Genomic DNA, 72089 nt, shown 5'->3' on the forward strand with positions numbered 1-72089 from the left:
ATTTTACGAATAGGCCAAACAAATAGAATCTAGCCAGTTACTGGAAGCATAAAATTAACCACACCGTAAGACCTTTATTATGACAGTCAAATGATTTATTACATCAGCCCATTAATAGTGTTACCACACTTCAGTCGGCTGTTCGGTTATTTCAGTGAAGGATTTGGGCAATCCTCACAGAGTTCAATGTCAGAATGAATGTGTTAAAAATGTTAAATTTTACTCTCCTAAAAACTTGTCTAACTGAGCTGTAAATTGACACAAAACGTAAATAATTCATCTTACCTCCAGAGGTTGTGTGGTGAAAGCGGCGGTCACGTCGTTAGGGCTGTGCTGAATCTCACACAGACAAAACACAGAGTCCAGACTCCAGGACAATTCGTTTAATTAGCTGTTAAACGATGAATGTGTGTGTCACACTCTGAACACATCCAGGTTTCTTATGAGAGGGACGCACGGAGCGCCACTCCTAAGAACCGCTCGGGTCTGTGATCTCCGCCCTCTGATTGGCTGCGTCCAAACGCGTACTGACCAATCAGTTTAGAGGTAGTTAATCGGGCGGGGGGGGCGGTTCGCGTAGTAGCGGTTAACAGTAATTTGATTACCTTTCATTAGCAAAGAGCTCAATTGTCCAACAATCAGAATAAAAGTTTCTGTGCTACAATATAACGGTGTGTGTTGGTATCAGAGAACTGCAAATCCAATAAATAAGAGTCCACTGTCAAAGTGTGGGGGATGTCAGACAAAAGAGCAAGGTGTGAGGGTCCTGCTGTAAGCCCCTGTTACAATGTCACATTTACGACAGGTGCATCACCGTCATCAGATCACAGGTTAAAGCGACCTGCGACAGAGCAGGTAAACAGGTAACAAAGTCTGTCCTCCTGCCAGAAGTAGGATAATTACAATGTTTCCACAACAATCACACCAGGAAAACACCGTGTCAGCATGCTGAGGTACACACACAACAACACACAAGTAAAAACCAAAAATATGCCTTTAAACTTTAGCTGATTTGTTTTACTGTTAACGCTAAATCCAAGTCTTCCCGTCCTGTCCTTATTTCAAACTATGGCCATAAGTCTACAATTTTAGGAAATCATTTCCGTTTTATTATAGGTTATTACCCCTAAACACATCACCCTTGTCCGTTAATCTGTGTTTATCTATTTTGAACTTTATATTTCAACATAAACCGAATAAAAATATAGACTTGTATGTCAAGCTGAACATATGAGGACAGAATAAAAGCCTTTCTTCATTGGGCTGCTTATAATGAACTTTATAAGAATAATATTTTTAAAAGACAAATAAAAAGTACATTTAATTAAATATGGCCGAGTCTATGCGAGGAAACAGAAGAAGTTCCTTTGTTATTATTATTATTATTATTGTTATTATTTTTACAACCACAGATAATCTGGGTGTGACCGATGGCTCGTGAATTTACAAAAGTAATGTCGACAACTTTCTATGTTTGGTTCTTTATTTGCAGCCTGCTGAGTGGAGGACAGAGAGGGAGATCGCAGCATTTACTCAGTGCCAAATGACTTTCATGGAAAATGACAGCAGGACAATACGGACATCCACACACTGCAGCGCGAAAGCAGCCCGTTCATCTGAACCTTTTGTCCGTTTATCTACCTGTAACGCGAAATTAATGATCATGGGTAGGATTTTCAATCCTTGGCTTGGAATTAATTTCAGACATTTTTCTTTTAAAAGTAACTGGACGTTAATAATGAATAGCCACTATCTTTGGTCATAGGTTTAAAATTTAAAGCTGTAGGCCTCTTTTACTCCTCGAAGCCTGTATGGTCTTTCACTTTTTGTTTTCTTAATTTCGGATCTGATAGGCATACTTTATATTTATTTTTCTATCAAAGCCAACGAAATTCATTCTCACATTATTAAGGTCATTCATATCAGTAGGCCTATTCTATCCTGATTAAAAAAAATTAAACTGTAAGCTTATGGCTCTTTCTGGTGTCACACAATAATATTCAATGTATTCAACAGTAATTATTTAGTGAAATTTTAAGTGAGGTATGTATAAAACGTTTAACGTTTCTTTATTGTTACAGCAGACTCTCCCCACGATGAAAATCATAGTCTAATCACTTACAACACAGCAACTTATTTATTGGATTGCTGTAGTTTTTATCCTTTTCTGGCATCTTTATTAGTAAATGTCATTTAGATGTTTGCTTCGTCAAACTGGCTAAGAGACACTGCAGCACGACAATGCTGGTAATTTAAAATGCGTAATTTTTTAAGCTATAGAAGCAGAGATTTGTATACTAGAATTACATCATATCTGCCAGATGATGATAGCAGTGCCGCTGTAACGGTCCCTCCATGTGTTGGAGGTGAAGACGTCAGGCCTGCAGGTGCAGCTTTATTTGCCACTTAATTTATTACGCAGGTTACGGCTGACCACCCAGGGCTGCCGTTTCCACGCCAGGAATGCTTTGATGTCGGGCGGGACGGACGGTGGGACAGCAGGATCCGCACAGAGCTGGACCCTCCAGGGGAAATGTGCTGCCTGTGTCCACGGGCTTATCGCGGCTCAGTACCGTGGGGTGGGGCGGGGCCGAGAGGGGGAGAGGCGGTACCTCCAGAGGTCCTTGAATGAGTTCCCAGGCGTCTTTTAAGACGTACCAGGCGTATGTCAGAGGATCTTTGGGAATCTTGAAGAGGGGATTTTTTTTTCGATTGGACTTAATGGGCGTTTAAGGTTGTGCCAGAGGTACTTGAGAAGTCTCCTAAAGGAGAATCGGAAGGTCCAGGTTCATGAGTAATCACGAGTACTGAAGCGATTTCAGACGTTATTGACCCAGTTTTAGATGTTTTACAGGGACCTGGAGATCCTCGAGGTGGTTGCAAGGATCCCTGAAGAAGGAATATCATTAATCATTAATATTTCAAAGTGTCTGGTGATCAGTGAGGAGCTTCAAAGAATCCTTTACGGTGTTCCAGACAGTATTGGGCGAGTTTCAGGTGTTGGTGGTGTTTGTAGGGGTCTTGGTGTCTTTTAGAAGTTAAAGATCCTTGATTGATTTCAGGCATTACTGGATATTATTATTATTGTTATTATTGTTGTTGTTGCTGTTTTATTTTGCATGGGTATCCTTAAAGAACTTAAAGGGATCTCTGAAGGGGTCCCAGGCATTAGGGTTCAGGGATCATTTTGAAGTCTGACTCCAGGTTGTATTATTATAGAAATTTTAGGGGTTGCTGCAGAGGTTTGGTCATCTTTGTGAAGGTTTCAAGAATTCTTTGAAATCAAGCATCTGGGGGATCCTTAAAGAGATTCCAGGTATTTTGAAAGAAGTTGTAAGGGTCCTTGAGGCTACGCAGTGATCCTTGAGGAGTTTCAGGGAATCTGTAAGATATTCCAGCCGTATCTAAAAGAATTTCCTGGAACCTGACAGGGGTTTGGTTCCTTGAATGGATTCCCAGTGTTATTGGAGTAATTTCAGGATTTTATAAGGATCCAGGGATGCTTTGAGTGGTTTCCAGGTATTATGGAAGGAATATCATAGATCCTTGAAGGGATCACAGAAATAACAAAGCCAACATAAATAAAAGAAATTCATGTTCATTCATCATGAGGGACAGTGACAAGTCAAAATATTCTAAAAATTTAGATCTAGTGGGGCTTTTTGTTATAAACTTTTTGCAGTTTGTTTTGTAAAACCTCCATTTGTAGCCCACAGGTATCTCTGTCCAAAATGCTGTTTATTTAGGGTGTAGTCTACAGAAATGACTCAATACACAGCATTTACTGATTTTATGTTTTTAATGGGTGCAACCTGCAAAAGGACACAGACACATAATGACACTTTCTCACACGCTGTCCAGTTTACTTTTGGGGCTGATTGAAACAACAGCATCTTGTTGGAAGTGTCCCGCTGTGCCGGCCATAAAGTGTAACAGGAGCTGTGTATAGATAGAAGTGCAGAGTGGGATCACTGGGGATCCTGTTATGTTAATTAGCCTCTGATGGACCGACAACACATGCAGCTGAATACAAAACCAGACGGGACAACATTTGTCTCTGTCTGAAGGAGTGTGACACCTTGACCTCTCATGGCTAATGTGCAACAGCCAAGAGGACGCGTCCCTCTGCAGGGGACAGCACATAGGAAGCATTCAGATCTTTGACTCAAGTGGATGTGCTCATCCCAGACTTTAAAAATACTCTGATAGAAGTTCAAAATGTAGGTTTTTCCGCAAACTTCAAAACCATTAAAAATAAATGTAAACAGCTCAATTAAGAGTAAAAGAAGCGAACTCTAGGGCACTCTATGAAGCAGGGACCATTAAATGTATATGTATATTTCAAAATACGGCAATTTAATTGTCTGTCAGTTAATCACCTAATTGTTGAAGCTGTGCTTGTTGTAAATTTATAACAAAATATCATGTCTTTTAAGCTTTTCACACAGTAACTAAAGCAGCCAAATAAATAAAAGGCGCAGTATTTCCCTCTGAGAAGCAGTAGAAGAGAAGCAAATTAGAATGACAAGAAAACACTCACATAAAGTACAATACTTTGTACTATTTGTACATTACTTAAATGTAATTAGTGTCACTGGTTGTGGACAAGTCACATTCAGAGTTTTTACATTTAGTCAGGACTCAAACTAAAGCAGCTCACACCAGTTTAGTTATCCATCCACTAATCAGCAGTGTCCTTGTAATGTATCATTATTAGCCAAAATGAGTTCGCTAAATTTCAACAAGCTGCTGTCAGTTACATGTTGCAATTAAATTCTGATGAGCAGTAAATGATGCCATATTACCATTTACCCCAGCGGAATTGCATAATACTGTAGGCCGCAAGATGGTGAAGAAAAAATGCCCATTGTGCCCACTAGGCGGCAGAATGGACTCATTCCAGTGATGAAAACAGCTTTTAAACCGATGGAACAAAAAAGGTTTAGAAATGATATACAGTGCGTGAATTAGGAACATACAGTTTATGGTTCAAACCTTTATGCTGATAAACAGTGATAAAAATAAATGCTCTTGTTGTGTCTTTGACTTAAGTATATCAATAACACTATATTATATGATGATATTGAAAAAAATGAACGATTAAATCGCTCCCTTATTCTTCGTCTTGTTTATATTAGTCATAAAACGTCTTTATAAAAAAATTAATTTTTTTTTAAAAAAACTTAATTGGGGATGTTGTTCTGATTAAAACACATTCTTATTTCATTTTATTTTAGATTTATTTATGACGATTCTGTACACCCCGTAAAGGAGATTTGGCCTTCGAAATTAACAGGCTGTTGTTAAATATCACCACTAGATGGCAGCATTTGTCAGGTTTAAATCAAAGGAGCAGCAGCTGAGCCGACGAAGAAACACAGTACAGTATACTACAGTACACTTGGACTTACTTAAGTATTTCTAGTGTTTGCAACTTTATACTTCAACAAATACTGTGGCATTTTTATTGAGTTATTGAGAAATTCACAATTTACCCAGCAGTACACACATAAAGCATCGGCCATAATGCAATCACAATACCTAAACTATTCTGAAAAGCTCCTTCTGCATTATAAGTACTTTTTTTGTTTGATATTTTCAGTATAGGCCTATATTTTCATAAGGGTATTTTTTGTAATTTTAAGTAAAATTTATAATGCAGGTCTTTCCCTTGTAATAGTGTAAACTTACACAGTGGTATCACTACTTTTACTCAAGTAAAAAATCTCAGAACAACTCACAGACATACACACACAAAGTCAGCCTTTAAAGTAGACTAACTAACTGACAAAGTGGCTCATAATGTTGTGATGCGACTCAAGTGAATCATTATTTTAAGGAGGTGAAGAGTGAGGTCACAAAGCACTTGTGTGTGCGTGTGTGTTTTAATTATTAGGTTTTGAACATATAAATGTGTGTTTTAGGTGAAAAATTAAATAAAATAAGCAAATAACATATAAATAAAATAAAAATGGAAAAGTATACCTCTTTCATCTATTTTTCTTGCACCTGACATATCTTATTATTTTATTATTAATTCAGAATATAAAACGGAAACAAAATAAAAGATGCAGCCCTTGGTGCACATTAAGGATGTTAAAATATTTTGTATCAGTGCTGAGCATTAATGAGGTCTGCAGCTGCTAATTTACAAGTAAACATCACACGTGGTCTGATTACAGCAGAATCTTGTATCCATTCGTGTCCTCGACTGAGTGTCAGGATTCGAGGATTTTATTATTAGGGAACTGCTGGCTGACTGTCATGAAACCAACCAGCAGCTCCCAACAACGTAGATCTTCACTGGTCATTTTCTTTAACCAAGCTGCATAATTTGAACACCTGCACAGGTAGCTTCAGTCTCTGAATCCAATATCGTCCATATACATACTTATGCACTCTCTCCTGCTGGCTGGATCAGTCCACAATGACCTGTCCAGACTGCACAATGGAACTAATTTCATTTACTCGAAGTACTGGAGTTAAGTACAAATCCAAGGTACTTGGACTTCACTTCAATATTTCCATTTTGTGCGACTGTATACTTTTACTCCACTGCATCTCAGAGGCAAATATTGTACTTTTTACCCCATTTGTCTAACAGCTTCAGTTACCGTAGTAAAAAAAAAGTAGTCAATGTGAGCTCAACCTGAAACATCCGCAGCATTAGCAGTACACAGTGAGTACTTCTACTCTGATACTTAACTTGCATGTCACTGATATCACTTGCATGCTTTTACTTAAGCAAAATATATTGTTATTGTTATTATTATACTGATATGATTTGTTATGTTTGTCTCTCCTGTACACCTGATGTTACTTCTCGCCACTGTTACAATGGAGGCCATATTGGTGAACATGATTGACTTTAACATAACAACCCTCTGATGTTGAATTTGATTTAAAATACTGGAGGATTATTGAACACCATGAACATGAAAGTCATACTCAGCTAAGAACTTAAAAAGCAGACAGGTAATTTTTATTCGCTGAAGATTTTAGTTTGATATTTTATACAACTTCAGCCATCAACAATACCTGTGAGTAAAGACAGCAGCCTAATCCATTTGGGAAACTCTGATTTATTTGGCATACTCTTAACATGCAGTGATGATCCTTACATCGAAAGTTTTCACAGTACTAAACATGCTTACAGGAAATAGATGACAGCTTTTCAAAACAATATGAATCCGTTTTGGTCGTGTCCACATGACATCTTGAAAGCCTGATGTTAGAGGATTAACATCATCTCATCAAAGGGTGATTGCTTGACACAATTCAATTCAAACAAGACACAGGACCCCTCGCCCTCCACCCACCCAAAAATACTCGACATACACTGGTTGTCCATTCACAATAATACATTTTTGGTGTCCTCTGCTGTATTAGTCCATCATCAGCATCTGTTCTAGGCGGAGGAGTTCAGGATGCGGGAGTCTGTGGAGTCGGAGCGTTCTTCGTACTCCTCAACAGGGGAGTAGAGGCCGGGTTTGGGTCCCAGCGTGCAGCTCTCCTCCTGGATGCTCATGCGCTGCTCCTCTGAGGATCTGGAGGGGAGGATGGGCGAGCCACGGAACACGGACCCACCCGAGCCGGCGGGAGCTGCGGGGGAGAAAGGAGACACGTACTGGGCCGTCGAGCGGAGCTGGTACTGCTGCTGCAAGGCCATGGTATTCCACAGAGTCACGTCGTTGTGCACGAAGGGGCTGGCCTGGCTGCTAGTCAGAGAGTTGAGCAGCATGAGCGGGTAGCGCATGGGCTGCGGAAAGGACGGGTGCTGCAGGGGGACAGCCAGCGGGCTGGTGGACACCACGCCCGAGGCGGAGTCGGATGTGAAGCGCAGGGACTCGGGGACCCGGAAAGCAGAGCCCACCGACCACTTAGCGGAGGAGGACACCGGGTGGTAGGAGCCCAGCGTGTGCTCGAACAGGTGTCCATTTGAAGGCAGCATCAGGGCGTCCGGTTGCGGGTCGGCGTGTGGATGCGCGCTCCCGTCAGGACCCCGGCTGGACAGCAGCACCTCGATGGCCCCCACCAGATCTCCCCCGCAGCCTCTGAGGATGAGCTCCAGGACAGGAGGCTTGTGAGCGGGGAATATCTTCTTGAGGACCTCCAGCGGCGGCCGGTTGGCTCGGAGGCTGAAGGGCAGGTTGATAGAGCCGGCGAGGCCTTCGATCAACACGCTCTGCTCCGCGGGGCTGACGGGATACTTGGGGGAGCTCTCGGGTTTGGCTTCCTTCTCGGTGCTGCCGGTTTTGGGGAGGCTGTAGCGGCTCTCCTCCTCCGGGTGGGAGGGGGTTTCTGGAGGCTCTGGGGTGTAGCAGGAGTTTGGTTTGGAGCCCTCGGGGGAGCTGACCGGGTCTTGCTCCTTCTCACTGGAGTTCTCCCCGTTTTCAGCCCCTGACACCTCATCAGGACTGTCCTCTGTGGGCTCTGCAAGACGCGGAAACAAACAGTCAGGAAACAAGTTTGGGCAGGAAACACAGAGTGAAAACAAACATTGAGCTTGCAGTGAAGGCACGTACATATCTGCCGAGGTATTAAATGAATCGGACACAATAATCTGACTCCTGAAACATTTCTTCTCTGCACTTAATACAATCTCCTGGTTCGTTTAAAGCCAAACCGCCCCTAAACTCACAAGAGGAAACGTAACATACAATTAACCTCTTGCCATCTTGTCTCCAACAACATTTTCCTCAAAGTTGTTAACACTAAGTGCTGACCTCGTGTCTGTGAGGAATCTACAGTCGATGCCTTTTGTCCACATTTTGTAAACAAACGACTTTTGTCTCGGTAACATTTCATCTGGAGTTGACCTCCTGCATAGAATATGGCGATTACATTCGATTGGGGCCTGCAGTCCTCCGCTGATTACTGCAATCTGTTAAGCACTGAGCTCGGGCTGAGAGGCTCAGCACTCAGCTGATCGCTGCTCAGATGTTTTGGTCTCACAGTGGAAACAGCCGAAGTCTGCACTGTGAAGTATTCACTAATTACTAGGCCGCTGTGTGGGAGGAAAATAACCCTGAACAATAAAGACTAATTTGCTCAACAACAAAGTGACGTAAAATAGTGAAATCTGAATAGTTAATATTTGGGGATAAGTACCTTTACAGCCTCCAAATGATCACACGTCTCAGATAATTCACAAAATCTACTTAAAAAAAAGAATGTAAAAGAAAAAAATGTAAAGACATTAGTAAATACAGACGAAATACTACCATTTTTATATTTATCGAATAATTATAACAATACAGAACGAACAGGTCTTCTATCCTATTAATAACTTAAAAAATGCATAAACCAGGCTTGTTGCTTTTGTTCAGATCTAACCTTTTTCACAAACATCTTGTAGGCTAAAACATGTCACGAAACAAACATTATTCATTTTTACCTTCAGCACAAACACATGGTATTCTTAGCATATGGACAGTTTTAAACATAACACAGAATTTGCTCATTATTTTGTTATCTATTCTGTCTCTTCTGCGTCTTATTTTTCTTATCTTTATTGATGTAAATATAAGGATGAATTCGGACTGAATAAATTACCTCATAAATAATGTCACAAGAAATGTAAACGAATGTGTTTGTGGCACCGCTGTGTAACTGAAACCTTACTTAAAATATAGAAATGACAGCATCTTAAGTTAACAGGGAATAATTTGTGTGAAAATACCAAACAGGCGTCACATCAAGATTAGAAACATCCAAATCTCCGTCTCTTCGTTGCATTTGATTGTTTTTAAGAATGCACTGACCTTTCACATTTTTTGTTACGGTTTTATTACGATTTTTATTATTTATTGGGCACCGGTTTAAAACTGTTTGTATTTAAAAAAAAAAAAAAAAAAGTAAATAAATAAGCAAATAGGTAAAAATAAATAAATAAAAATCAGAAAGTCAAACGTCACCCTTCATCACTCTCCTACCTGTGCATGTTTGTGCTTCGGCCTGCACCGGCTCCGTGCTGCTCCACCTCAACTCCACCTCCTCCGTCCTCGGCGGGGCTCCCTGGTTCCCCTCGCCGGCTCCGGAGATGCCGATGCCGGACAGTACTCTGAGTGACTCCGGGATGAGGCTCTCCAGGTTCTCGTTGGCCTGCTGCCTGCGGAGCGCCACCTGCGCCGCCATGACGCGCTGCCGCTCGATGATGAGGATGCATTTCTCGCAGGTGCAGTCCTTGAAGCGGCAGTAGCGTTTGTGACCTTTGAGCCACGACAGCACGCCGTGGTTCCGGCACCGCGCGCACTTTGGGGTCCTCTGGAGCGGGGCCCGGGGCTGAGACACCGGAGCCCCCATGTACAGGTAAGGGGACCCGTAGCCATTCATTCTGTCAGATGCAGGGTGTTTTCCAGGACGCACAAGTGCATTTGCGGAGAGGCAAGACGAGGGCGGGAGTGTCGTTGCCCGAGAGATGGGGCTGGATGGAGCTGCTCTGCCACACGCATGACAGGATGAGGATAAGAGGTGTTGGCTTGTATTGAAGGATCCACCTTTCTCTTGGCTGACAGCACAGATATGCATCAGGCTGACACGCACTTATGGAGACTAGTAAACAAACGCTGTCACTCGCGTCAAGGCGCTTGCACGCTGCAAAAAATATCCATGTGAGGCTGGTGTGGGAGAGGAAAAAAAACTGCCGGTGAGGATCAGATAACCCAACATGTTTCCCTGTTAGGTTCACATGTTTGTAGAGTTTCCTTTAAAACAATAACTTTCCAGCTCAGGGAAATGCCTCTGGCAAGATTCAAGGGGACCAGACACATTCTGTCTTGAAACTGAACCAAATAGGCTCTCCATGTATTTTCAGTGGTTTAGAGGTTGCAGGACTTATTCCTGCAGTTGGTATGAAATGGTGAGATTCTTCATAACAGCAACATTATCCTCAGAAATGGTCCCAAAAGGCAAAAGCGTACAACAGTCCTGTAACACCACAAAATATAAATGCAGGCCATCATACGTGGATTTATTCAAATGCATATATCAGATCTGTTCATGAAAAAACATGTCATTTAAACTGATTATGGCATCATAAATACACATATGCATGTAAGCATGTAAGATAAACTCAGACTAAATATAAAAACATTTGGCACCACATCTGTTAAAAAATGCCTTAAATGAGTCCCTGTATGAAACAAGCATCCATTAAAAATCAGAGACTAAACTGGCACCCAAACTGGTTTAAAGGCCATATTAACATCAAGACATCAAGCATCAAGACCAAATGGGATCATAAGTAAAAAAGACATGTTTAATATCATTTTTGTCCTAACTCAAATGTACAAAAATATTACATCCCCAGCTGTCAAATTTGTAACATTTTATAGACTGCAGCAAATGCTGGAGTCTCTGCAGGAATGACCATTTAAACACACCTTATTTTAACAAGACATTTAAAAGAAACTTTAAATTTCAACTGTCAGTTGAAATTTAAAGTTTCTTTTAAATGTCCAAGAAAAGGTGTAACCATGAGTCCAAAGTCAGCTGTCATCTTTATCAAAATCCCAGCTGTCAACCATGAAACATTATTAAGCAAACACCCAATTAAACCTTTACGGAACATTAAAAGATTAAATGCAAGATTAAGTCTGCACAAGCTTTGTAGGTTCCTAAAAATATGGCAAATCAGGTTTTGACAATTCTTGAGACATATCAAAAAAGGTTCATTTTGAGAAAATAATGAGAGCATGCAGTCAAAGATCATGTAAAACTTAATTTTAAAAGTCAGGACATCTGTCTGTATTTATCCTCCCTGTTGCCTGCAGGCCCACAGACTAAAGCCTAAGACTTAATTCAGACAAAACGCTTGCAGCTTCTCGCACCTTTTACACAATCATACATAACTTAAATGATTAGGTCTCTACATGTATAAAAGCCCTTTGGGAACTATGTCGAGGATGCTGATACGACCCTTCTGCTGGACTAATAGAGGTCATTGAAACATAACACCGGACAAAGGCGGGGCCCATTTCTGACCGTAAAAAAGGTTTATTCAAGCAAATAATGGGATCTGAGCCTATGTGGCTTACAGAGAATAAGAGCATGGTAAACTTCCCCACATGAAGCCTGTCTCAAGGGCTATTAAGCTTTTAATTGGAAAATAGCAGAGGAAATTTCAAGGTGACTAGAGTGGCTTTACAGTTTGTGCCGGCCGAGTAGATTTGTGGGAGTGGGAGGAGGTGGGTGAACATCTACACCAAAACGCATAATAAATTTATTCATATTATTTGTTGATAAAGAGTAAAACACAAACTGAAATAAAAGTTTATACTGCAGGCTGCACTGCAATTGGCATAAGGCCTGACTTATTTTTTATTTCATTTCAATGCACTGCAAGATGAAGATGCAGAAAGCTTGTCATGTAAACATTTTATGCTGAGGTCCAAAGTGTAAAACAGATTTTAATCTCTGAGAAATACATCATCTTTATTATATAGTAATATAGTGATACAGTATGTTAGAAGGTCAGTCCACATGACTTTGACCTTAAGAGAAAGTGTCTATAAAACAAAAAATAAACAAAAATATGATACCTGAATGAAATAAATCATAGATAAAAACAAAAAACACACAGACTAACTTCAAGTCTGTAGGACAGTTTCAGGCTAACATCGAACTGCTGCGACCTGCTGGTGAGCTAACAGTTAAGTCACAATAGCTCTAGTTCTGTTTACTTTCCCCTGACATTTTGTTCAACAATACAGAATGTTTGATTCAATAATAAGTTAGCCTACTGAAGAGGAAAAACAAAAGTTCAAGTTAACAAGCTTGCTAATGATCAGTTACAAAACTTATCCTAGTTCGCTTAAACCCACAGAGCATCGCTGGCAGTGCGACAGTGCAGGAAAGCTGCCACAGGATTTTTAAAATTCCTGTATGCGACAAAATACAGAGTTTTTATTTGACAGTCACAGGCTTAATGAGTGCACTCAAATGATCAAATGTAATGGCATTTATAGGCTTTATCTTGGATGTTAAAGTGGCAATAAATTCTCACAGTATACACATATAACTGTACCATCAACTGGGAACCATGGAGGCACAGCAGAGGTTGTACTTTCTGCGACAGCTGAAGAAGTTCAACCTGCCTCAGGAGATGCTGATTCTCTGCACTTCGATCACTGTCCTGTTTGGATCAGCCACCAAACAGGACAGGAACAGACTACAACAGATAATCAGGTCTGCAGGAAAAATCATCGGGGCCTCCATTCCCCTCCATTCCCAGTCCCCTCCATTCAGGACTTATACCAGTCCAGGGTCAAAAAACGGGCAGGAAGCATTACTGCAGACCTCTCACACCCTGCACATAAACTGTTTGTTCTGCTTCCCTCTGGTAAGCTCTGTATGCCAAGACTACCAGACACAAAAACAGTTCCTTTCCCAAGGCTGTCTCCCTGATCTCCCTGTAATCCACCTGCCATTGCATGAACATCACACTGTTTGCACACCATGTACATATATTTATATCTTGTTTTTTTCCTTTTGGTAAATACTTTATTTTCATTATTATTATTTTCAATGTTTTGTATTTTGTATTGTGCACAGGAGAGAGAAAAATCCTGAGTCAAATTCCTTGTATGGTCACACGTACTTGGCAAATAAAGCTGATTCTGATTCTGAATGTCATTGTCCTACAGAAGTCCTACACACTGGTCTTATAACATTCCTCTTCTTCTAGCGCCATCATCCTGGTCAGAACTGCAATTTCTCCAGTATGGTGGTTTATTCCTGCAAAACATGTTACATTTTCATCAGCTTAGCTGAACTTTCTGGTAAAAACTATTTCACAACCATATATTATGATGTTAAACAACATTATACCTGATAAACATCAACATGTTATGCTGATGTTAGCATTTAGCTCAAAGCACTGCTGTGCTCAAACAGCCTCAGAGTCGCTACCATGGCTATAGAGCTTTGTTTCATCTTAGCTGCAGTATGTTTTATCATGTAGCCACAACCACCTGTTACACATATACCACCATTTTTTGTTAGCTTGCTGGTATTAGCATTTAGCTGAGCTTAATCAGTTCTGAAGTGCAGTTCTTCAGTGCTAAAGCAGCTCTACTGTACGGATCTTCTTGACATACATTTCATATTGTGGTGAAGGTCACCTTTTCAGCAATAACTTTTGTACCAGCCAGCTGCTTTTTTCCCCTCCAAAACATCAGTCATTGGGTCATTTTGTTAAAAAAAAATCCAGAAATACATTCTGAACTCACATTTTGTACTGTCTTTGCTGCTGAAGTTTAACACCTGTTTTTCATGATCATACTGGTTGAAGAATAGCAAGAATATAACATTTATAAGTACACAACCCTGACCAAAACCCTATGAAACACATGACGTTACTGACATTTATCTTATTTGTTAGGAAAATGGACAGGAAAGTGGCCAAAATGATTTAATATTGGATAAAATTATACAAATCAGCATCTCAGCATATAAAAGAAGCTGATAAAACTGCTATATGATTTTGAAGGGTTCAATATTTTTTAGGGTTTCTGCAAAATATGTGTCCCTGTTGCTTTAGCTGTCAATGCAGATTAGTTTCAGATTACCACATTTCTATGTGACCAATTCACAGGCACTTGTACTTTAGTTGGGTATTTCCAATTTCAGCTTGTTTTAATAGGAGGAAACTATTTTTTGGGATTAAGTCACAGTTTTCTTGAGTCTAAAGCAGCTATTCTGTTTTACCCTCATTTCTAAAAAGTTCCTGAAACATGTTGTTTTCTATAAATGAAATAATGTAGCTTGACTTTCCACTTTAAAAAAAAAAATACTTTTAAGACTCAATAATTAATTATGTTTTCTCTGAACATATTAAAATAGTTCAAATCAGCTCCACCCTTACCTGTGGGAATTTTACATTTAAAAGTAAAAAGAACTGACAAACTGTAGATATCAAATGATTTATTCCAAACATGTCAAAATCTGCCAGTAGATCTATCATTATAAACTCATATTACTGATCTCTTATTCGAAGTTGAAGTCACCAAAAAATCTGAATATATCACAGTAAACGCTGACGTATTGAACCAATGCTGATAATATATAGAACATTTTGCTTGGGGGTTTAGGTCTTGAATATGTCAGGAGCAACAGCAACAGATCACATCATAAAAAAGAAAAGCAGACACAAAAATAATCAAACCTTGGAAAACAGAATAATATTTCTTAATATCTGAATCATACAATCAATTGTATTTAGCCAAAGAAGATGTCTGCCAACATTAACAGGTCTTGTCACGTACTTTACTGAATGAGCATATAGTTTGTACAGGTTTGCTAACTAATCTTCAACATTTAAACAAGGTTTATATTAAACTTTAACCTAAGGCTCATCAATAAGCATGCTGTTACAGATTTTCACCAAAAAAATATATATCATCAGGTTGGAGAGAGTAAAGAGGAATAAAGGGAGAGAATGCAAATAAGTTGCAGATCATGTTGCCTAAAGTTCATTTGGTACACATTTCAGACCAATTTTTGTCTTATTGAACATGTTCAGCACATCTACGGGCATAAAGAGCTTTGCAATATCCCATACAATGACCTCATTACAAATTTGAGTTTGCACCTTCTCATTCATCTACATCACTTAGATCAAACTAAATCTAAAGTATGCACGTTACTCCCCACTTGGCTCTGCAACACCAACATCTCAGGCATCCTCTTCCACACTTCTCGTCTGTGTCGAGCGGCCATCACTCCACCAGGAGGTGTCACGGTGGGATTTGAGTAGATTTTATCTATTATCCCTCCCATAATAGATAAAATCTATGATTCATGGATGTGGAGGCAGCTCAAGGAAAACCAATCCTGTGACACTTTCTTCCCTGTGCTGTACACAGGGCAGCAGCAGCTACAGAAGGACAAGGCAGCACAGCAGCTCACCCCTGACAACCATGATAAAATGGACTTCCGTAACTAAATTCGTAAAGCATGGGGCAATAAAACTCAATCTTCTGTAAAATTCAATTAAGTCATTATCTGACTGATTGTATCTTTAATTAAAAACAGAAGTGACAGTAAATTTCTGTGATATATCAGGATCAATCGATACTGCTATACAATCTGGTCTCAAGGGGTGATTTATAATGTCAAAGTCTTATAGGTAACTCCACATTCTTCTCTCTAAAACCACTGGTGGATGAAATTAAGAGTAAGTGCGTTTCATAAAAAAACAAGGTGGTCACGTTATTGATTACAACAGATGAGGCAGAATCCAATAAATATTCCCGCAGCGCAGCAGAAAAAACACAAGTAATTTTCTTTGTTTTATATTGTTGTTTCCCTGCACACAATCACATTTACACTTCATCACTTAGGGTGTTTTTATTTTCCTAAAATTTGTGGCAACATAAACTCCAAGACTCCAAATTACTTTTGTTGCTGTCTTATTCTAACACAAACACAAATAAACACTTTCAAAGCATGTAATTTGAAATGAATCTCCATAGAACACAAACAATATACAATACAGCCATGTTCTAGTCAGCTTCACAATGCAGAGAAATTGGCAAAATCTCATCTGTGTTGTTTTTTTAATTAACACTTAAACAACACAAAACAGGATTACTATCATTAGTTCATGAAGTAAACCACAACTTTAGTTTGTTTTGGGGTTTGATTAATGTTACTGGGTCTGTAAATCATCAGAAAACAAACATGAAAAATGGCAAACAGTCCAAAACTCAAAGATACTCAATTTACTGCAACTCAGGACAAGAAAAAACCAGAAATCCAAAGAGATGCTGAAACCATAAAATGTTTTACATTTTTGTCTTGGAAAATGCCTTAAATGACAGACCAACAAATCAAAATAGATGCTGACTCATTTTCTAGATGACTTAATCAGATAATAAACTCGAATGTTCCTGCTCTACACATCACTGCTACAGATTCACCACCTCAGCCTCTGCTGGCAGTACCAAAGTGTGTAAACAGCTGTAGTCCTGGCCAGAAGGGGTTAAATATACAACAGACATGCAAATTCTCTGGTATAAATGGTGCTGATGGATCAGCGCCATTAATAGCGTTGTTGCTCATCACGCATACCAATACAACAAAGGGAAATTTGATTTATGTGTGGCTTTTTGTCCCCCCTAACCCTCAAGTTGCACATTGTCCTGCAGGAGGAGTTGCTCTGTCAGGAAGATTCCCTGCTCTGAGCTTTAATTAACTTTCACATATACCTGAAAAAGAAAGAACAAGTGCAGTTTAAGCATCTTTGCAATCATCTAATTTCCCCATTGATCTGATTGTTGTTTGAGGTAAATTTCAGTATTTAATTCACTTTCCAATGTTGCAAGTCAAAAGGTGTCTTGTCATCCATCATCCATCAAAAAATTAGCTTATTGCAGATATATTTGTATGTGTCACCTGATGACTGACATTTAATTATTGTACAGAAAAGACAAGACATGTTTGAGCTCATTTAAAAACAAATGGTCTGATGAATTATCCTGCTCAGTACAATGGTTACAATTATTTAAAATGTTTTCCCTATCAAATTGTAAGAAAAAAAGTATGTATGAACAATTATCAGAGTTTTACACACTATACTAATGTACTCTGAAATATCAGTATATCAGTAACAGCATCTGTTGGGTGACAGTATTGTTGACAATACAGTTGCTCCTAACCTTTGTTTCAACAGCATTTTAATGACAATATTTCAAAGAGAAGCAGGTGCTGACCACAGACAGTATAATAAATGGACTGTGCCCCCGTGTCTGAAAAGTGAAGCCACGGAGACAAGACTTTATTGCTAAGTTATTGTTATTGTTGATACACAGTGCTTTAAAACTTTTTCTTTCTAATGTCCAGCAGGGGATTCAGAAACAAGTCTGACTACATATAATTTTAAGAGAAAATTACTCTACATCTCACTTGATTTATTACCTCAGTGAACAGTATCCTAAGGAATCGCTACTTTCACTAATACAGCATGATGTTCATTGAGTAAATTATGGTCCAGACAATGAAGCTGGGAATGCTTTAAAGTGTGCCAACTTCTGATTGACAAGAGACTACCATGGCATGTCCTCAGGTTCTCAATCAGATTCACAATGCCACACTCAAGGCTTTTCAAATGGTAGTCCACAATTATTATACAGTCTATGGTAAGTATACTTTAAAATCGAGTGTTGAAATTATATGCAGATCAACATTCCCTGAAAGTCTCTGATTTATTAACCTCTACCAGTGATCCCAACCTGCTAGGCCAGGTTGGGATCAACTTTGTTTATTAGTTCACTGGACCAAAACAGATTTGAAAAAGCACTCTACATTTAAATGACTGTATTTAGGAAAAACCTTTGCCAAGTGCTTGAAATGTACAGCAGCAGTGATTTCTGTATATATTCTGATTAAAAGAAAGTTCACTGTATCTAAATAATCATTCACTGCCCATTCACTGTTAACAGAAGCACATCCCTGATGCTGTTTGAAAACGGCATTAGTCCTATTTGCTGTAAGTCAGAAAGGGTTATAATATCATTATTTTGTATTTTGGGTAATTTTATCTTCTGGGCATTAAAAAAGAAGTTCACTTTTCCTAACAATTGTGCTCTGAAGAGGAAAAAAAAAAGTGTACAACTTTACAAATACATGACAAGTTACAATCTGGTCTTACTAACTTGATGCACTCTTGATAAGTGGCAATAAAGAGACACTTTTAGTGCATGTTTGAAAATCTTTAACATTGTTTGTACAAAGCATCAAAAGCTTAATTTTGAGGAGAGGCTTCTCAGATATTTGCATTTTGGTATTTGTGAACTTGTACAGTTTTTTTGTTGTTTGCTTTTTTTTTTTTAATTTCAATGCATTTTCTATGCTGACAAACTGTTTTCAACAGAAGATTTAATAATTTACATTCTTTACTCTTAACTAAACTATGCAACAGACATCACCATGCCTCCTGGACAGAAAGACCTAAAGACCAGAAAAACCTATAGTGACAATAAACTTGTGAAACTGTTTTTCAAGAACATAAAGTAACTGCTCAACTAATCTCATAACGCTTTTGTTGTATAATTTTATCCTTAGCTTTTTTCATTTTCCAGCGTCACCATCGATGATGGAGCTGACAGTGAAGTTTGGCATCTCATCGCTGGCCTCACATTCAACATTGACCTCAGAGTTAAGCGGGGTCCTGCAGGCGGAGTCGTGAACAATGGAGATGTGACTGGGGGAGAAGGCTGCAGAAATGAGACACACAGAATCCAGTTTATTTTTAACTTTTCAAAGTAGACAATGAAACAGCAGCGTTTTCCCTAAGTGTCCAATGCTGGCATGATGGCCAGACAACATTTTCAGCCACCTACTGTCTATAAGATTCTTAGATCTTGCTTGTTTTTAATTTTGTCTTGAACTGGATCAAAGATCTTAGTCATATCTTAAGTTGTCAGAGAAACAAGCCCACGAAAGTATCAGCTCAACTCGCAGACATCCTGTGTCCACTGAAGAGTGTTGAAAAAACACTGAATTTTAACATGAAACTGCTCAATTCTGTGTTTTTGCCAGTCAAAGTCCATTTGGAGGCTACTTCATAAGGTTGTCAAAGTTGGTTTGTGGTTATTGTTTTAATTGCGAGACCCCTAGCTGGCTACTATATTCACAAAGCAACAGTTGTGGCTACTTCACCTAATTATTGGCCAGATATGTATGTATATATGTGTGATAGTAAGCAAGGACCAACTAGTTTTTGGGGGGTTTTTTTTGTTTTTTTTATATTCATCAAATTTCAACATTGCACATAATAATAAATAGTATGTCACAAAATAAAAGGCTTTATATAACAATATTATTATGGTTAAAAAATTATTAAAACACATAACAATTAAATTGTTGTCGTGCTCTGGTAAAGTATGTTTATGCACTTGAAAAATAAACCTCAAATTTTTCACTGCGCTTTAGGTATTGGGCTACAAATCTTTTTTCTTGGATACTCCTCAAAGTCATTAATATGATAAATTCAAATTGCCTCTTGGAGGCAGACAGAACAGCAGCACACATAAAATAAAAAATGTCTCCGTACTTATGGCAAGCAAATAAAAAGGAGAACAGAAATACTACAATGAGACAAACACACCAGCAGAGTGGTATCATCAGCACTGCAGAATAAATGGAGCTCTCTCTGAAGTGCTGTATTCACCTGATATAAATATGACTGTACAGCAAAATGATTCTTCGCAAAGCTCTGGATTTAAAGCAAATTGAGTCAGTCAGCAAAAAGGGAAGACAATGAACACAAAACAAATTCATCAGATCTTTTACAGTTAACATGAGAGCTATGCACAACTACCCATTTTAGCACTCACCTACAGCCACTGCACACACTAACACAATAGGTTGGTCAACAGCATTTTTTTTATAATCAAATGTTATTAACACTTAATAACTATTGTGGAGCTTTTGTCATTGATTATCCCATTAAGAGCTTCTGTCAAGCCATATTACGAGACATTTATCTGTGGAGAGTTGTTTTTGATCTGACTGACAATTTGTTTTGGCGTTGTGCTCAGAAAATAGGCTGACCTATTAGGCAATTCAATCAAAATGATTTGACAACAATAAACGGCGCATCTTTGAAGTAATCTAATGGCTAAAAACAACAACAGTAACAGCAGCAACAACAACAATAATACTAATATTACTGTTATCAATAACAGTAATAAGAATGATGAAGACCCATTGTCACAAAGTGCTTGACAAAGTAATAATAGCTGTCTTTTAGCGTGGTACATAAAAACCAGAAAACAAACCCCAATCAGAGGACTTCAGATTCCTCCTGGTTCTGTGTGAGTGTAAGTGTAAGGATATACAGATTGACATAGGACTCTTCAGTGGACTTGGTCATTATCTGACCCAGTGGAAGTATAAGGCCAACAGCACTGGCCCTGGGACAGGACCTCAGAGAACACCACGAAACACATATTTCGCTGATGAAGCATAATTATCAACTGTAACCAAAAGGTCCTGCCTGCCATGGATAAGGACAACCAATGAAGCACTGATCAAGAGATACCAACCCACTGCCTAAGCCTCTCAATCAATATAGGGTGGTCCACAGTCTAAAAAGCAGCACTGATATCTAATAATGTTGTAAGACACAACTTTATTTATCCTAAGGGAACTTGTGTGGCAGTTGCAGTACAAGGAAAGGTGCAAGTAAATATCAACAAACAGAAGTCCAAAATCCACAAACAGAAAATATCCACATTGTTGATATTAACACAGTTAACTGTAAGGCTCAGGCTACTCATGTGCTTCTTGCCTAATCATTACAATACAAAAACATTTCAATTACAATATACTGGTTCCCAAATTGAGAGCTGACCAGTGGATGAAATATAAAAAATAATTATTTCAGCGACAAATACAAAGTGTTTTTGAAAGATATTTCCCAATCACCTCCATCAAATGATAGCCAAAAAAAGCTGAAATGTGCTCTAGTTGATTAGTCCACTCCCTTTCTGATTAAGCTGTACTGTCTCAAATACGTTTACTCTGGATAATCTAGTGATCAGGACAGTATTAATATCAACAAGAGTTTAGTTCCAGTGTTTCCCAGAATCCTTCTTGATTTCTTCTTCTTGATTAGCCTCCCTCTTGATTCCTCATTCTCACCTACACCATCTCTCTCTCTCTCTTTCTCTCTCTCCCCTCAGCAGTGGAGGGAGGGGAAAAGAGGAGTAATTTTTCTCCTCATTAACTTCTTGATTGGTTTCGGTCTCCAATTTTTTGCCCATTTGCAGTTTGTCACCAATTCCAAACTGGCAGCCCAGTCGTTAATACCGATGTTTGTGTAGCTAAGTGTACCCTGCTCTGTTTTTTTAAATCCGTCAGTGGCCTGCTTGTACAGCAATAACTGCATGTGGATGGGGGGAGAGCAGCTGTGAATTAGCCCACTCACTGTTAATTCTCTGACTGTTCATCAGCAGGAAATCTATGATATAATTAAAGGCTGAAAGCAACTGGATGTGTTCATTTCACTGGAGATGTTAAATCACGACACACTGCTGTACACATGTACACTACTTCATCTGACTGTTCTATGCTCTCCTGTTTAATATAGATTAATGTTGCTGAAACACCAGAAAGCCTTGTCCTCAATTAGCAGTCGAGCACCCAATAATGACACAAAAGCTGTAACTAATTAAACAATTAACATGTTATTTTCATTGTCAATCTTATTTTCTACTAATTTCATTTTGTTGAAAAAAAAAAAAGTTAAATGTAATGAGAAAATGAAGAAAGAAGGAAAAAATGAAGCACAACAATATTCTGTGGGATCAATAAAGTTCTTATCTTATCTTATCTTCTTCTTATCTGCTTTTGTAAAACTTATTTACTACCTTAAAGCATGATTTCTCTAGTTCTATCATTCAGGCCATTAGTCTTTAGTCAAAACCTTAAGATCATTTTCTTATAGCACCAACACAATCACAACTGCTATGCAGTTCCTCAGTTCTCCTTTCAGGTTCCCCTCCTTTCTCAATTTTATTCTTATTTATATGTCCCTATAGAAATCAATATCAACATTTTTTCTTGGTACAAATTATTCATTACTCAGAAACTGATCAGCAATAAAATTATTTCCCAGCATTCAGCAAAAACAAAACAAACAAAAACAAAATACTTACAACATGTCAGTGTCATGTCAATATGATGAATGGGACCAACAGTGGCACTCATTTGGAGTCATGTTTGTGACCACCTGATGAATGTACTTCCAATATTCACTCACTTTTTGCTCTGTTTTGGTCTCTACCAAGTCCTGGGACATTTTTGCAGCAACATCCAGGTCCATGTCATGCATTTTATTTTTATTACTGCCAAAAATTTAGAAAATGAGATCTTCAGGTTTTCAGCTGTGATAATAAAATTCTGTCTATACTGGATGTAAGCAGTTATAACTGCACTTGCTATATGTCTCCTTGTGAACCACGAGAGAAGATAAGCTCTTCTATTTAACATTCAGCCTATTTACAAAAAATAGTTTGTAACAAGACAGACTTTACCAGCTCATGCTGTTGAAGGAGAGTATATTCTCCTGAATGAACTTTTGCCCTTTTCCCAGTCACTCAGCACTCTATATAAGATTTCCAAACTATTAAACAGTCTTTGTATGGAATAACAAAAGAAAGCTTTTTTAACCTCCCACTTGTCCTGTTAAGAGAGGGAGGGAGGGAGTGAATGAAGGTGCAATCATTTCTGCTGCTGCCAAAGAGAGGAACAAAAGCCCATGTGAGAGGATGGTAATTCAGTCTGATCCTGCAGGGATAAGCTCTCTCTGTGGGTTTCATACACTCATCCACTGTACACAAGGGTCATACGGGTAGATAACACCTAAAGTAAACACACACACAGGCGTGCACACAAACACAATTCTGCACTGAACTGTATGTGAAGTATCAGGAAGTAGAACTGTAAGTATATTAATTTTCAGACAAGATATAATAAGTTTTTTTCATTTATCTAGGATTTTATTACTTAAATGGATTTTCAGTTTACTTGTGAAAATTGAATATATAAAAATCATTTACAAATTTATTAAGAAATTGGCATAAAAAACAATGAATATGTTGCCATGATGTGTGATCACTATACTCATTATTGGCAGCTACTAAAGATTATTTTGTATGCATGTAATATTTATAATTTATATTAAATATATTACATCATATATGGATGTATATCTTACACACTTTTGAAGTGGGGCTTTTTAATGATTTTCATTTCTGACTAATAGAAATCTTAATGCAACTACTAGTGCACAGAGATATTTCAGACAACAGTATGCTTTCAACATTGTGGCAACAGTTTGGTGACTGCCCTTTTCGTGTTTCAACATGACAATGCCCCAAAGCCATACAAAGACAGGTCTATAATGAAACTGATTTGACAGCCAGATCTTATCCTAATGTTCTTTTGGCTGACTAGGAGAAAATACCTGCAGCCAGCATTTGGTGGAAAGTCCTTAGAGTAGAATTGCTGTTATTGTTGTTTTTATAGCATCAGATTAATACTAACACAGGACATACAGTATAGGTATAGGCATTAATGAGAAATTCACCAAGTTGACACGCTTGCTATACAGATGGTTGCAAGTTATTACTGCAGTTAATAACTGCACATTAATGGGAATTTTAAACACAATGTGACACTGAGTGTGAAAGCTTGACAAAATAATCTTAGCTTTCAAGCAGGTCTTATTCAGCAGATAGAACTTGCTTAGTGTGACACTATTCAGTTCACAATTTGCAAGTTGCCAAAGACAACAATCAACAATATCAACTCTCCGAATTTGTCTATCTTGTCAGTGCTCTCCAGGGACAAGAACACATAGTGGAGGCTTTCATCAAGGGAACAAAAATTCAATCTTGAGAATGAAGAGTTGTCTGTCACATGACAAGGCTGACCCGGTATTAAATGGCTACACAGTAAATTTGCCAGTGTAAAAAATGCATTGTCAAAGTATTTTAATTCTTTCAGAGTTCTTCCAACAAAGAACAGAGTAAAACTGAACAAGAAAACCTCCAGTGTTGGTGAAAATAATTGGAGTTAACAGTTTTACACTGTCAGTGCAACATTTAAGTAAATTGGCTCTCTCGGGGAAAATTCAACACCGATTAGAGCAGTGCTTCTCAATTATTTTCTGTTACGCCCCCCCTAGCAAGAAGAAAACAATTCGCGCGCCCCCACCCACTCTCCGCCGCGACTATAAATAATAGTAATAATAATATGTAATATGATGCTAACAGTGCTCGCTGGTTTACTGAAGTAGCATTCACAAAGCGGGATGATTGTTGGCAATATTCGGCACATTCTCGCTGAAAAAACACCAGCGGCTTATCAGCATGATTGGGATGTAATGTCTTCAAGTGGCGCCTTAATTTATTTGGCTTCATGCTGTCCGCTGCCAGCATTTTTAGACACAGTAAACACACGGGTCTTTCGCCTCCCACTGCAGTCACAGTGAAGCCAATCGCTACATATGCTTCGTCATATTTCCTCGTCTTAGCTTTCGGGTGAGTTAGTTTTGTCCCATTATCTTCGTCTCTCTCCGCCTTTCTTTTCATTCCTGTTAAAAATTTCTTCATGTTTTCTCTTAAGGGTTCGTTTACTGCACTTCATATCGCCTGCTCGGTGCAAAAAAACCGCTACACCATAGAGCTAATACTCCCTGCGCACATTCTGACAATGAGAGCGCCACTGCCAACTACTGTAGTGGATGTGCAATTACACTTTATTCTAGTACGGCAAAAAAAAGCATGTTCCCCATGGTCACACGCGCCCCCCTTGGCATCGCACCCCCACTATTTGAGAAGGACTGGATTAGAGCAAGTTACCTATCAGTGTTAAAAAAAAAAAATATTACTCTGAAAACCCCGCCCACCAACCTCCCCGCTCAAACTGAGGACGTCGACAACTCTGGCATCACCATTTTCAAATCGAATGACTGCGTTAAATTTTTCTAAATAAACTATTGCTGTTGTTACTTCATTCGAACAGAATCTGTTTGTAAGAATAAAGGTACGTCGTCGTTGTCAGTGTTGGTTACGTGTCTTCAAATACCGAATTTCAAATGGCTAACGTGATATCTGATCGGCGACTAGCTTAAATGTACCAGCTACATGGAGATAATTAGGGCTGACCACGCAACGCCAAACTGAACAAACACGGCACGATGTAACGTTAATGTCAGCGAGGACGGGCTGTTACGGTGTGTTATGTGTCACGCTTGTACATTTATTCCAGTAAAATAGCTGACACTGCAGGTGTCAGGAGTCGGCTAAAGTAGCTAACACTAGTAACTATTGGTGTCTGTGGTGGCGAACGCGACAGTGCTGCACGCTGGTACGAAGATTTTAAGAGAAGTTTCTGGTGTCGGTCGATGTAATTAGGGCTCTGGGTGTGGCACATGTCGCGCACCGTGACTGCTAAAACATCGTCGCTGCCACTAAAATTTCATACGCCGATCACTTTCAGCGAATTTTGTCTGCTAATGTTTTATTAGTGCGGTGTGAGCACATCAACGCAGGATGCCTGTCATCGGCTGTGGGGACTAGGGAAGTGCTGGTGCGTGCAGAATGGCTTTAATTGGAAATTGTGAATCACAATAAATCGGACAGTTTGTGATTTATAAAGCTGAAATTGGCCATTTCAGGTTGTGTATTTACCTTTTGTGCCACAGCTTATACTGGTGTGTTGGGATCATAATGTTGATATCAGTTTGCTTCCTTTGGAGATACCACCATGTTGATTAAAACTAAAGGAACTAACAGTGTTAGCGTGTTCATAATTTCTTAAAAATTGAACATAATCGTCTTCACCGTTTCGGCAAGCAATTAAGATCTGAGTTTTGTGGTTGGCGGTCATTATAAGATTCAATGCCTGGCAGCATCAATGTATTGGTAGCACATTATTATTTATATATATGAAATTGTTTCGTTTTTTTTTCTCAGTTCCACCAGTCAGTGAAGGTGTCAAGGTTTTTGACGAAACAGGCACTGAGTTGGATGCGGAGGTCTTCTCTGACATAGCGCAGCAGCCCAGTACTGGCATACTAACCATCAAGTTTGATGACGGTATAATTGTTCTTCATTGATTCTATTAAGGTCACTATTTCATGGAAAGTAATCTTAAGTTGTGCTTTTTTTATTATAACATATTGGTATTATTTTGTTCTCTCTCTTTCTCCTGAACTACAGATTTCAAGGAAACTTTATCCAGCAGTTCCCAAGAAATTCCAGTGCATTGTCTCCTGGCAATAGTAGTGATGACACAGTCATCCTTGAAATCGTGTCCTGCAACTCAGATGACACAATCATACTGAAGGAGAGTGACAGTACATCCAAAAAGCGACATAGGACAGATGAAGAGGCCAAACATGTAAGTTGGTGTAGGAAATCTTTTTTGTACTTGATTACTAAAGGAGTTACCTTGTTTTGTTAAGTGTATGTATTGTCAGTTGTGAAAGGCTTGTCTATTTCACAGGTGGTTGAATTGGCGCTAATGAGGAGACCTGGGGGCGACCGTATCACCAAAGAGTACCACCGCACCAAAAGTCTGACCGACTCCTCACGTCATCAAATCATCAACATACTTGCGGCTGACACGACAGAAAAGCATGGGTAATTTTTTGTCTCTGCTAGAACTTTTTCTTCTGTGTTTGTAGGGAAAACATTTATTATGCTATTCTTGTTATTGGCTTTGCTGTCAAATATTTGGAAGTATGTCATTTAACAGTGTTGAGTACTTTTGTCAGGACGGCCCCACCACGGAATGTGAGAGAGATGTACGCCCGAGGCATAGTTGAGCTCTTCCCTTACTTGATGGATCCCTACTCTAAAAATGGATATGTAAGCCTTTTTAAAGCATTTTCAGAATCAGAGCAAATTATTGTGTGTATGTGCAAATAAAATAGTTAGACCTAATGCATGATATGAAAATGGTGCATTTCTGTTTCCATACCAAGTATTATTATCCAGTTTTACATTGATATAACTTCCTAATTTCAACTAACTTGCTGCACTTGGAACTAATGAACCTATTGTAATTTTGAAGGAACATTTCTACGATGTTGAAAGTGGCAGTGGCTATCTGGCGTGGTACTTGACTGAATTTCCTCGCTTCAAAGATGTCAAAGGCCTGGTAATTGAATGTTTTGCATTAAAACGTGCAGTTGTCCTTTCAGTATGAATTACTATTAATGGCAACATTTCTTTCTCAAAATCTCTTGAATTGAATAAATATACTTTAAAACTGTTTGCATGTCCATACTTTTAGGTGTTTACATACATACTGTAGCTGCTCAACTGCTTAATATCAAACTTAATATTTTTCCGGTCAGTCCCAACTAAAAAAATGCTTTTGGTATTTCATTTTTCTGTTGCAGATTGAGCAAGACTTCATCCTGCAGTTTGGAGAAGGTGTAACTGCAAAATTTATGGAAAGGTTAGTCCCAATTGCAGTGGTTCCAGCCGAAAAATATTTTTTGAGGGTTTATGAGGAGGTCTTTCAAATAGCTGTTGTGTTTTAATTCTGTTTCACATCTACACTTCTGGGATTTTGCATTGCCATGTTAGCATTCCAATGACGAAATGGTTCTTTGGTATTTGCGACACTCAATTTTTATTATTCTTATAAATTAACATTGGTCTTCTGTTTTTTCGCTGTCTATGGGTGTTTGAATTTCTTGATCATAAATATTTTTTATTTATTTTTATTTACTCATTTTAGATGGTCCACGACATTCAAGCAAGAGATCATTCAGCAGTGTAAGGCTCTCCCTTCACCAAGTGACCTTGAAGAGCTTATCCACTGTGCTGAAGCTACATTGGATGAGAACGAAATTGATGACACTCTTGCCCTTGGTAGTGTGGTTTATTTTATTTTATCTTATTTTGTTTTGGCAGGCCAGGCAAGGTGTCTGCAGCCCAGGCTGAGAAACATCTTGTCGTGTTCAAGAAGGTTTGTATTTTTGCTTATGAGGATGTTGCTAACTATAACACTGAAACTGCAACCTGTCTCCTAGAAATTAAGTTTATATACTACTAACTAGGAATTCTTCATTTCAAAATAGTACATAAACATAATGATTATTATAGTTTATAATTTTCTTTGCTTTCAAATCCGGGAAACGATCATCTAATGATCATCTAACTAACCAAACTAGTATTTTCAGTTGCAGTGTGATGGAAAGCTGCTCTTTCTCATTTGAAGTATATGGCAAACCCAGTAGTGACTTATCTTGTCTTTTGGTTTGATGTATTTCAGTACCCAGCAAAATTTTACTAAAATCCCTTAATGCATTTTTCTCGAAAGAGTTACGGCTTCTGAAATATTGTTGGTGCACGTAAAACAAATGCCACAAGTGAATACACAGAACCGTGACCACAGCTCTTAGAGTAAGTCTGGTAATGAACCCTGAGCTACGACTAATTTCAAGCCACATCAAACACTTTAATCAGAGAACTAAATAAAGAGTCAAATAATAGCTTTTGCATTATCATGTATAAGGACTATTCATTTTATTATGTGCACAGTTAAATCTTCCACATAATTCTTATTCTCATCTTCCAAATGAAGAGCTGTTGACACAATTGTTTAAAGGGATGCAGTCTCTTATGCAGACATTATGGGGGTCAGAAAACATTTAAATGCTCATTATTGCTTTGGTATGGAGCGGAAGGGTCAGAGCAGGCTGACAGAAGGCATCAGTGTCGGGGTCAAAGGCTAATTAAGCAGAGAGGAACCTTTGCTCCTGTATTGTTAACCAATCTGTCCCTAGTGAAGATGACTGCCAGAGAGGCGTGACACAGCCCTCGTCCCTATATGCTAAATCTCCATTTCAGCTACTTTGCCCCATCAACTCACAAAATGGCCTATCAGTCTATCGCTTGACTTTTTGACGTGGACCATCGCAAAATTATGGATATGCAATAATGAGTTAAGGCGGCTGATCAATATTTGCAGGACTTTTCTATCATTACATTTTAAACAAGATTCATTGTGAATTGGCAGGGTAAGAAAAATGCCAAAGTAAAGGAAACAGGAAGAGTGAAATATATTGCTGTGGAAAGAAGGACGCCTCCTGTGGGTGCTAAAGCTGCCATATGTGTTTATCCAAGTCGTTCAGCTGTTTCAGAGAGCTGCCAAGGCAACATCATTTATCAATCCACGCTGAGTCGCTGCTGCTGCACAAAACAGTGTAAGAAACCGTAACTAATCAAGCTTGAGAATCAGGAAAACAACATCCACTTTATGTATGTACACAGATGCGAGCATGATACTGTATGTCCCGTGCATGAAGTGTTTTATGTGCAGATTATATTTAAACACACACTAAGCATGTGTCGATTCTGTTTTCAAATGTTACATCAGAATTTGAATTAGTTTGGACACAGATCTGACTAAAACTAAGCACAAGAGCCAGGCTACCTCTCCAAACAAGATTATTAGTTTAAGAAGCTTAAAATTACAATATGGTTTATTATTTTTTTGGGTTATATGTAGGTTTCAGTTTTGTGAGGGGTAAGGGAGGAAATATAAATTTCAACCTACCAAATAAGATTAAGATTAACATTAAATTAGTTATGTTTTATGTTATCAGATGTCCCACAACATCAGGAAGAAATTAGAAATACACAATGCATCTTAATTAAGAATAATGTATTTTCTTTGATATTTTAAAGAAAATATTGTGTGTAATTCTGTGTGTAAGTCTTGCTCTTTGTGCTAAAGTTACACCACATCGCAAAGGAGGAACAAATACAGACAAATCTCTATTGTTTGCGCTACAGCTAAAATATTTTAGAAGCAAATTATTTAATCAACTATCACAGTACATTAACAGCTTGAATATTTTCAATATTTTACTTTTATTGCTGCACAAAGAATGCCATAAGATAAAACAGAAGCCAACAGTTTCTAGTCCCTCAAAGCTGGACAGTGTGCGAATGTGAGTGTGTGTACAAGTGAGAGAAAAATAGAGTGAAGATAAAAGGACATAAACTACACGGCTACACTACACCTGACCATTTAATGTCTCCACAGCCTCAGGCCTGTGTTAACGGTGGTGTTGTACAACACATTACAATGGTACTTGTTCCCTGAGCAAACAATTACACTGGCATTTAGCCTGTCCACAGCCCCAGAGGCTACAAGGGTATTTAGCAGCACAGCAGGGTGGGGAAGACACTCTGACAAGCCACACAGGATTTTCCACTGTGACCAAGAGGCAGGAGAGACACTCAATCAGCCACACATTCAGTGAAGCCCTCCAGGGGCCTGATGAGGCCCCAGTTGGGTCACTTTCTCTGCTGCTATCTCTTACTTACAGACTAAACCAAAATGTATTCATTTTCAGAAAAACAGAAAGGAAATCTGGATATCTTCAGAATCAGAATCAGAATTCCTTTATTTATCCCCGAAGGGAAATTCTTTCCTTTTTTCTTTTTCTTCTTCTACAGTTTATGAGTCTCCCATGGAAATAGAAAGATAAGTTCATAAGGTGGCCACAAAATTCTTTTAGATAGATAGATAGATAGATAGATAGATAGATACTTTATCGATCCTGAGGAAAATTCAAGAAAACCTGCATCCAATTTTTAAGAATCTGGAAAAAGTGATATAAAGATAAAAGGGCGATATAAAGTACTAAAAACCGAGCGAGGTGGATTCACCGAACTTTTGCAATTCGTAAGCAAATTCAAACAGGCACTACTGTCATGAAAGCAGTGAGAAAATCAAAGGCACATTGATTGAGTTTGAGTTTCAGTGGCTTATTCTTTTCTGTTTTGTTTATTGTTTATCCTATTTTTATACTCTGCACTTTTCTCCTTTCTTAGTCAGGAATACTGCATGTGCAATGTCTGTAAAAACAAGAATTTCCCTTCAGGGATTAATAAAGGGTTAGGGTTAGGGTTAGGGAATTCTGATTCTGATTCTGATTTCCTACATCAACACTGAGCAGATATTTCATGAAAGAAAAAACAGAAAAATACATAATCAAAGCAGGCCACTTTCGCCTCATAGCAAGGGGGTTGCAGGACCTGAAGTACTTAAAACCTGATACAGTTGATACAGTATTACTTTTCAAGATGAAATTCTATAATTATACAATCATTTAAACCAATAGTGATCTTCTGGCCTCACTTTTCTCAGGTGGAGAAACAACACAGAATACATGTCCTGAGGTGAGTGATGTTCTCAGCACGTCAGTGACCAGGGAAATGAACTCTTGCTGCTACATGACATGAAACAGCACCTCCTCTGAAAAGGTCACCTCTTGGGTTGGAAGTACTGATTTGTTTCAAGTATAATAAGTCCAAAAGAGTGAGAGGGCTCTTTGACATCTCTAAAACGAGGGTGTGTGTGTGTGTGTGTGTGTGTGTGTGTGTGTGTGTGTGAGAGAGAAAGTGCAAGTCTGAAGTAATATGATCTGAAAGTAGGTAAAACCCATTTCACACACAAAACAAAGAAACATACTGATGCCAATGCCCCGTTTTTTTTAGTCCCTTTTTTCCAGAGGAGGCAGAGAACCTGAAACAACAGACTTTATACACAGTAACTCCCTTTGGTGTACAGTACAGTATAGACTGAAGTAAGAAAAATCAATAGAATATCATCTAGAAAGATAGTAATGGATTTCTAACCTAATGGCCTTACACAGGTCTATCGATTAGCAGGATTAACATCTGCAATACCTCAACAATCTGATTTGCATTTAAATTACTGTCCACTGTGCGCTGACACCAATATAACAAAACAGACAAACGTATAGCTGGCACAGCAGCGCTCCATTATGAGGTCTGACATTGGTGTAAGTCTCTATTTTTGGAAAAATAAAAAGAAAAGAAGTACGTGAAAGGAAAATTGATGTGCTGACAGCTCACAAAGTTTGAACAGTTTTGAATTTTGCAAAACTCCAGATAAGGGCAACAAAGAAAGAACAGTTAAGTGACAGACTCAAAGTTGTCCCCTGTAAGACTGAAACAGCCATAACTCTTTTGGAGCAGCTCATCTGAGCCTCCCAGGTTAGATCTCTTAGTGAAGAAGTGGGGCAGGTGATTGTGGAGAAACAGTGTGTGTGTGTCTCTGTGCGCGTATGTGTATGTATTGGGGGGGTGGCAGCGTGAGGCGAGATGGTGGGGTGGGAGTTTGATGGACTGCACTGTCACCTCCCACTCTGCGATTTATGGTGGCGTCGCTGCTGACAAGCGCAGGGTAGTAAACAGGCCGACCGGGGGCATATTTCACAGAGAGCTGGCTTTTATGAAGAACATCAGGACAGCTCTACCCACAGCTCCACCCGGCCCACCGTGACGGATGGAGAAAGACGCATGACAAGCTTCTTCATTGTTTGTAAATCTTAACTGTTCCCGCTCACTAACTCCAGAAGGCAATTTTGCGGAGACAGCGAGGCCTGCGGAGGGGGAAGGTGGAGAGGGGTGAGGAAGAGGAAGAGGCGAGGAGAGGTGAGAAGGGGAAAGGACAGCGTGGCATTCCTGAAGGTTATTTGGATCTCTTATTTGGCCAACTGATTAGCCTTATCCTGGAAGGGAGATAAATCTGACAGGGAAAAGGGGTGGTGTTAAAGGTAGGCTCAGAGCTTGCTGCTATTTTGCACTCATGGGCTGATCCAGAGAGAGACACCACATTCAGTTAAACAAAAGTGAAACAAAATAAACGAGGGTTAAATGAGGATTGAAATGAGGGATTGAAGCAAATCTCAAATGAAATCAAAAACCAGAATAACATTCTGCATATTATCTTACCTTCCTTATTAAGTTGTTTTTGTTGGAAATTAGGTGGCGACATTTCGCTATCAATTAATTTGAACGCACGGATTAACTGATTAGACATTTAGCATTTAAAAATCAGAAAGTGCATAGAAGTCAAAAAATAGTTACAATATAACTGTTCTGACACTGTTAAAGTATTTTTAACAAAATTTTCAAAACTAAATGGTTCCACCTTCTTCTCAAAGGTGAATATTTGCAGAGTTTCTCAAAAATGTTGTGTGTTTGATATGTTGTTAACCTATTCAGACAAGTCTTTTTGTGTTTAAACACTTAAGCCCGCTTCTTTCATATTCTTTCATAATTTTTGCTGTTGGACCTTTGTTGGTTACAACAATTTATTTGTCAAATATTTGGGAAAACCTGAACTCTAAGTCACTCACCAGCACTATAGAGATGACCTAGTTTTCTTTCTTAATGAGGTTGATAATTCTGTTTTGTTGCTTGTTGATACTCCTGATTTCTTCTATACATTAAAACACTTCAAAATGAAAAGAGGACTATATATATATTTGAATTAAAAATCTAAAAAAAAGACTAAATGCTTCAGTTTAGGGGTCACTGAAAACTACTCATTTAGGTGGTTTTTTCTCAATTGTTGGAGCCTGAGTTGACACCAGTGTTGACACCTCACTGAGAGTGTTATTATCTTGTAATGGAGCATGGTGATTCGCAGCAGGAGGCTGATGTGGGACCCTCACAGGAAATGGACAGGTCAAAGTCATAAACAAATACAGGTATTAAGGAAAATGCGGGGGTCTTTAGGTTTGTGATGCGGGTTGTGTCAGAAGTCTGTTTCACTTAAAGAAGGATGTTGATGTACTAATGATGCTTTTAACCTACGTCCTTTATAATAAAAATATACAATACCATTTCATCTTTTAATTCCTAAAAAAAGACCTTTTTTGTTATCTTCTATTTTGTGCTGCTGTTCTTTTCACGTGCAGAGGAACTGTGCTAGCTGAAAGGACCACTAATAAAACTGCTGTATTTTGTGGCTTATGTTTTTGTGCCATTTACTCACCCCCATTCAATTCAGTTTCAAAAAGAATGAAACAAAAGGAGACAGCAATAACTAGCAGTCAATCACAACCCATTCCACAAAAAACAGACACCAGACAGAGTTGGTTAATTACAAGAAAAATAAAGCTTGATTGTTTTTTTGTTGTTTTTTTTTTCTTTCTTTAGATATCTCTACACACTTGAATGCGTGACAGGTGCTGAGTGTAACACACTTATATTTATATACTACAGTTTATGAATAAGCACCACAACAGGTCTGGGTAAACTGACCAATTATAGAGCTGCAAAAATTAAATTACTTGGGGAATGGAGCACTTTCAGAAAGCAAACAAAAATACATATACATGTGATTAATTATAGAAAAAAGTCACAGTATGCTTAAAATACATATTAAAAAAACATCACTTTGCAAACAGGTAGACACAGAAAGCGCAAATATTTATCGGAAGTGGGATCTTAAAATAGAATCTTAATCAGGACAGTGACCTTCACTGCCACGAAATACGAAATCCCTCTATATTTTGTAAATTTATCTGGAATTTGTGAGTGATGACCATTTGTGAAACAGGGCTCTGCCATTTGTAATTTGTCCTTTCAAACACTTATGTAACAGCTCTGAAAGCCTCTAAATGCACCAAAGAATTGCTGTTTCTATCCAGAGGCGCACAAAACAACTCTCACCCACTGCCTAGTGCTGGACCTTCCCTCTTATTTCACATTCATCATGCACTTACTTGTATTTGTCATCCAAGTTCCACAAATAGTTTACTGAACATATTAAGCAATAAACCCAATCTGATTTACCCACATTCACAGGTAGTGAGAAAGGCAAAAAAAAAAAACCAGGCAACCACCGTCAGCAGCCATGTTCAGCTGAGATTTCAATGTGAGACTGGTGGTGTAGAGTGCCAGAAATCAGAGATCAGATCTGCTTCATCCTTGAACCTGACAAAAAGAAACAGAGCTGTGCCATCAGGTCTTTGCCAGTTTAGTGGTTGTTTTGAAAATGTTTTCCTTTCTGTATGATGGCTGCAAATTAAAGCCAACAGGTATGGGGTATTTTGCCAATTAGCTGAGCATTATGTTATTTAACTTTCTGTCATCCTTTAAATACAAAGCACATATTTTTGGCTGCTAGGGGTCTCTCAATCAAAACAAAAGATGGAACAATGGTTTAGGTTAGGTTGTATTCATTTTAAGGTTAGCTTCACTGTATGCAATCCTCACGCTCTGACACTCTCCTCTTGATTCATTCATGGAAATTTTCATTTGGAAATTGGTGCATGACATGAATTCAATTTGAATTTGAATTTGAACTTCATTAAAAAGGAAAAAAAGAAAGCATAGTAAAGAGTAAAATAGCTTCACTTTGGACAAATTTAATTTGCAAATTTTATGGCACTCCTGACTTGAGTGCAATTCTCCCTTGAACGCACTTAACTACACTGTGGATAAAGCCTGAGTAACACTTTATGGGGCCTGGGAAGTGTGTGTGAGTGTTTTTGTGTGTCACTCACATGCAGCCATGGCCTCAGAGCAGTTGTTGTCATTGTTGTTATTGCTGTTTTTGTTGCTGTTGTTGTCCTCCAGGTTGAAGACAGCTGGCACGCAGGGGGTGGAACCCAGGCTCTGAGTCAAGTAGGTGGCTGCTGGGTAGTAGGAATGCATGTAGTACTGAGAGGACATGTTGTGGCTCGACAGGAGGCCATCATCATGGGGCATTTGCTTCATCCAAGAAAACACAAGGACAGGAATTGGAACTGATATAAAGAATTGTCTTCATGTGCTGTATTTCACAGACAACATCCGAGTCATGCATTGTATGATTGTTTTTTTAATCATATAACTTTTTAATAGAAGGTTCCTTTTCTATATTTGAAATTTCAAATACAATATGAATACCACTGTACTATGACTCAATTCACCCATGTTTGACTGTACAGTCCTCTAAACTGGTAATGAGATATTCACAGGCAATACTTAACCTAATCTGAAAGGACGAAATATAGAGGTAAAATAATAATAGAGAATTAGTAATGTTTAAATTCATGAGTTGTGCCCTTTTCTAAAAATGAGCTACAACTCGCTGCGCTTGCTTTCTTCAGTCCTCTGAAAACTTTAAAACGAGGTGTCTACTCAGCAGAAGGCCATCTGACAGAGGGTTTTCAATTTCACTTTTATGGAATTTGATTTCTATCAGCCTGTAATATGTCACCCGTATTGTCCACACCATCAATTCTCTGACAGCTTTATAAAGAGTTATTTAAGCTACACTCAGCTCTTGTATTAGGCTGTGAAAAATACATTAGAGATTGAACTGGGATCTTGAGAGTGCACTAAGCTTACAGTTTTCAGGACACATACAACACCAAACAAAACTGTCTTATTGAAAGTTGCTCTTCTCTGTGAGCAAGGCAGGTTTTGCCTTGATCACAGAGAAGGATCCACACTGAGTAATCCCAAATGTCAATGTGAAGCCATATTAACAGTTAATAAACCTTTCTCAATGTTACTGGTGGGTTGAAAGCCGTGTCTGTATGTTCAGTATGCCAAATAATGCACAAAATAGACATTGTTCTGAGATGTTTGACAGGGAGATTGATGCAGCATCAACAGTAATACTTAGTCATGGTAGAAAGAAAGTCTATGGTGAGGAGCTTTGTGTAGCGACCGAAAGAATGACTTCACAGATACAGGTTGTATAAATGAGTTTCCTCTGCAGGCTGGATGGGCTCAGAGTAGAGCCACTGCTCCCTCTAAAGAGAGTCCGCAGATTGGATCTGGATATCTCCTCGGCACCCTCCTTTAGAGGTTTTCTTGAGGAGCTTTGTGTAGCGACCGAAAGAATGACTTCACAGATACAGGTTGTATAAATGAGTTTCCTCTGCAGGCTGGATGGGCTCAGAGTAGAGCCACTGCTCCCTCTAAAGAAAGTCCGCAGATTGGATCTGGATATCTCCTCAGCACCCTCCTTTAGAGGTTTTCTTGGTGTGGTAGGTTACATCCAGAACAGAGTCAAGGCTATAGAACCTTCTCATACTATCCCCTTTTTGAGCTTGTTGTGGTTGTCCAGTAAATTAAGCTATAGTGGACATGGAGTAAAGCCAACATTAGTTGCAGAAATAGCTGTTTTAACAGGTTCTTAAATATATTTATAGGTTGTTTTAACAGCCTCAGGTGCATGTCAGTCTTTCTTCTGTGTGCAAGCAGCCAAAGGCCAAATGAATAAGTAAGTTCCCTGGGAGTGTTCATCACTTCAGATATGCTACAATACTCAGTGAGATCCAGAGTCCATAAGATTTAAACATAACATCCTGTCAGTGCTGGTTTATGTGCATATAGCTTTGTTGATATATTCCCTTTTGTTTTCTTTTAGACTACTTCTTGATAGTGGACAGTTGATGGAGTGCCTTAATTTTTATGACTATGACTATTTTTTTATGATTATGACAATGAACGACTATGAGCCACTGTTAGGTGGTTTTAAAACAAATGGAAGAAAATTCAATCGTGTTTTCCCCACTGTACCAAAATCATCAAAATCAACAGTGACCGCATAACCACGTTGAACTACACATTTTGTGTACTGTTACACACTTGGTATCAGTGTAGTTGGTGATTAATTGTGTGTAATGTAATTTATTATTTTCCTTACAGTTAGGGTTGGATTCTTCACTGACATGAACTCAAAGAGATGTTCTGCACAAATCATAGATGACAGGATGATAACTTCATAAAAAAGACATCACATCTCCAGAGCCTGTTTCTAAATGCATTTTCATGGCACTGAGGATTATTAAGTAAAAAAATGAATGCATAAACTGGAAATGCACAATTTTGGCAAGGTGATCTGGCAATTTTTGCTATGGGTTATGGACGAAATGAGATTAACAACAGCTCAGTAAATCCAATGATATCATTAAAGTAAGAACACAGTGTGCGCACAACATAATGGAATAAGTTATACTGAGAGTACAGCAATGGTAAATGCTAGTTTGTATCTACAATACTTCCTCTTAGCTCATGGGCTAACTTGCTGACTCCTGGGAGGGCTTCTCTACCTCCCTGAAAGGGTCTGTCTTCTTATCTGGCACCATCTCCTGTCTGGAAGCTCATCCACCTGCATGACAATCAAGCACCACTGAATGCACAGGAGAGGATGAGGTCGTTGGCGTCACACTGATAAAGACTGCAGTGTTTCTTTATCGGTTTTGATTAACAGTATACATATATATATATATGTATACACACACACACATATGTATACCCCAGCGATAAGTGCTTCACATGGAGACAAAATCAAAATTAAGTCACCCAAGGATAATCACTTCAGTTGAGGATGCTAAAGATGGACTATTGCCCATTAAATTGTGGAGGTTTAGGACAGGTAAAGGAGACAGAGGAAACACAGCTTTATTTATTTATTTATTTTTACCTGAGGAGATGTGGTAATTATTCCCCAAAAGTAATATTAACTACTTTTGTTATACTTAAAGAAACATTCTATCACTTTTTGTGATTATAACAATAAATTTCTAGTCACAAATTGTGCAAATGTGTGGCACTAAAGCAAATCTTCATATAATCAGTTTTTCATACAAATGTAAAAAAGGACTTCCTGAATTTGAATAACAGCAGGCCATAGTCCTCTCAACCTGACAACTTCATTGAAAATATCATAAATCACAAAGGAGGATGGCTAAATTATGCTAAAGACTGCTAACTGATTAGCATTATTGTGCTCACTTTCTCCTTCAAGCACTGAGGCATAGCGGTTTGTTCCTCTGCCGACAGACAACACCATTAACCTTTGCAATTCAGGTCCTGCTGTGTGCTGGCAAGTTACCGGAGGCAGTGACCCCAAAACTAGATGTTGCTATTAGAGCAGCGCGAGGGGGTTGGAGAGGAGAGAGCAGGGGTGGACAAATGTTCTTCATCAAAAAACAAACCACCTCATCTGAGATCACCGAAGAGTTATAGATCTAATTTGTTTCATGCACAAGCTGATCTCACGGGACACAATAGAGATACATTTGAGCATAAATTAGTGAGAATATGCAGAGGAGTGAATGAGGGACAAAGGAAAAAAGTATGTGAATTCAAGGATTCAAGGACTCAAGGAGCTTTATTGTCATTTCTCACATGTAGAAACATGAGGTGGAACGGAATTAGTTGCCCTGGTCCTGGTATAAGCCCAATAACCTACAATACAAATGCTATGAATATAAAAACAACCAGAATAAAAGATATAACCAGTGAACAGGGACCGGATGGCAGCAATATTTACAGCAGTCCTGCAGAATTGTGCAAATGAGGAATAGTGCAAATGAGACAAGTAATAGTGCAAATGAGACAAGTGTGTATAGTTCTGTGCAAAATGGCTGCATTGTGCAACGTTCATGGGTGGTTGTCGGGGGGGGGGGGGTTAGCAGCAGCAGGGGCTACAGAGGTCCTCCAGAGTTCAACAGTCTCACAGCTTCTGGGAAGAAGCTGTTCCTCAGTCTGGTGGTCCTGCTCTTAATGCTCCGCAGCCTCCTGCCTGAGGGGAGAGGGGCAAACAGTTTGTGTGAGGGGTGGGTTGGGGTCCTTCATGATGGAGGGGGCCCTTTTCCTGCATCTGGAGGTGTAAATGTCAGTGGTTGTGGATAGGCTGCGTCCCACAGTCTTCTGTGCAGCTTTCACCACCCTCTGCAAAGCCTTCTTCTCTGCCGCAAAGCTGCCGTTCCACACGGTGAGGCAGGAGCACAGGACACTCTCCACCACACATCTGTAGAATGATGTCAGGACTGAGCTTCCCAGTCCGGCACGCCTCAGCCTCCTGAGGAAGTAGAGGCACTGGTGTGCCTTCCTCATGAGGCAGGAAGTGTTGTTGCCACCGCTGTCCCTCCGATATACAGGGGAGGAAGGGGGAGATGTCTTCCCCTTCTGAAGTCCACGATCATCTCCTTGGTTTTTTTCACGTTGATGCAGAGGTTGTTCTTTCTGCACCAACCCTCCAGGCGTTCCACCTCCTGCCTGTAGTCGGACTCGTCGCTGTTGGTGATACATCCAACCACAGCTGTATCATCCACAAACTTCATGATTAGGCAGCTCGGATGTTGCGCTGAGCAGTCATGTGTTAGCGGGGCTCAACACACAGCTCTGAGGAGAGCCGGTGCTGAAGGTGACTAGGAAGGAGGAGTTGCAGAGGGTGGAGCTCAGTCCGAGAGTACTGAGCTTGTGGATCAGTGTCTGTGGAATGATTGTATTGAAAGCTGATGTAAAATCCACGAAGAGCAGGCGGACATAGGAGTCCTTATTTTCTAGGTGAGTGAGAGCTGTATGGACCACAGAAGATATGGCATCCTCTGTGGATCGGTTCCTCCTATAAGCGTACAGGTGTGGGTTCACAGTGACATCTATGCAGTCTCTGATGCAGGCCATGACCAGTCTCTCAAAGCACTTCATGACTTTTGGGGTGATAGATGATCAATGATAAATCCAGGTTCATGAAATGACACTCTTTAGGTGACAAGACTGCTCATCTAGCTTCACTAAAGTGAATGAATACTCAAATTCACAAACTTAAAGGCATCTGAACTAATTTGTTCCTGTAAGTAAAGATCATTTGAAACAGAATATTGTTGAAAGTAAGACTTGATACCATGTTCTTCCCTTCAAGCTGTGCATTCACAAAGTTGAGCCCACAGACCGACGTGGGTCCTATTACTTTTACTACAGTTACGTGATGACGCAATAGAAAGTGGGCCTTGTTCATGCTGAGGTGATTCATAGCTTAGCAGCTTACCTGTTTCTTTAACATAAAGCAACTTATATCTCAAGTCTGCACTCCAACACACACACACACACACACACACACACACACTCACACAAACACCAGAGTTGTAACAATCCATCAGCCTAGGTCAATATATAGATTCCTTGATCAATCATTATCTTTAAGATGCATCTTCATTTTGAAATTCCCATGGCTTGTCCACATCACCATTTCAGTCCAAGCTCACATCCTGCCTAAACATTCAAACAGTGGTAGCACCAGGTAGGTTGATGGTAAAGTAGCCAAAAAAAAGACAATGAGGACATTTACCACCCTCTCAGGAAAAAATAAGCTGTGTAGAAATAGTTTGGATTTTGATTGATCGGGAGATACAACAAACTCACTCAGCAGTCTGCTAACTTGTAGGACTTGCTATGACAATATTAACAACTCTGTTTCAACAATGTTAGACTGAGAAAATGGGCATGCAGATTAAAACTTACCTGTGCTGTTCTGCTTGGAGGTTCACTGAGATGCATGACTTAAACTGGTGGATTTAAGTCATGCATCAGTGAAGAAAAAGTATAACATGTTTAGTATCTGCTTGCAGCTAGGCTAATTTGTGCTATGTAAACCGCTATTAGCTTAAGTTAATGACTGTGACTAAGTTGAAATCATTGTTTTGTCTATGATCCTTGACAAATACTGTTGAAAGAAAGTTAATACTATAATAAAGCATGTCGGCAGAGTCAAATAAACTTTACTGCACTTGGTTACTAATATATATAATATATATATCATTTATGTGTTTTTTATGGTCAAAAATAGAAAAAAAGGAGTGACTTTTTCTGTAACTGGTTGTGTTAAATTAGCATATAACATTGTCTCATAGCAATCAAACACAACTGCTTGAATTGAACTCTTATCGAGAAAGACAGCAAATAAGGTATCATTTCTTACACGCACACAAACAACAGACCATCCTTTTATATGTGTCCAGTTCACTAAATGTAAGGATTTATTGTGTTTCTTTGTAAATGAAATTCTGGTTGGAAAAATGAAGCAATATGAATGTGATGTGATGAATATCTTTTTCCTGGGTTTATTCATCACCCATCATCCATCAACATGAACCTGCTCTTAATCAAATAAGGATTTTCACACACTACAGTGTATAAATATCTACTATGAGTCCTCAAAAAGGCTTCAAATGACCTTGACTGTTGGATTGATAAACAGCAGAGTGGTTGTTGTTATCACCTGGTATTGCTGATAGTTGTAGAGGTTGCCATAGTAAGTGGGGTAGCACAAAGGCCGGTGGAAGTTGTAATAGGAGTTTTCTAGCAGCAGGTCAGATGGTTCCTCGGTATGAGCCCGGGCACCAGTCGACAGGCTGGAGGACATCGAGCAACTCCCTGGACAAACACATAAACAGAAGGTACAACAAATAAGATTGTTTCAGAGACTGAAGTGAGATGTTTGTGGCTGTATTTCAGTATTTCTAGATCATCATCACATTTGAAATATGAATCTGAGCACTGCGTTAAAGTATTTGTTTTAGTTAGTTTATGATTTGCTTGGATTAATTAGGGTTAATAAGCCAATTTGTAAAACTTAATCATGTTGTCATGTTATGCACCCAAGAGCAGAGGTCAAGCAGACATTTTGTTTTTATTTTCCAAAATGAGCCTCTGAATGAAAATAATTCAATGTATTCAAATTGTATAGATCTAGGTTTGCCTCAGATCTTTTGATCGAACAGTTGACAGGAAAAGAAAACATAAGAACTTCATAAGATTCTTCTATTCATTCCACCACTAGGTCAAATTGCTATCAATAGCACCATCTGCAGGTGACAGGTGTTTCTGATGTCAACTTGACTTGGCAGACCTAACACATGAACATCACAATACTGAAATGTGGGTTGCTCTGTCAGGACCAACATTACTCATTATCCGATGTTCTTTCCTTATCAACAAGGCCACATTCTTGCTACATTCCACATTCAGGCAGAACCTGACCTTTCTGTCTTACACAATGAAGACATCATGTACCGCTGAAGCCAAAGATAATGACATTTGTTGTTCCTGCACTTGACTCCTTTTTCCACCTCAGTCTTTCTACTCTGTTGCCAAACCAGAGACCCAAAATTCATTCTCACAGAAACACAAAGCAGAATCACAGCAAGATGTGAGCAGCCTTGACCAGCATATTCCAACTCCTAAAATTTGCTATCAGTCTGACAGGGAACATGGTTATCTGTGTCTGCCTCCACACCACTCCCAAGAAAGATATCAAGGATGCGCTTTCATGCTCCTGCCAACAAATGAACTTTAATTTTCATTTCTTTTCACATGAAAATGTGTCTTATCTATGATATTTACAGTCCCTATGAAAGTACTTATGTCATGTGGATTTATTTAATTGCTTTGCATTACTAAATAACAGAACAATAAAATATGCTAATCGGTACAAATTGTAGTGTTGTCGTTTTTTTGTTTGTTGTTGTAATTTTAGTATGCAGTCACAGGTCTGTTTTTTAGTTTTCTAAAAGTAAAATTGTTAAAATTATATAACTGGATTGCCACCACTATCTATAGAAAGCCAGCTGATAAAAACAATCTTCTTAATTTCCTTCCCCAAGTTGTTATTCCATTGTTCTTAAAACAAGTTTATCAGTAAATCCATTTTATAGACTTTGGAGCACTTGTGGCTCAGAAAAAATACGGAAGAAAGTTTTAAAGATAAGTGGTATCTGGAAGCATGTCTTCAGCCAGCTATTGATCAGTTTTTTCAAAAAGATCAAAACAGTCTGTTCCACAAAAAGGAAAAATTAACAGAGCAAACAAGTCATAAAATCCACAGTCCATAAACACTGGAAGTCCTTTTCTCAGTTGCAGTTTTTAATGGCATTTTTGAATATCAAAAACAAACTGAAGAAAAAAACATTCAAAGCAGATGCATCTATTCTAGAGGGATGTTTTACATGTAGACAAATGTTCTACACATCATGCAAAATTTGATAATTTCATAAGATATCGCACTAACAAGGAATATAGTGAGCTTGGGCATTCACAGTTTAATGAATCTTACTCAATGTCCAAAATTGTTTAAATAAGTTGTAGATATAAGGGATGGGCATAAGTATTCAGTATTCAATTAATCAATTGGTCAGTTGAAAAAAAAAAACAAAACAAATAAAAAAAGCTGTGAACGATTTTGATAATAGGTTAATCATGTCATTTTTTTAAGCAAAACATCTGCTGGTTCCAGCTTCTTAAAAGTAACTTTGCTGCTTTTCCTTTTCATTTATGACAGTAAAGGGTCTTTGGGCTTAGGTCTGTCAGCTGGATAAAAGAAGCACTTTGTACATGTAACTTTGGGTTCTGGGAACTGTGAGCATTTTCAACATTTTATATACTAAAACATTAATTGTGGAAATAATTGATATTAGATATAGATTAATCGATAATAGTTAGGTGCAGCACTAAACAGGACATCTGCATTTAGCATAATAAATATAAAAGTGAATTCACCATGTTCTATAATCAATGTTCACTTTTTTTGGACTGGGCATAGAGATGGAGCTGCTATCCATGAACATCTGCACAGCAAAAATTACAGATCAGTCTAATAATGTTCAGCAATTTCAGCCAGACACCATTCGATCACAGGCAGAATAGTGAAAAGCAGGTATAAGAGCATGCAGCATTATGATGCAGAGGTGATCCTTAATTTTAACCTTTAACAATAAATTTTTGTGAAACCTAAAAATGTCTCCTTGAACTTCAAAACAGCTTTACATCATTTAAGAGGGATTTTCCATGTTTTTTCATCTGAATGTTCTTTGGCTATTAAGACTGTTCCATGTTCCATGTTTACACTCATGTGCATGCCCACTCTAGTTTTTTTAAGATTTTTGACTTACCTGTGGAGCTGTATGATCAGCTGTTGGCTACATTAGTAGTACAAAACATGAGAAGGTTTTGACACCTGCAAGTGAGCTCAAATGTGTAACTAAAGACTCACAATACCTCACCTGTGGCAGCAAGAGAAGAACTGCAGGTACTGGTGGGTATTGGGGATCGTCCCTCAGCAGAGAGCATGCAGTCTGCTCTGGCTTCATCCTTCACCATCACCTCAGGCCCTGGCAAAATTACAGGACTACAAATACCAAGCTCTTCCTCCTGATCTTGCTGCCTTCTCAGTGCGACCTGGTGGGGAGGAAAGGAAAAACAAGACATTTTCTGGCAGAACAGACAAGACAATCAAAAGTATAGAAAATATACATAACAACAATAATATTAATAACAATCAGTTTTCTGTCTAGTCCTTGTCCTAGTCAAATCAGAGGATAAAATGGACAGGACTGATGCCATATTCATGTCATGTTATTGCTGTCTCTACCAGTACAACACTTCAAACAAAAATGAATTTGTTAGAATACATTTACTGATAACACCTTCTGAAATTATAGCATTCTATTTTGTAAGATAACATAAGCTATATGAATAGCAAGTTTAATATGTCCAAAAGGCTGTTACATACAGCAGGCAGGAGCATGTCGAAATATGCTTTAACAGCACAAAAATTACGAGGTGCAAACACACACATACACAGTATTGCAAATTTTTCTCAAATATTATTCATGCGCTAAATTCTCAGGTAAATAAAGAAGCATTTTTGGATTGCTTATTATTTTTTGAACTGGCCAGAGAGCCGTGCGTATCTGCAGCTTCAACCTTGGCCAGCAGGGTAGTCCCCTGATATCTCCCAGTGTTACTTACTGTCAAAAGCTAACGATCAATGATAATGGATGCGTTTAAAAAACACGGAAAATGTTATTTAAACTACGAGGTACAATGTTACTAAGTAAATAACACAAAAAGATGGAAAAATTGCTCTATATACCGAGACCTACCTATTAACTAATTTCAATTAGTAACAAATGTAGTAATACACAGTGGGCCTACAGGCTGTAAAAAGTTAGTAAAGCTCTGTACGCTAGCTGTGGAACTAGCTTTGACATGTTGATACACAAATGAAAATGAAGAAAATCAACTCAAGTAAACTTGTCCACTGTATTTAAAAATATACAAACATAATTTAAAATATTTATTTGTATTCCCTGTTTCACACCACGGTTTATTTTCACATCAAATTTTTTGTTTATAAGCACTGTTTTCAGTTCAGCTCAAACTAGCCGTGCTAACCGGTAAAATAAGGGTTACCTGGGCTGCCATGACTTTCTGTCTTTCAGCTATCAGTTTACATTTGGGACACTGGCAGTCCCTCCAGTTGCAGAAGTGTTTGTGTCCCTTCAGAGGAGATATATAGCCATGGTTCCTACAGCGGGAGCACTTGGGCATCCTGGAGGGTTTCTGGCCTTTGGATGGGGACAGAGTTCCGGTGGACTCCGGCACCTGCTTGCTCTGCGTGTCCTTGTTCATGGCTACTGGAAATAAAGCACTAAAAAGACGACAACAACAGTCACTTAAGATACTATGTCGGAGTTTGTCTCAGCAGGCTGGGCTGGTTAAAGACTTTGCTGGAGCCAGGCTGGAAGCTATAAGGTCACCGTCGTTCCCCGCCCTGCTGCTGGGACTTGTGGGAGGAAACAGACTGGAAGCGGGGGAGGGAGTTGGCACAGTAGTGGCATGAGTCTGCTGCACCCAATTCGATTCACAGTTTTTTTAGTATAATAGAATGACCAAAAGCATATTGTTCCATGTGAACCTCTGCTTGTATAGTTCTACGACTCAAGTAGCTCAGCTCTACAGTTTTCACATATATCATTATTTAATCATTATTATAATTATACATATCACTGTATTACAATTATTTCTGCATTAATCACTTTTACGTTGCAGCTGGTGAAAATGAAGGTAATTTGAACTTCTTCATATGGTTTATCTGCTCCATAGCTCATTAACCCCCCCGGGAAAAATCTAATATTACATTATAATTTGTATGTTGATTGATTTTACATTATTAATCCCAATCTGCTAAGTCACAAATGTTAGCAAATAAATAAAGTGGAGTAAAATGTACTTTATTACAATCTCTCTATGTTCATACAGAGTTGGTAATCTTTTCAAAAAGCTTCAATTTCAGGAGTAGTGACCTAGCTGAAAGAAAGGTATAACCTTGATTTGAATTCTCAATCTGCTGTATAACCTTGCAGACATATTTAGTTAAAATAGAAAGCCCGTTTAACTCAAGATTTGAGATCCATCCTGGCATCTGCACACAGCAATGTATCTACTTTTGAGAAATACCTGAGTCTGAGTCAGGTATGGTGAGCAGGTCAGGTTATCTCAAGCGCTATTTACATACCTCCCATTTACAAATGTTTAACTGTATCCTTTCATTAACTGAAAACATGAAAACCTGTGTGTGTAGCTGCTGAGGTGCATTCCTGACAATATTTGGCAACAACAACAACAACAATAATAATAATAATAATTTGGTTTGTTTGACTGAACTGAAATGATTAGTTCTTCCAATTAAATATCAGTGTACCTCCTTACCACAGTGTCTGTTTACAATAGCCAGCGGTGTTACTGGGCTTGTAGTTATGCTGTAATATCTGAGTTGCATCCTATTAAAATACATTTTTTGTAGTTCCTTTTTTATGACAGTGGAAGTGTTACTTGGTGAATTACTCTCTTATTAATTCTCAAGGCTTAACTGAGCTGAAACTGTCAGTCAGCCAAGTGGATCTATAGGCAGGGAGTGAAGTGAGGTGAAACACACAGGCACCCTATTAAAATCCCAATGCGGCCAGATGGAGGAGGGGTGAAAAGTTACCAATTAAAAATCAGGCATTTACACAGTGCAGAATCAACCTCTCAAGATAAACCACTGCTACACTTTACTGGGGCTGTACAGTAACTGAAAGTAGGGTTGCAACACTGAGTTTAATTATCCCTATAGCATAAGGTAATAATGATAGATTACCATGCAGTGATAAAGTCTCTTATTTAACACATGTAACCTTTCTATCTTCATAACTGCTCTGTGGGCCATCCAGTAGCAGGCTGTAGAGTGAAACAGCACCGAGGTCAAAAATAAGGAAACAGAAAATACAGTTTGTATCATTTTCTGCATGTTCTGTAACATGTAGGCCTTTTTTCACTGATAATAAAAATTTTAATGGTGATAGGATGAAAGATGAAAACATTAGTTTGTTTATAAGTAATTTGTAGGCCTATTATATTAATTAAACACAATGTAGTTTTAATATTTAGTTCTGAAACAGTTCTTTAGTTCTAAAACACCGTTCACACATTAGATTAAACAGTGTAACTGTAACATATATTTGTGCAAGCCAATAAAAGACAGTTCAAAGTATTAGTAACATTTTCTCCTGCTGCACCTCAAAGTAAAAGTCCGCCTGCTCTCAGCGTTAGCAAAGTTTTAGTTAAGTTTCTCTGACACAATGTCCAAAAAGAAGGATAAGAAAAGCGGCAAGAAACAAGACGAAAACGGCGACAAAGGACAATTCCGCGACTGATGCAGATAAAGCCGGTTCTGACGACAAAGAGAAGGATTTATACCTGATTCAGATACGATATTTGAACGAGCAGTTGGAGAGGTGAGGGTGACTAATATATGAGTTTAAGCTGTTCTATTGGGAACCATGCCATATGTGTACTTTGTAGATTAGATATTTTTGCTAGTTCTGTTTTTCAAATTTAGCTATTATCCGATAGATTAAAAACAAAATCACTTCAGCGCAACTGTACGTCATTTCCGTTACACTTTCCTATGTTGTTAACATCTTATTGCTTTGAAATTAGATTCTATATGAAAGTGTATATATATCACCACATCCTAAAACATAACTACTAGTGGAAAGCAACCAACTGTATTTACTCAAGTACTGTAGAGTTTAGAGGTACTCGTACTTTACGTGAGTAATTCCATTTTTGTGCTGCATTATATTTCAATGCTGTTCCAGTATCTTTCAGAAGGAACGGTTGTGCTTTTTACTCCATTACATTTATTTAACAGCTATAGTTACAACTTACTTCTCAGATTGTTATATAGAAGTTCAGCTTATAAAATACAAATAATTGTTACATGTCAGACTATTAAACTAACGAAACTACTACACTGTAAAAACGAAAAGTAGTAATTGTTGATTTCATTCAAGTTTTCGAATTAAACTAACTCAGAAATAAAGCTTTCCATTTACAACTTACAAAGACTTGTCTGCCCAAAAAAGTTCTCTCATTGTTGTGCTGACTAAGATTTTCTAAACAGCACAACAAAGATTATCAACTTTTGAGTAGATTTTTTCAGTTAAGTTGGGAACCAGTGGGAAACCCCATAGGGGTGGACATTTTCTGTACTGAAAACCCCTCAAGAAAAGTTGTCCAAACGTGGTCGAAGTTGGAAGTGAACTGAATTATTTTGACCATTATGGATTTTCCCCTGGTCTGCGGTTTGAGTGTGGTGTTTGGACATTTTCTGGACAGAGGCGGGAGTTGAGGACCATTTTGCCCCAGCAGGTAAGCTAACTAAGTGTGTTGTTAGGGTTTTCTACAAGCACTTAACGACATTTCCAGTCCTTCACCTACTTCTATGCTAAGGTTTTATTTCAGAGCATCGGCCAAGCTCGTTCGACCCCCACAAAAAGTAATGTTTGATACCGTTTAATGTTAATCACGTCTGAAATTCAGATACAGACTTTCATCACTAAATGACGGTATGTCAGACTGGCTTTTTTACTGAACGTCTGCTGTAGTAAAGCTTATTAGCTTATTACCCGGTTTGTAATCGGTTTTAATGTTGTCCTTGTGTGGAGACATGATGTTAGCATTGACCAACAAACTGCCGCCCATGTAAGCTGGGCGGGCGTCGTCATGCATACGCTTTCATGGGTCAGTGTATGGCAGACGTGCGCCAATTATATAACAGTGATGTAAGTAACTTGCACATTAGCTAACGTTGTTTTTCTTTTTATCAATAGACATTGTTTATCCGGTGCTGCACTTTTACTTTACAATGATGTATAAAGCTCACTGGACAGTTTGACAGCTGGTGTGACTTTGTCTAATGTCCTTAATCACTTTAAGTTAATTGTCACATACAAATTAAAGTTGTGCTTCATGTTCTGTGTTCAGAGCTTTTTACATAATGGGAAAGGAGACAGAATATTTGAGGAATAATTGTTGTGTGTTGTTGATGTCACATTACAGATAGTATTAATTTTTCCATAGTTGTCTCAATTATATGCCTGATATAGAAGAATGGTCATATATAAGTTAATATGATTCCCTACATACTGTTTTGTGTTGTCTCTGGTTTTGGCTTGTTGATGTGTTCAGCTCCTGCATCTAGGGATTCCTTATGTGTGTTAATAATAATAATAATAATAATAATAATAATAATAATAATAATAATAATAATAATGGCTGTTACAATTAGATTTCAGGCAAGTAGGCCTGCAGGCGACGTTGATAAAATTTTTATCATGATATATATTTTTGTCATATCAGGAGATTTCAATCCCAATAATAAGTTTAACATAATAATCTAATATGTAATACTCTCTGTAAGTCTCTTTAAATGTTTAGGTTTTCTTATAAGTACATTCAGAATATATTACAATGTTTTTGACCAAATACTTTCATTAATTTTGCAACAATATTGTAGTAATCATCAGTAATATGGATATAACAACTAAATGGGTAAAAGAAAATAATAGAACATCAAGGACAGTCTGGTAAGTTAGGAAAATCACATTGGCCATTTGATATATCCTCTTCTCTCTGCATGACAAATTCACCCTGGATATTGCCTGTTCAGTCATGGAACATCACAAATTGGGGAAATAGAGCTGTATTGTTTTTTTATGTTTACAAATTACAGGGACTGTTACAAAAGTGCTTTTAGCAAAACTGATTGTGTCCTATGTGTCTCTTGTGTTTCAGGGGTGGATTTCATGCGATGCAGATTTTGCAAGTTCACAAGCTCAAGTCAAGAGACTCTTCTGAAACATTTTCGTCTTCATCACAGACAAGGTGCACATTGGCCTTGCATTCACACAGACTGTGTATGTGCAATTGTAGCTGATGATTGAATAAGAAATAAAAATTGGCAAAGGTGTGGTAATATCATATGATTCCAAGCAGTTTTTTCAATTGAAAGGTAAAAAGCTAAGTCACAAGGCAAATTAAACAAGAAAAAAATATCAAAAGTCTTTACAAGCCTTCAGTATCATTAAATATTCTATGCCTGAATTATTTACTTCTCCACTCTGTGCTCTCTCTCCTATTTTGTCACAAGGTTGGAGAAGGACATGGAGAGTTATATGGCGAAAATGGCAGCAGAGGTGCAGCATATGGTGGACCAGAAGGTCCCAGAGACAACCAGGTTGGCCCTTCAGGAGAACACAGAGGTTAAGGCTCATGTCAGCCTGCTGTCAAAGCAGACACAGGTCTTGATGGAGGAAAATTCTTCTCTACGGGACTGCAAAAGTCAGCTCAGCGTGGATGTGGACATCCTGGACCAAATGCTCAGTGAGGTGTCCTGCCAAAGCTGCATCCGCACGAGGGTAGGAGAAAGACTTTCTGGACAAATAGATCTATTTATGCATTACTTGAACCCAGTCAGCATTATGGGTTTTTAATACTTGCAGACAGAGCTTTAAAGATTCTGTATCTTTACTATTACTGAATATGTGCTTATGCAAAGTTACTGGGAAAAAAAACAACAAAAAATCTGATGTTTTTATACATTAGCTGTCTTTTGATGGTTGTCATACAAAATTAATGAAGTGCATTTCAACTAAAATAACAAGTCTAGTAAGTATGATACAAAATACCAATTAAATACACATACAACATACATTCCTTCATACAAGAAATCATCAGAATCAGAATTCCTTTATTTATCCCTGGAGGGAAATTCTTGTTCTTACAGAAATTGCACATGCAGTATTCCTGACCAAGAAAGGAGAAAAGTGCGAAGTATAAAAAATAGGATAAACAATAAAGATAGGTTTTTATAAACAAAAACTAAAATCTCAAAAAGTACAGGTATTTACAAAAACTGTATTCAAATTTTTTAAGAAAAATTTAAAATGCAGGTATGTACATGTGTAGAAAACCAATATATACATTGTATATATAAAGTGAGTGTCTCCGTCACAGTGCTGAGTTTAACAGTTTGATGGCGACAGGCAGGAATGATTTCCTGTGTCGCTCTGTGGTGCATCGTGGCAGTATGAGTCTGTTGCTGAACGAGCTCCTGTAGCCGATCAGTGTGGAGAGGGTGAGAGGGAAAGTCCAGTATAGTTCTTATTTTGGACAACATCCTCCTCTCAGACAACACTGTCAGAGAGTCCAGTTTCTCTCCCACAACATGACTGGCCTTCTTGATGATTCTATTGAGTCTGTTAGTGTCCCTCACCCTCAGGCAGCTGCCCCAGCAGGCAACAGCATATGTGATGGCACTGGACACTACCGACTCATAGAACATCCTCAGCATCGTCCTGCAGATGTTGAAGGACCTCAGTCGCCTCAGAAAGTGGACCCGGCTCTGGCCCTTTCTGTAGACCATATCCACGTTCTTGCACCAGTCCAGTTTGTGGTCTAAGTACACCCCCAGGTATTTGTATTCCTCCACCACCTCCACAGTGTCCCCTTTGATGTTGATAGGGGTCACTGGAGCCTTAGTCCTCCTCAGGTCCACCACCAGTTCCTTGGTCTTTGTCACATTGAGCTGTAGGTGGTTTTTCCCACTCCATGTGACAAAGTTGTCCACTACCATCCTGTACTCTCTCTCATCCCCCCCAGTAATACACCCAACCACTGCAGAGTCATCAGAAAATTTCTGAAGATGGCAGGACTCTGTGCAGTGCGTAAAGTCTGTGGTGTAGATCGTGAAGAGGAAGATAAGATAAGATGAACTTTATTGATCCCGCAGTGGGGAAATTCACCTGTTGTGGCAGCTCACAAGGACAGAAGAGGAGTGCAAAAAGCAAAGAGTGTGCAAAAACAGTTACAAAAAAATGAAGAGGTAAAATAAATTAACAATTTACACGGCAAGTAAAAACAGTACACTATAAAGCTATATACAAGTCCTCGTAGGGGAAGAAAGAGGACTAGACCATAGAATTATACAGTCTAACAGCAGCGGGAATGAAAGACCTGCGGTAGCGCTCCTTCCTACACTGAGGGTGTAGCAGTCTGCCGCTGAAGGAGCTGCTCAGAGCCTCCACTGTCTGATGCAGAGGGTGAGAGGTGTTGTCCATGATGGATGTCAGCTTGGCTAACATAATCCTCTCACCCACCTGCTCCACGGAGTCCAGTGGGCAGCCCAGGACAGAGCTAGCCCTCCTGACCAGCTTATTTAGTCTCTTCCTGTCCCGGTCCGTGCTGCCCGGTCCCCAACAGACCACAGCATACTGAATGGCAGAGGCTACCACAGAGTCATAAAAAGTCCTTAGGAGGGGCCTGCACACTCCAAAGGACCTCAGTCGCCTCAGAAGGTGGAGGCGACTTTGGCCCTTCTTGTACAGGGCATCGGTGTTATGTGACCAGTCCAGTTTATGGTTGAGGTGGACACCCAGGTACTTGAAACTGTCCACAATCTCAATGTCCAAGCCCTGGATGTTCACTGGTGTATGTGGTAATGACCTTCTCCGAAAGTCAATCACCATCTCCTTTGTTTTACTGGTGTTTAAGCACAGGTGGTTGCGCTCACACCAGTCCACAAAGTCCACGATGACTGACCTGTACTCCGTCTCATTCCCCTCAGACACACAGCCAACAATGGCTGAGTCGTCAGAGAACTTCTGGAGGTGACATCTGCTGGTGTTGTAGGTGAAGTCCGAGGTGTAGAGGGTGAAGAGGAAAGGTGAGAGTACTGTTCCCTGGGGGGCCCCCCGTGCTGCAGACCACCACCTCAGACACACAGTTACGCAGTCTCACATACTGTGGCCTGTTGGTGAGGTAGTCGATGATCCAAGCAGCCAAATGTCCGTCCACACCTGCTCTCTCCAGCTTCTCTCTCAGCAGCACCGGCTGAATTGTGTTGAATGCGCTAGAGAAATCAAAAAACATGATTCTCACAGCGCTCCCAGCACTCTCCAGGTGAGTCAGCGCCCGGTGCAGCAGGTAGATGACAGCATCATCCACCCCAATGTTTGGCCTGTAGGCAAACTGCAGCGTGTCCATCGCTGTACTCGCCACAGAGCGAAGGTGACTGAGGATGAGCCTCTCCATGGTCTTCATCAGGAAGGAGTGGTGTGAAGACAGGGGGGTGATGGGAGGTGAAGTAGAGGACAGTGATGGTGTGGTGATGGTGGTAGTGTCTGCTGGCCTGGAGATGTGTGAAGAGGGTAGAGGATGGGTGGCAGAGGGGGAGGGGTTGTAATTAAACCTGTTGAAAAATAGGTTTAATTCACTTGCCCAGCGCTGGTTGCCTTCAGCTGTCCCTCTGGCTCCACTCTGTCCATGTCCTGAGATGGTCTTCAGGCCCCTCCACACATCTCGTGTGTTGTTATGCTCCAGCCGCTCTTCCAGCTTCTTCTTGTAGCTGTTCTTTGCCCGCCTGATTGCGTACTTGAGTTCACACACTGAACTCTTTTCTGCTCCACTCTGTCCCCAGAAAAGTTCAGTTCAGTAGGGCTTTCAGCTCAGGGGTCACCCAGGGCTTGTTGTTGGAGAAACACCGTACTCTCCGGGTTGGCAAGGTGTTCTCCACACAGAAGTTGATGTAGTCTGTGATGCAGTCGGTCAGGCCATTGATGTCGTCACCATGAGAGCTGTAAAGTGTCTCCCAGTCTGTAGTTTGGAAACAGTCCCTCAGTCTCTCACTGGCCTCATCAGTCCACACTTTCACAGACTTCTTCTGTGCAGGCTCTCTTCTCACCCTGGGTGTGTATTCAGGGAGCAGATGAACGAGACAGTGATCAGAGCGCCCGAGCGGGGGGAGGGGGGCGGAGGTGTATGCGTCTTTTACATTAGCATACAAAAGGTCCAGCGTCTTGTTGCCCCTGGTGTGGCACTTCACATACTGTGTGAATGTGGGGAGAGTGGAAGACAGAGAGGCTCTATTGAAGTCTCCACTGATAAGCAGGAGGGACTGTGGGTGCTGTGTCTGCATCCTGGTCACTACACTGTGGAGCAACTCACAGACGGCTGCTGCATCGGCTGAGGGAGGGATGTACACATTAAACACAATAATGTGCGAAAACTCCCTTGGGATGTAATAAGGCCGAATGCCAACAGCAAGTAACTCGATGTCTTTAGTGCAGACTTGTTCCTTAACAGAGATGTGCCCCGGGTTGCACCATCTCTCATTAATAAACACCGCCAGCCCCCCGCCTTTCCGCTTACCACAGTCCTCCACTCTCCGGTCAGCACGCACAAGTTTGAAACCATCCAGGGAAACCACAGAGTCCGGTATCAGTCCATTCAGCCAGGTCTCAGTAAAACACATAAGGCTGCACTCCCTGTACTCCTTCTGCAGCCGGATCAGTGCTGTAAGCTCGTCGGTCTTATTGGAGAGGGAACGGACATTTCCCATAATAACGGAGGGTATATATGGTCTGTACCTCCGTTTCCTCTCCTGGATCTTTCGTCCCGCTCTGCAGCCTCTCCTTCTCCTCCGTATTTCTGCTGGAATCTCTGGTTTCTCCACGTAGAGAAGAGCAGGGCCGCACAGAGCTAACAGCTGATCCCTGGTGTAAACAATAGAGCCATGGCTGAAGCTGACAGGGTTCCCCAGTGAAGTGCCAAAAAGGTCAAAAAAGAGCAAAAAGCAAAAAACAAAACTAATAAAAGTGGTGTCCCTGTGTGCACATTTCCTACAGTAATCAAGGGAGAGAGGACAGTCCCCTGTGGAGCCCCGGTGTTGCTGATCACTTCATCTGACAGGCAGCACTTCAGGCGTACATACTGCGGTCTGCCTGTCAGATAGTCTGTGATCCAGGACACCAGTGGGGCATCCACCTGCATCGCTGTCAGCTTCTCATCTGGCAGAGCCGGCCTGATGGTGCCAAACGCACTCGAGAAATCGAAGAACGTGATTCTCATAGTGCTTGCCGGCTTGTCCAGGTGGGTGTAGACTCTGTTCAGCAGGTAGATGATGGCATCGTCCACTCCAAGGCGGGGCTGGTAGGCGAACTGAAGGGGATCCTGAAGTGGTTGGTTCATGGGCCGGAGCTGTTCCAGGATGAGTTTTTCCAGGGTCTTCATGATGTGTGACGTCAGGGCCACAGGCCTGTAGTCCTTGGGGGCGCTGGGACGCGGCGTCTTCGGGACAGGAACGAGGCATGACGTCTTCCACACCACGGGGACCCTCTGAAGACTCAGACTCAGGTTGAAGACATGATTGAGTACTCCGCTTAGCTGGGGGGCACAGGCTTTCAGGACCCTGGGGCTCACACCATCTGGGCCTGCAGCTTTGCCTGCACGAAGTCTCAGCAGCTGTCTTCTCACTTGATCAGCTGTGAAGGTCATCGTTGGGGTGATGGGTGGGGGAGGAGTGCATGTGGTACCCAGGTGAGACTGGTCCACCCAGGCTTCTGGGGACGAGGTGTGAGCGAGGCCATCCAGATGGAATGTGGGGGGAGGGAGAGAGGCTGGAGTGGCTGGTTGCTGCAACCGTACTGCTGAGAAGTAGTTTGAAGCGTGAATTGGGGTCCCTGTGTCGAATCTGTTAAAAAACTGATTCAGCTCATTCGCCCGTTCCACACCACCATCAACTCCTCCACTCTTTGGTCCGTAACCTATGATTGTCCTCATGCCACTCCACACCTCTCTCGTGTTGTTCTGCTGGAGTTTCCACTCCAACTTCCTCCGGTACCTCTCCTTTGCCTCCCTGATCTTTACTCTCAGGGTGCGCTGAATAGCTCTCACCTCCTCCCTATTGCCTGCTCTGAAAGCCCTCTTCTTGTCGTTGAGGATGGCTTTGATGTCCTTGGTTACCCACGGCTTGTTGTTGGGGTAACACTTTACAGTTGTGGTTGGGACAATGGTGTCCACACAGAAGTATATGTAGGCAGTGATGCACTCAGTGAGCCCATCAATGTCCTGGCCGTGGGGCTCACAGAGTGCCTGCCCGTCTGTCATCTCAAAACAGCCCAGGAGTGTCTCATTGGCCTTGTCTGTCCATCTCCTCACAATCCTTGAAGTTGTGGGCAGACGCTTTACGAGAGGCACATAGCAGGGGGAGAGATGGATCAGGTTGTGATCTGACCTGCCTAGTGGGGGGGGGGAAGAGCTGTAACAGTCCTTTGCATTAGCATACAGCAGATCTATTGTTCTTCCCTCTCTGGTAGGACAGTTCACAAACTGAGTGAAAGTGGGGAGTGTTTTGTCCAGGTTAGTATGGTTGAAATCACCCGAGATTGCAATGAATGCACTCGGGTGCTGAGTCTGTATCCGGGCTACTGCAGAGTGAATAGTACAACGGACATCATGAAAACAGTGAGTTATACAGGTATGAATGTCGCTTTGCCTCATGGCACTGGGAGTAAACACATAGTCTAAGCCATGCTGGTAATGAAAATCTTATGAGAAAAAATTTTAGTAATGTCTCGAAGGACATAAAATGTGCAGTGAAAAAATACACAGCAAATACAGCGTCACTGACAGTATTGTGTTTTCAGACAGGGCCAGGTCTTACTGTCTGAGCAGTGCAGTGAACACATAGCCGAGGTGAGTCGGCTAGAGGCAGAGCTGCAGGAAGAGAGGAGGAGGAGGAGGAGCAGGATGAAGAGCATTATGCAGGAAGCAGCCATCACTCTCAGAGAAGCCCTGATGGTAAACAAAGTCCTCCTGCTCCTGAACACCCTACATTAGGAACATCAGGACACACAAACATGTTCAAGTATCCAGTTTTAGGACAAATTAACCCAACACATAACTTAACATAAAGGAGCTTTGTGTTTCAGCAAAATCAGAAGTGAGCACTTGAGCTGTTTTTTTGGACATTGTTAGTTGACTCAGTTCAGAAAAATAGTGAATTAAACAGTTATCAAGGTTAGCTAATAAGCCTAGCTAACCCTTTAAGTAAGCAAAATTAAAAAGTAGCTGACCTTCCGCCTTGAATTAAAATGACTCCCCAAATTACCTACATGTTTAGTTTTTAACTGCACATTGGAGACTGGTCAAACGAAATTTAAATTTTCTGTGCTAACCCCTAGATTTTTGACAATAAAGTACACTTTGACTTTGACTTTTGACAAATTCACCACTGTGAATTAACTGTGGTGACATTAACTTCTGTACAACAACAGCCTTTCTAAACTGTACGATGTGGTTGATCCAACATACACACCATGTCATCAAACAAAGTGCATGAAATATATTGCATGTTTACGCAATTACTGATAGATCGCTTCAGTCTCTTGGAAATGTTTCCCTGTACAAAGCCTGATGTTGGTTCTGTTCCATGAAGGAGACACCTACCGAGCAATTCTCAGAGGTGGACTCTGTCCTCTAGTGGAAGCTGCTGGTGGTCTTGAACCAGCTCACACTCACCAGCCTCACCGCTGAAAACAAAAAACTGAAAGAGCTGCAGACATCTGGCCCTGAAGCAGCCAGGTGACACAAGTTTGTTATACATACAACACACAGTTTTCTCGCCATTTAGAAGTTCTGTGAGTGGCTCTTTGATTTGCTTTGTACACCACATTGTGAGACTATAGTAGGCAACAACTATATATGTTATATTGCAGAAATAATCTCTGACTTATTACTGAGTACTAAATGTAACTAATATGTTAATAGCATGTATAAGTGTAGTCCTTTGGGGGAAATCACCCAAGTCTCAGATCTTACCAATAAGGCTAATTATCACATTTCTGCTCTTGACTGATGTTGAAAGAAAAGTTTTTGCTGTCAGAATCACTGAGTGGTGCTGCTTTGTCACCATCATCCTGTTTTTTGTGTCTTTACAGAGCAGGAATCCTAAATCCAGCTGTGAGTTTCCAGTTGGACTTGGCCAGCTACAGGCCAGGCAATCTGAGCCTTGTAACGCGTTCCACAATGAAACACAAACACATACACTCCGGGACGGGAGCTGTCTCCAGTGTCACTCGGTTCCTCTGCACAGGTTTGTTTCAGACCTTGAAATGCATCCATTGGGTCTGCAGGTGGCACTGTTGTGTGTTGAAGTCTTGTTTCAGTTTTCATGCTTAAAACCACTGACAGAGAAGGAATAATAATAAGAAGAAGCAGAACATGATAACTGTTGTTTCTTGCACTCTTGATATTCCAGTGGAAAGAACATCAGTTTAAAAAAAAAGTAATCTGCAAGACTAGACCTCACTTTAATTGTAGCAGATTCAAAGTGTTGTAGGTTGTTGAATACATACTTTCACCTTAAACTGACCTAATTTACTTCTTTGTCTTTCAGGAAGCCCACCAGTCAGAAAACAGCCGGCTCTCTTAACTCGACTGACTCAGCTGTCAGATTTCTGACCTCCAGGATCATTAAGCCTAAATAACAGTAACAAAACTCATCTCTTACTCATGTTAGAGAAAACCTTCATATAATAGAGAAAAGAGAGGATTCTGTTCATGTTGTCTGATGACTAACCTTCATTTACCTTCTGTCCTTTGCAAAGTACCTAAATTGAGCTTTATTTTGTTCGAAAAATGCCTTAAAGTGAGTGTGTGACTTTGCGGTCACACATTGCAAATAAAGACAAATGTTAACACTTACTGTTGGTTTGGAGGTAAAAGTGGCAATACCACAGGATAGAAATACTCTGTTACTTAAAGATAGATAAATATACTGCATTCAAAATCTTACATAAAAGTACAAAGTATTAGTATAAAGTTATACATAAAGTAAAGGAAATAAAGTAAAAGTACTCATTACACCCATCACAACAGCTCATTTCAGAATAACATATGATACTGTTGCATTAACAAACATCACCTTAATGATGAAGCTGGTAAAGGTGGTGCGAATTACTTTATATACCACCGCGTTGCTTATGATTTTTCATCAAGAGATCAATAAAGTTTTATCTTAATCTGTAATATGATCATTTTTTTGTTGATTATATTGTGTAGTATTAATCTGAATCTGTGAAGTGTAAAAAAATAAAGTAGTAACTACTAAAGTAGTAACAAAACATTGTAGATACAAGATACAAGATAGGTTTATTTGTCACACAAACAATCATACACGGTACAATGTGCAGTGAAATTCTTTGTGTCCCTGCTACCAAAAAATAGGTAAATAAAAAATTTAAATTTAAAGAAAAATAATAAAATTAAAATTCAATTTAAAAAAGTGAAAATGTGCAATATTTACATGAGTGGTATTTAAATCTAGTGCATGTAGTGCAGGTGGGAGTGGGATTGTCCAGATTAACGCTCACTGTTGAGCAGACGGATGGCCTGGAGGAAGAAGCTTCTCCTCATCCTCTCAGTGTTGGTTCTCAGGCAGCGGAACCGACAGCCTGATGGCACCAGGGAGAAGAGTGAGTGTCCGGGGTGATGGGGCTGCCTGAGGATCTTCTCGGCTCTCGACCTGCATCGTTTGATGTAAATGTCCTGCAGGTCGGGTAGAGTTGTTCTGATTGTCCGCTCAGCTGAGCGAACTACCCTCCTAAGGGCCGAGAGGTCCTGCTTTGTACAGCTGCCCATCCATGTGGTGATGCTCCCACTCAGGATGCTCTCAGTGGTGCAGGTGTAAAAGTTCCTGAGCACCTTGAAGGGGAGCCTGAAGTCTCTGAGGCATCTGAGGTGGAAGAGACGCTGCCTGGCCTTCTTAACAGTCCTGTGAATGTGCAGTGACCAGGACAGGTCCCGTGTGATGGTCACACCGAGGTATTTAAAACTATCCACCCTTTCCACCTCAGACCCGCCGATGCAGAGTGGACGGATGTCCTTCTGCTGCTTCTTCCTGTAGTCCACAATCAGCTCCTTAGTTTTGCTGACATTCAGCAGGAGGTTATTCTCCTGGCACCAGCTCTCCAGGTGGGTGACCTCCTTCCTGTAGGCCTCCTCCTTGTTGTGGGAGATTAACCCCACGATGGCTGTGTCGTCAGCAAACTTTATGATGGTGTTACTGTCTGATGTGGACACAGTCATGTGTATACAGGGAGTACAGCAGGGGACTCAGCAGGCAGCCTTGGGGGGATCCAGTGTTGAGGGTGAGGGGGGATGAGCTATGGGTGCCCACGTGTACCACCTGTTGTCTGCCAGTAAGGAAGCTGTGGATCCACCTGCACAGGGAAGAGTTCAGTCCAAGATCACACAGCTTGGTTACCAGTCTGGAGGGGACTATGGTATTCAATGCTGAACTGTAGTCCACAAACAGCACTCTCACATAGTTCCCCATCCTAGTGTCTACGTGGGAAAGTGTCTTGTGCAGCAGGAAGGTTATGGCGTCGTCTGTGGATCTGTCTGGGCGGTATGCAAACTGTAGGGGAACCAGGGTGGGGGGCAGAGAGGAGGTGATGAATGTTTTGATGTGAGGGCTATGGGGCGATAGTCATTGGGATTACTGGGCTGGGCTATCTTTGGGACGGGGACTACAACAGACTTCTTAAAGCAGGTGGGAATCACACACTGTGAGAAGGAGAGGTTGAATATCGTTGTAAACACCGGTGCGAGCTGTTCTGCGCAGGCTGTGAGGACTCGACCGCAAATGCCGTCAGGCCCTGCTGCTTTCCTGGTGTTTACACTTCTAAACATCATCCTCACCTCCAGCTCCGTCACAGTGAGCGTCACCTCTCCGCCGGCTGGGAGCGCAGCTTCTTACCTGCTGTCCGACTCGAAGCGAGCGTCGACTCTCATCTCGGGTGGATGTGTAGCTTTGTAGTCCGTGATGGTGCGTAGTCCCTGCCACAGCGCCCTGGAGTTGCTCCCCTCCATCTGCAGCTTCAGTCTTGCGGCGTAGCGGCGTTTAGCCCCCTTCACCGTCCTACGGACAGCGTATGTGGCTGCCCTATACAGCGTCATGTCACCGGTGGCGAGTCCCGAGTTGTAGGCGGCGGTGCTTGTCCTCAGCGCGTCGCGGACAGTTTTGTCCACCCACGGCTTCTGGTTGGGAAAAGTTCTGGTGGTGGCTGTTGGTGTTACGTCTTCCGCCATTTTCCCGATAAATCCCACAACCGCTTCCGTGAACTCGTTGAGGTCACCGTCCGAGCTGCACTGAAACATATCCCAGTCCGCTGAATCCAGTGCGCCCCGGCCTCTGATTGGTCAGTCCACCGTGTTACTTCTCTGACTGCAGGAGATTCCTGCTTCAGCCGTTGTTTATATTTCGGCATAAGAAGGACTGCACTGTGGTCCGAAAGGCCAAACGGAGGCAGAGACTTGGCCCTGTAACCATCCTTGAAAGGAGAGTAACAGTGGTCCAGAGTCCTATCTCCTCTGGTGGGGCAGTCGATGTGTTATTTAAACTCCGGTATCACCTTCCTCAGGTTAGCACGGTTAAAGTCCCCGTCCACGATGAGGGCTGCATCAGGCTGGTTAGCTTGATAGGTGGATATAGCCTCATGTAGCTTGGTGAGAGCAGTGTCCGTGTTCGCCTGAGGTGGGATGTAAACAGCGCTGATGATGACCGAAGTAAACTCGCGGGGCAGGTAGAAAGGACAGATTTATGAGCAAAAATCTCAACCTACTGTGAATCAGCAGTTCTTCAGGTCTTCATTAAAATTAAATAAATCAAATAGTTAAATTCTGTGTTCTGCACATTTTTTTTGTTGTTTTACAAATGTATGGTCCGTCTCAGGTTGCAATGCTGTAGTTTGCATTTTGTTTTAGTCTTTGTCTCAGTGCAGAGTGTTTGTTCGCCAGTGAAGGAAACCATATGAGAGAACTGTGCTAATATTTTGATCTTTTTTGATTGTCACCTTTTTATGGAGAAATAGTTTTAGAGAACACTGTGCTACATGCTAGATTTGGGGCATTAATATTTTGTCTTAGAAATAAAATATTGTTTGGAGTCAAAAAACATATGTATTTAACAGTCTCTTTTCCTCAGCTAAACCGGAGAAGCACACAGCTTAATTTCTCTTAAACAAAATGCTTACTTGACTAAGCTTTGTGGGACATTAATGAAGATGAGACACTGATCTCTATTCTTTAATTGATGTTTACTGTTATATGGCAAAGTCTCAGGCACTTCAATTCTCATTTGAGTAAGAAAGTCAGTACCTTGATGAATACTAGAAGACAAGCAGCATATTTTACACATGAGAGACAGAAACTGGACAAAAAGGAGAATAACTAAACTCTAATGACCACCGTATGTACAATGAAATACATATATCTGCATTAAAAACTATACTTTGATAAATATATAACTTCATGGGTCGTTACGTATTAATAGGACATACTCAAAATACTGTGATTCTTCTTTTTAAATAGATACATAGGATTTGTATAGAAGTACAATTTCTCCAGTCTAGGTCACGTCTTCTCATTGATGCATTCATCCACATGAGTTGTACATGTAGTGATGACCTGGGCGCACGTGTATGAGAGATAGGATATATTTCCTCTAATATGTGGGTGGATTATTCTCTGTATGTCTACTATGATGCACTTAAAAAAAATCAAGAAAAATTAGCCACAAATGAAGATGTTCTGGTGCTCTTGAATGATCAACATTGAGCATTAGAAATAAAAAAAAAGGTTGTCAAATTGAAAAAAGAGGCCACAAAAACTAAATTGAAGAAAAGAAGGAATAAAATGGCATTTAGTGGATGAATTTGTGTCTTGGTTTGAGATATTTCAGCCAGAGTGTGATGGGACTTGAGGCACCAGCTGGTTACATTCATACTCAAAGGTCACTTTGGGCTTGTCACAGAAACAAGTGTGTGCGTAAATATAAAACATTTCCAGAAAGCTCGTTGGTTGGTTGGTGCTCGGGATGAAATCCCTCATCCAGCTGTGGGTACAGCATCGTTCAGCGTGAACCAATAGCAGCGCAGGGTTTGTGGGGAGTGGCGAGGCCTCTAATCAAACATGCCCCTCCGAGTGGGACTTGGTGACATCTTTCTGCCGAGTCGAGGTGTCCCCTAGAGTACAGACGGACATAAACACATATGCAAAAACTTGATGTCAGATAGAAACAGACATGAGATTAGAACAGGTTAGGTTAAACGGAGGGAGTGATGGCAACGTACCGGTGACTGGGCTTTGGAGAAGTTCACATGTGCATAAAGCAACACCGCAATGTCCTTGTGTCCTGCTTCCAGAGCGATGGACAGGGCATTACTCTCATCCTGAAGGGAGGGAAAGAAAAGGACATGAGGACGGAGACACAAACAATACAAGATGAGAAAAATAAAACCTGTCTGCTATCAGTCAGTATTCAGTGAACACCGTCTTAATGTTTAGCAAAAGTAAACAGCACATTCTATGGGAGATTTCTTTAATTAGAGGCACCCAATGCCATACCTTCAAACTGAAGTCTTGAACTGCTTATCACATTTAATGCTTTAATGTTTGTTAAATAAACCCATTTTACTTTTTTATCTTTACAGTCCAAAATATTCAATTTCCTACCAACAATGTAGGTCTTTTGTCATTTGAACAGTGAAATGTTTGTAATTTGTAATTAATTTGTAATTTGCTTGAAAATAAATTTAATCCAGCATTGGCTTGTCGAAACCATCCATTTGCTTTTGATTCATCAATGCACCTCAACTACTCTACATGAAAGTTTCATGGCGCTCATGACACATTGTGCTGGTGAGCTTCAGATCAGTGATGCTCTGTTAGTCTCCCCTAGTGGTGCAGGGAGTTTCAGATCCTTCAGTAAAAGTACTAATAGTACACTGTGACAATACTCTTGCATTCAAAGTAAAATGCTACGGAGTACAATATCTCCCTCCCATGAAAATATTACACTCAAGTACAGTACTCGAGTATCCCACAGCCGTCGCACCGCTTCATATGTTACTCACGCTGTCACTCAGTGTGGCGTCACAGCCGGGTTGAGCCAGCAGCAGTTTGACGATCTCCACGTGTCCGTGTTCGCTGGCGCACATCAGCGCCGTGGAGCCCTCGTCGTCCTGTATGTTGACGTCAGCTCCTTGAGCCAGCAGGGCCTGAACCATGTCCATCCTGCCGTGACTGACCGCCAGCATCAGCCCCGTCTGACCGGCCTGTCAAATGAGCCAAATCTTTACACGTAAGAAGCTGGAACCAGAGAAAGTTTGGTGCTTCTTTTTGCATGATAAATGACTGACACTGAGTATATTATTATTAAAATTAAAAGCATGAAATTAAGTAAATGCCAGACGAAGCTGGGTACATGTGGGTGGAACAGACAGGTTATTGGTTGAGCTCAGGACTATGTAGATAGACATCCTAATTATGTCACTGTATTACTATTGTATTGACTCATTACATTTAATTAATAAACAGCTGTGAGTTGCAGCCCTAAAGTGTTCTTCGCTATTTTGGGACTAACTCACAAATTATGAAGAAAGTAAGCAGTAAGAAGTATACCATGAGATGTGCTCATTTTTCCCACTTCAAAAAAAAAACAAAAACAAAAACTGTCTCCTACTACAAATATCAGCCAGTGAACACCTCGTTCCAGACAGAAGTAATCCATGATGACAGTGTTACACAAAGACTGTACAACAAACAGTTACCAGTCTTTACCACTTGGTGTCACCAAAGCACAATTTTTCTGACAACAGGGTAAACTGGTCAGGGTAATGAAATCTTTTTTATAGTAAGTGTGTGTGTTGACTGGTTTTTGCATGTTTTGCATATTTCTGATTAACCAATGAATCACAAAGAGACTAAAAATACTTCATTCGAAAGTGGATAAATAACCTTTAATAAAGTTGTTATGTTTGTCAAGTACGCTCTTAACTTCTGCGTCTTGTTCGCTTTCAATCTGCTTATTGCATAAACAAAGAGCCAGTCCTTCATTTGTCACCACAACCTTCATTTCTCTGCTTGTTGAAACCTAAACCATGCGTGGAGGCGGTTGGTGTCCTGCCGCTGCCTTCTGACCTCTGACCTCCACTCACTCGTCACTGACCTGGCTGGCTCGAGCGTTGACGTCGCCCTTGCTGAAGAGTTCCTCCACAATACGCATGTCCTTGGGCGTCTCCACCGCAGCCAGAGCAGCCAGCATGATGGGTGTATAACCCGCCTTGTTCTGCTGGTTCACATTACACACATCTGAAACACACACAGACACCACATTTGAAACCAGCAGTAGCTTGAAGAAATACTTTTGACGTCTAGGTGGTCTCAGAGGGAATCAAACCCTATATGTGATGACACCGTCTGTGATTGACATGTCCCATCAGTCTGCAACACACTAATATACAAAGACTTGTGTAACTTCTTCTGCTTGACAGAAGATTCACGATTCATTGTCTGAACATAAAGGAACTCATCCTTTACACTTTCGGCAAGAAGCCTTTTCAAACGTGAAGCCATTCAAAGAAACAAGACATCAGAACCTGTGATGCGAGTGAGGCGGGTACGAGGATGGCTGCCCTGCCACTGAGAGGAGGAGAGGTCTAAGGAACTGGAAAATATTCAAGTAAAAGTATTGCATTGAAAATTTTACTTAAGCAAAAGTATGTAAGTATAATCGGGTGATTGTACTAAAAGTATATCAAAAGAAAAAGCACTGCGTAGTAAAATGTCCCCTGTTACTATGATACTGTTATATAATTATCATTAGATTAACATGAAAGCAAAATCTTACTGTTCTAGTTGGATGAGGTGGAGCTTATTTGTTGCCAGTTTCCTTTTGGGGAAAAAGATTTTTCAGGCACCAGGAAATTTTTGTTTAACTTCACAAGTTGAACATGAAAATTGTCGTTGCAGAGCCGAGCCACACTGTCAAACTCTCTTAACCCTTTCAACCATGTAATTTATTAACTCAGTTTTCATTCTTCATATTTCCCCCCTCAAGTAGTTATTACTGATTATAAGATTATTTCTGGCATTATTTGAACGTGTCAGGACAGATACAGACAGGAAATACAGGGAAGGGGAGAGAGAGAGGTACGACCTGCAACAAAGAGGAAATCAATACAACTACAATACAACTTCTTCAAGTATCTGCAGTAACCTGATATGTTAAAGAGGAAGATAAGGTAGAGAAGAAGCTGGAGGAGGAAGAGGAGTGAAGAGCTGTGTTGACTCTCACCTGCATCCAGCAGCTTCTTCACCACCTGAAAGTTTGAGTGTGACACGCTGTAGTGCAGCGCCGTGTTTCCGTTGCCGTCGGCCATGTTGATGATGTGACGCAGCACGTCCGGTGAGATGGCCCTGAACGCTCCCAGGTAGTCCTCCACCATGGCCGCCATCGCCGCCTTCTGACTGGACACACGAAACCACTCGTGCTGCACCGTGTTCAGACAGGCTCTCTGAAGAGGCAGGAGGGGAACGACATAACTTCACCGAAACTCTGTACTGGGTGCTGTTGAATGCTATTCCCCGTCTCCAAACGGCGGATTACAGCACTGAGCATAACCGAGTATGACAACACCATACAAAGTCAGAAAAACTCCTCACCACGTCTTTACTGCTCACAGCCTTCGTGTCACTGAGGTGAGTTTTGAGAACGCCGCATGCAGCCAGCATCTTCTCACTTAGCTCATATCTTTGAACAGATAAAAAAAATATATATTATTTTAACTTCAAGTGCATTTACTTTGTCATATTACAAAAATTCAAATGATTACATCCCACATTAGTGTGAATGAATTGAGCCACATAGCTACTGACAGAAAAGAACTATTAAGTATAGATGCAACTCTTTTTAGTCACATTGTGCAGTTCAGCTGCACATCTTACAAACTGTCAGTTCTGATTGTACTCCTTCACAGGTATTTAACAGCCAGCACTGATTAGCTTCTACTCTTCACAGACGCTGTTGCAAAGTCAAACTCAACTCAACCCAAACAAGCACTGATGCACGACGGGCAGAAACACAAGCAAAAGAGGTTTGTTGTCTATACAGATGCATTAGTTTCTACTTTGTCATTTAGCGAGGAAAAAGGCTCTCTTGTGATAAAACAAAGAAAAAACAAACACTCTCATCCATCCATTTTCTATACTGCTTATCTGTCAGGGTCGCGGGGGAGCTGGAGTCTAAGCGGTATAGAAGATAGCTCCGGCAAACACTTTCTTGAACCCACCTCTCTCTCATCTCCTGTTTCTCTGAACTTTCCTCTTCGTCCTTCTTATCCACATCCTCGGCTCGCTCGGGCTGGAACTCCTCCCTGGTGCTCTTTCCCTCCACGTCCTTATTTTCCTTCTTATCTCCATACTCCTTCTCCTTCTCCTCCTCCTCCTCCTCCTCCTCCTCCTCAGACCCAGAGGAGCTGCTGTCCTCTGAGCTGGAGTCGTCGCTTGACGTAGTCTCATACCTGGGGACACAAGGGAGCAGAGAACAGAAACTTGAAGTCTCAGGTGCAGCATGCTCATGTCCAGAAAACCACATGGATGTTAACGAGCCCTCTTTAAAGAGGAAAGAACATCAACACAGCAGCTTGTAAAGATGAAACAACAGCACCTTTAACCTCACTTGGGATACTTAAAACACTAATAGATGACAAAATCATGAGGATAAAAACATCAAACGGGCATCTTAAAATGCAAAATAAAAGATAATCTACCTAAATATTTGTTATGTTGATTAAATACAAACCCAAACATGAGTGCTTATTAACATATCTTCCAACTCACCCTCCATTCACTCCAACAAACTGCAGGTTCTTCTTGGTGCAGTTGGAGTCGGGTCGGCCATCTTTCTTCTTCATGATGGATTTCAGGGTGTTCTGGCTGCACGGCTGGCCTGAAGGAGCGAAAAGTGAGAGCAGCAGGATCATTCAGACAAGAGGACAAACATCCAAATAGAAGTCACTTGTCTGGAATTACTGGATCATAAAAATAAGACAGCCTTCATGCTTCTTTTAGTTTTAGATATGGTAAGAGTTCCTAATATAATGAATACTATTAATGATGCAGTCATCATCATCTAACAAGTCAACCTTTAATGAGCTCAGAAAAACAGCCCTGTTTTCAGCTTTATGACCATGCATTTTCCAGATAATCCAAGAGGGTTTTTGAAGAGCTTATTTGGCTTAAAAAGTAGCATTTTAAGTATTTATAAGCATTTTCTCAACCTGTAAAACAACACTTAATACTTAAGTTAATTAGAAACAGTCAAAACCACTTAATTCACACATACAAGGTTATCAGTGGAGAAGAAAGGTATGAAAAATTGCAATGTGAAAAGTAACAACAAGGTGTCAGACAAAGTTAAAAGTACAATATTTGGCTCTGAGATATAGCTGAGTTGAAGTACCAAGCAGCATAAAATGGAAAAACTCCAGTAAAGTACCTTAAATTTGTACTTGAGTACAGTATTTAGTTACACAATAGCACAACTGATAACACCTGAATGATCCACTAAAGCTCTCCGACACAAGCAAGAGCTTTGGCAGAGAGCAAAGTAGCCATTAAATGTCCATCTCACGTTCTCCCCAATGCAATCTGTCAGTGAGACGCTGGAAGTTTCCCTAAACCCTGAAGTATCTCAGTCAGTTTAACTACAGGCCTGCTAAAACAGGATACCAGCCAAGATCCAGACACTCAGCACATCTGCCAAGACTTGCCCCGTTGGAGGGGCCTCCTTCACTGCTGTGAGAGAGTGTGTGTGTGTGTGTTTGTGCATCATCATGTATGCAGTTGCACATGTATACACTGGAGTGAGCGTGCTCGGCAACAACAAAGTCAATCAGCACGTTTGCCATGTTTTGACAGGTGGGAATGTGAGGAGCATGTCCGGAGGAATCCAGGCTGATGGTGATGTAAGTGGCCACCATTTTCCTGTTTGATATATGAAGTACAGTATGTGTGAAACCCATAAGGACAATGGCTTCTTTCAGCAGCCATATTTTTGGTCCTTATTGCCAGAGAAAATGTGTAGTAATATTATCCCTTCACCACTGAAAAACTCTTGTGTTTAAAGAGTGAATTTAAGGCATAATCAAGCTACCTATAGCTGTGTGATCAGGTCAGATAACGATCAAGATACAACATAGGTTTATTTGTCACACACACAATCATACACGGTACAATGTGCAGTGAAATCCTTTTTGTCCCTGCTACCAAGAAATAGGTAAGTAAAATAGAATGAGTAAAATGAAATATTATAAAATAGAAACCTTATAAAAATAATAAAAATGTGAAAAAAATGTGATCATTGCCTTTCTGTATTTCCACACTAACATACCATAGCCTCAGAATCCGTCAGTGTTGATCATGTTTTGACTTTGTGTGCTGGTGTACAAACACAAAAATATCTAACAATGAGCAATTTTATTAAAAACACAGCAGGACAATTATCCTTAAGTGGTTTCTTATGGCCAATGAGTGGCCATAAAACATTATGTTTCACTGCTGAAGACCAGACTGAAGGCACAAAACACCTCAGAGAAGTGAAGACTCTCCAAGGCCTGCATCATCGTCATGGAAGATACACAGCGATAGGTTTCATCTAACTGATCATACTTGATGGATGCAGTGGCTGAAGTTTTTTCTAACTCTAACATCTGTTTGTGTTCATTTGTTTATGAAATGTGCACCTGATCTAGGCTACAGACTTCATTTGTATTTTGCCGAATGTCTCTGTCCATTTGAATTGGATAAAGACACAGTGGTGATGGAAGGTTGGTCTCCTTGCATTATTATAGGCTGCAAATCAATATCCTAAAGATTGCAATTGAATTGACCTACATACATACACACAAGCAGTGTGTGCTTGTGTTGTTTCAGGGCAGGTGTGTGCAGCTGTACCATGTAGCGCTGTAGACATCTGCAGGTCCATACGGCTCTTCTGTTCCGCTGCGCTGGTCTGCTGCTGCTCTGCAGGTGTGTTGGAAAGTTTACCTGCACGACTCCAGCCTGCTGGAAGCTTCTCCACCCGTGAGAGCTCAGCCCGGACAGACTGGCTGCACTGCTGCTGACTGCTCTCTGAAGGGGGAAACGCAGGCAAAAGTCAGATTCCAAATGCACAGGTGGTGTCGTGTAGCTCAAAGTAACAAGAAGGACAATGTGTTTGAAACTGAAAGGCTGGACAAGCATAGGGATGAATGATTATTCTATTGCAGGCACTGGAACCTTTTTCCTCAGTCAACTTGTAACTGTGAGTGATCGTTTTGGTTATGTCACATGTTTCTGATTTCTATATTTGTGTGGGGGGTTTTTTGTTTCTTTTTACACTGATTTGAAAAAGGTGGTGTTCAGATGGAAAAAAGGAGGTAATGTCATGTATTTCCATGCAGCAAAGTTTAGCAAGATCTGAAGTGTGATGACAGTTGTGACTTTGTTTGAAAGTTGTCCGGCCACAGTCGAATAAAGTTTGATCAAACATATTTTTTAAAGGCTAAGCTAAAGCTAAGTAACTATGGACATTTTAATAGCATAACTGTGGTTGTTACTTATTTAAGCAATTTACCAAATAAATAGGTTATGCCTGGTAAATTTAAAGCTGTCGACACAAAACAGCCTCAATAAAGCGGCAAAGTGAAACAAGTCGCTTCCATTTTTCTTCCTGATCTTATTTGAAGGAAAAAAAAAAATCAAACTATAGTTACTGCTGCCAAAGTCACTTTTAAGCTGTTACGTGCTGTGACTATACTGACAACAGTTACATGAGCAGGAACTATGTCTGATCAGTGCTTCTACTACTACTGCTTCCTAAAGGTGACAGCAACTGCTCAAAAACAAGCTTGCACACAACCCAGACAATCACCCTGCATTCATGTGCCAGCCAGCATGAATGCACATTATGTAACTCAGAAGGAGGCATGAATCAGCATCAACAGTGAGGTGTTAGTGAAGGCAGGGCCGCCTGCAAAAACAACAAGTGGCTGATTGGTGCGACGTTACTGGTTCCCAGAAAGAAATGAGCTCATTGTTGGTTCATGTCCAAAGCCCCCGGTGCATTTTTCAGGGTCAGAGATAACTTTGGCCTGTCCGTTCCTATTAGGA

General features: G+C 40.2%; 4 protein-coding genes, 2 long non-coding RNA genes and 1 pseudogene across 7 annotated transcripts in view; 3 read left to right on the forward strand and 4 right to left on the reverse strand.

The window, feature by feature from the left end:
- The window catches only part of dmrt2a (doublesex and mab-3 related transcription factor 2a), a 5720-nt gene extending 4865 nt beyond the window's left edge, over positions 1-855 (reverse strand). The window contains exon 1 of one of the 2 annotated variants that reach the window (XM_046385982.1): positions 286-855. The gene's annotated coding sequence lies outside the window, so the exon portion shown is untranslated. The remainder of the gene's footprint in view (positions 1-285) is intronic. The other variant, XM_046385981.1, reaches the window with a different exon arrangement.
- A 5972-nt stretch (positions 856-6827) lies between these two features.
- dmrt3a (doublesex and mab-3 related transcription factor 3a) lies at positions 6828-10986 on the reverse strand. The gene is made up of 2 exons (XM_046385983.1): positions 9936-10986; positions 6828-8433 (listed from the first exon to the last, which is right to left on the reverse strand). The coding sequence occupies exons 1-2, from the start codon at positions 10528-10530 to the stop codon at positions 7409-7411; spliced, it is 1620 nt and encodes a 539-aa protein (XP_046241939.1). The 5' UTR covers positions 10531-10986; the 3' UTR covers positions 6828-7408.
- Positions 10987-19040: 8054 nt separating this feature from the next.
- On the reverse strand, positions 19041-46721 carry dmrt1 (doublesex and mab-3 related transcription factor 1). Its single transcript, XM_046385984.1, has 5 exons — positions 46341-46721; positions 45149-45323; positions 42370-42524; positions 35870-36077; positions 19041-19217 (listed from the first exon to the last, which is right to left on the reverse strand). The coding sequence occupies exons 1-5, from the start codon at positions 46557-46559 to the stop codon at positions 19072-19074; spliced, it is 903 nt and encodes a 300-aa protein (XP_046241940.1). The 5' UTR covers positions 46560-46721; the 3' UTR covers positions 19041-19071.
- On the forward strand, positions 26489-26767 carry LOC124057577. The gene is made up of 2 exons (XR_006843131.1): positions 26489-26612; positions 26736-26767. It is a non-coding gene; the product is annotated as an uncharacterized LOC124057577 (long non-coding RNA).
- LOC124057576 lies at positions 27648-28430 on the forward strand. The gene is made up of 3 exons (XR_006843130.1): positions 27648-27678; positions 27923-27981; positions 28267-28430. It is a non-coding gene; the product is annotated as an uncharacterized LOC124057576 (long non-coding RNA).
- Positions 46722-48550: 1829 nt separating the features above from the next.
- On the forward strand, positions 48551-60088 carry LOC124057669 (annotated as a pseudogene).
- A 3086-nt stretch (positions 60089-63174) lies between these two features.
- kank1a (KN motif and ankyrin repeat domains 1a) overlaps positions 63175-72089 on the reverse strand; it is a 51626-nt gene continuing 42711 nt past the window's right edge. Inside the window, exons 4-12 of the mRNA XM_046385985.1 lie at positions 70893-71069; positions 68778-68886; positions 68228-68458; positions 67602-67689; positions 67234-67453; positions 66106-66248; positions 65012-65212; positions 64229-64327; positions 63175-64120 (exon numbers count right to left, since the gene is read on the reverse strand). Of these exons, the coding sequence (XP_046241941.1) occupies positions 64058-64120; positions 64229-64327; positions 65012-65212; positions 66106-66248; positions 67234-67453; positions 67602-67689; positions 68228-68458; positions 68778-68886; positions 70893-71069 (1331 nt within the window). The 3' untranslated portion in view covers positions 63175-64057. The remainder of the gene's footprint in view (positions 64121-64228; positions 64328-65011; positions 65213-66105; positions 66249-67233; positions 67454-67601; positions 67690-68227; positions 68459-68777; positions 68887-70892; positions 71070-72089) is intronic.

This window comes from Scatophagus argus, chromosome 4 (genome assembly GCF_020382885.2).
Source record: "Scatophagus argus isolate fScaArg1 chromosome 4, fScaArg1.pri, whole genome shotgun sequence".
In the NCBI taxonomy this organism is placed as follows: Eukaryota; Metazoa; Chordata; class Actinopteri; family Scatophagidae; genus Scatophagus; species Scatophagus argus.

Coding starts and splice junctions, on each gene's coding strand:
- dmrt3a (XM_046385983.1), bottom strand. CDS start 10,530: ATGCATATCTGTGCTGTCAGCCAAGAGAAAGGTGGATCCTTCAATACA. Junction 8,434..9,935: donor CGAAGCACAAACATGCACAG/GTAGGAGAGTGA, acceptor CGCGTCTTGCAG/AGCCCACAGAGGACAGTCCT.
- dmrt1 (XM_046385984.1), bottom strand. CDS start 46,559: ATGAACAAGGACACGCAGAGCAAGCAGGTGCCGGAGTCCACCGGAACT. Junction 42,525..45,148: donor TTCTTCTCTTGCTGCCACAG/GTGAGGTATTGT, acceptor GTGTTTGTCCAG/GGAGTTGCTCGATGTCCTCC. Junction 19,218..35,869: donor CTCTGAGGCCATGGCTGCAT/GTGAGTGACACA, acceptor TCATTTCTGCAG/CCTTCTCCCCCAGTCACATC.